General features: G+C 36.1%; 1 protein-coding gene and 1 pseudogene across 1 annotated transcript; both read left to right on the top strand.

The window, feature by feature from the left end:
- Window positions 1–5,051: 5,051 nt before the first annotated feature.
- LOC128235762 (uncharacterized) lies at window positions 5,052–25,837 on the top strand (annotated as a pseudogene).
- Window positions 25,838–28,938: 3,101 nt separating this feature from the next.
- Window positions 28,939–35,418, top strand: LOC128235763 (uncharacterized). Its single transcript, XM_052950561.1, has 4 exons — window positions 28,939–29,007; window positions 34,436–34,594; window positions 34,776–34,881; window positions 35,086–35,418. The coding sequence occupies exons 2-4, from the start codon at window positions 34,440–34,442 to the stop codon at window positions 35,416–35,418; spliced, it is 594 nt and encodes a 197-aa protein (XP_052806521.1). The 5' UTR covers window positions 28,939–29,007; window positions 34,436–34,439.
- The last annotated feature ends 36,671 nt before the right edge of the window (window positions 35,419–72,089 follow it).

Raw genomic sequence — 72,089 nt, forward strand, 5'->3', positions numbered from 1 at the left:
AATGGTATAATTCTTGTTATATTTTTTCTTTAAAACGCTGTGAGAATATCAAAGAAAACTTTATTGGAAATTATCAGAACAAACTTTGCTTCGAAAGAATTAAGGTTAACTCATGTTAAAATGGGAATACCTCAGAATAATGTCAAAAAGTCATTACTGATCCTGGTATCAAACTAACACACATTATCTGTACTGTTTTTTCCGTCATTGATTTGAGATTTTAAAAAGCAATATCGTTTCTAATCCTAGCACAATTATATGTAGCCACCAGATATAAACATTTAACATTACAACTAAAGCCAATGGCATGATGAAATTAAAATTAAAAGTTTTTTTTCTAGAATAAAAATCCATTCATTCATTCGAAGGTTTGGCAAATATTACAATTATTTTAGGTTCTACAGAAGTATTATATATGTTCTTGCCAACGTCAATCCAACAACAATGTAAACCCCTGTGAAGCTGTGTTTCACTAACCGTTTTACGGCGATAATCTCATTTATTTATTATCTTATTGGGTGTGTGGTATTTTTTTGAACGTTTGTGTCTCTCGCTCAGTGTCGTTGAGTCTGTTAACTGCGCCTGTAAGCAGAGTTTGCATTTGTATGTTTCATTACTGGGCTTGTACTTATAGTTTCCATTGAGCTTTTTTAGCGCTGTGGTGGTTGCTTTTGTTGTAAGAAAGGGACAGTGAGTCATTTTGTTTTCAAAATCATTTACATTGGCATAGAAATCATAAAAAAACACTTGTTGATGTTCCGGAAAGCATATTCATATTACAGATAATCATATTTTCAGAGCAGCTAAATGTTGTGCGCGCATTTTTAGCTCACGTTATCCGTAGGCCAACGGTGAGCTATTTGGATCGATGAATGTCCGTCGTCTGTCAACACTAAGTTTTTGTCACATGTTATGCCTCTATTGTCACGAAACTTGGTCAGGATGTTTGTACCAGTAATAATTCGGACGAGTTCGAATATGGGTCATCTGGGATGAACAACAAGGTCAAAAAGGTCAACACTTTAGAGGCCACTTTTTCAGTCCAAATATCCTGGAAATTTGTCAGAATGGTAGTTTCGTTGATTTCTAGCTTATGTCTGAATATGGGTTTTCTGGGGTCAACAACTAGTCCAAAAAGCCCAAATATGGAAAAACCTTGGTAACAATATAAGCCTAAATATCCTGGAATATTTCTGAAAGGTTGTTTCGATCCTTTCTATTTCAAATTCGAATACGGGTCGTCTGGGGTAAAAAAACTAGGTCACAGAGCCCAAATAATTAAACACCTTGTTAACACTCCAGAGGTAACATTTTTATTTCAAATATTCTGGAAATTTGTCAGAAAGGTTATTTCGTTGATTTCTAGCTCAAGATCGAATATGGGTCATCTGGGGTCAACGACTAGGTCACAGAGTCCAAATATGGGAAAGCCTTGTTAGCACTCTTGAGGTAATATTTTCAGTCCAAATATCCTGGAAATTTGTCAGAAAGGTTGTTTTGATAAATTCTAGGTCAAGTTCGGCTATTGATCAACTGGGGTCAAACACTAGGTCACTAACAGGTGGGTTCTAGGGCCATCATTGCCCTCTTGTTGTTTAAACAAAATGCCAGTTCGTTTTTACATATACGAGCCAACGATCAATATACGAAAATTATACTTAGGAATCAGATAATGTAGAATTGAAAGTTGTAACCCGTAACAAGTATTAATTAATACCACGTTCGATTTAGGTCGACATAAAATGATGTGTTAACGTTGACATAATTTATTAATTTGTTATTAAACATGTTAACAGGACAAAGATGGACTATGGGGAACATGGTTTGAATGAATCCTCTGACATTTCATCAATTGAATTAAAAGAAATGCCAGTCATTTCTTAATAAGAATGTGATGAATGTTTAAAAAAACCCCACAAAAACAGTATACCCGAGGATCATCAAATAATAGCTGTGGGCATGCAGAAAGAAAGGACTAACGAGTTCAAATTTTGGTAAAATGATGTGAATGTCAATCAATAATTATAACAGTTATATAATAACAAGGATGCTTTACTTCAATTTCAAAGGGAATATGTTCACTTTAAGAGGCTTGAGCAAAGAGAAAAACGCAAGAATATTACAAAATAATTTGAAAAAATAATCCAAGGATGTTGTGAAATAAATAGAACTGGCGTGATTAATAATAGATAAAAAAAATTCATATGAGCCAGCATGATGTGATAGAATTGTCGTTGGTTAAAAGTGGGCGTAAGGGAACAATAGAAATCAAGACGATATCATGCATCAAAATGAGAATACTCGTTTTGTTTACATTCCATTAATGAGATCACAAAATCAAAAATAGAATTTTCATGTTCAAGGAATGCTTAATATCCAAGAATTGAAATGGTGTGATTTTGTTGGTAGGCGAGTAAACCCTATACGAGTAAAGATTAAATTAGCCCAACATTTTTTTTATAATTTGGTTTACGGGACACTTTCCAAAAGAAATGAGTCGGGGTGATGGGAATAAAATAAAAGTCAAAATTTTCGCCAGTCGACCAAAAAAATATGAGTAAGGATAGAACATATTTTTATTTATTTATTACAACTGTTGTATATTGTCTTTTTGCACCTTGATTATACCTTCGAACTGAAATTACACTATTCTGAACTGAAAATAAGGTGATTTAAGTCGTTTTATGCTCTTTTTAATATTTAAATATGTAAAACAAATGCATCTACATATTTTATTTTTCATAAATGAAAATTATTTGTTGGATAAGTCTGTTGTTTTCATATCATGTGCTCTGTTTTACATGTCTCTTTGTAATACACTATACCGATAATGAATGTCACAGTTTGCGCGTGTTTTAAATGTTTATTAGTAAATATATCTATTCTTATTGTTTCCAATTAAAACATTCAAGTTTATACTCACCACTCGATAATAATTAATGTATTTCTTTACACTTGTGCTTGTGACACTTATTAAAATACATAATTTAGAGCCTCAAGCAAATTACTACTACAAGAACCAAACAAATTTATTACACATAGATGATCATCATATTGCAGCTTTCCATACACAAGTAAATAATGTCTCTATTAGAACAAGAAAATATTACAGTTTTCTAAACATGACATTAAAACTAGAAAACATTAAGGCATTTAAATCAGGACATAATAATGTTTCTATTAAAACTAGAACACATTAAGGCATTTAAAACATGACAATATAATTAGAAAACAACTTTCAAACATAAAAACAAAATGTCACTATTAGAAATAAAAATAAAATACATTCTATACCACAAACTTAACAATGTCACTGCTTTGAGTAAAATTAATTTTTGCACCTATACACACATCAGTTTTCATTGTCTGTATTCAGACTACAAAACATTTTTTGTGGTGATATGAATTTTAATTTTCTGCAGTCTTTTATTGTTTTCTTAGCACCTCTGGTCTTGATAGGTTTTGTTTCCCTGCATGTTGCGCTTATCGGACAAAGCATGTTAAAGTGTTCCTTTAAATCTCGCACTTCATCAGTGTCAAGAACATCAATGTCCCCACAGTAGAAGCAGATATCGTCAAAAATCATTGTTTGCCCTGAAAAAGCAGACATTTTCATTTGTAGCCTTCAGTAACTTGGTTCGTTATACAGGCTCGAACAAAGCACTTATAGAGTAAACTAAGTTTACAGTCATATTGAATGACCAGGCTGCCATAATAAGATGCTTTGGCAACAATCATTTTTTTATAATTCATAAGAATAAATTTGGCGCTGAGTGAGGCTTGTATTCAAGTAGATGATTTTCAGGCCAGAAAAGTTGAATGTCCAACCTGCATAATAAGATACCTCTATTAAGTACTGCATGACAAGGCTTGCTTGACAATGATTTGGTACTTGTAAGCATGGAAGAGCGGATCCCCGTATATGTAAAGAAGCTCTTTCTCAACTCTGGTGACCGACTGAGCCTCAAATGATGTCAATTTTGCTGGGCCATACACAAACCTACGTTTACCACACTCCCGGCACATAATGAACGCCCGACCTAGGTCATTTAAAGATGCACATAAAATATAAATGAAAAATAAAACTGGAATCTATATTGTCCTTTTGGCACAAAAAGTTTCTGTAGAATATTTTAAACAGAACTAAAGTTTTAGCAAATCAGTACAGTATTTAGACAGGTTTAAAAAATACTGTAAGTGCCGAATTATTGTCCATAATCATTTCAGTTAGGTATTTTTTCCGGCAATGAGTACCTTATTGAAATATATGTTTTAATTGCTCTAAATGCTTAATTGTTGTTGTTTTGTTCAGCTGAACTAAAAGCATTGTTAAGACCACTTTAAACATTACTGTGCCTCAAGCTTGAACTTATAAGGGTCACACTTTCAACAATGATGTGTTCGAACGTCTTGTCCCTCTCAGATGAAAAACATCTTTGAAAACTCCATCCACCAACCGTCTGTAAGCTTCTCGGCAAGGACTTTCTTTATTTTAACGTCCTCTTGCAGCTAAGCATTAAATTCTTCCATAACTTCACGAACTGATAACGTTAATATTTCTTTTCCTATCAATGTCTTTTTTGCGTTTCAATGATTTTGTGATTTCAAGTGTTTACGTCAATTAGAATCAATTAAAATATTTAATATCACATGTATTGTTGCGAACATCACATGTCGCAATCTTTTTATAAAGGTCTAGGACGACGTAATTACCATGATTCGGATTGGCTATAAAATTTGACAAATCGTCTTCGAATCTTCATCAGTCTTTTTTCGAACACACGAAAATATGACAGTTGGCGGCCAGAATAAAAATAAAAGATAACGAGAGATCTTTTACTTTTATTTGGCTTTAGCAAAAAATAGGATCGGCGCTCCTGTAAACCACAGAAAAAAATGCTGGCCTCAGGTTAATGCATATCTGATCGCTCATGTTTAATAATTAATGAGTCTTTGTATTTGTTTCGAAACAATATTGTGCTATAATTATGTTTTCTAATAAAAAGGATAATAAAATAAATACAGGATAAGACAAAGAAAGGTGAAGTTTAATGGCCGGAGGATCCAGCCTCTGGTACAGGCAAACCGCGTTGTCTGTCGTGAAGGGCGATGATGGTGCCGTGAATGCTGTATATAAAGTTCAATATGATGGAGATGATGATTTGTATGATGTGAATTTACTGCAGGCAGGTTACAAAGAAGGCACACGGACATTTTATGATAAAAAAGGTATTTCTAATTTTAAAGCAGTTGTATAATTTTTACGCATTAAATGCATACATGTTCTGATGAAGTGATTCTGTTCTTATTTATTTTCAATACATTTTTATGTATGACAACATTAACCCAAACAATAACATCCCTTGGCACTAAAACATAATTTATCTTACACTTTTTATTCATGCTTTCCTAAAGGATTAAATACTTACTTACTTTAAGAGTTGCGTTTACAAATTTCGAATTCAATAATTTTATAGAGATACTTTATCAATTTTGTTTTTATAATCAATGAATACTTTTATTACAAACAACTTCATTATATTAAATTAGTTTTAACAAGTTACAACTAAATTTAAAGAAAACCATTGCTTTTTATTTCAAACAACATAGCGGCAGCCATTGCAGAAAATCCATGAACCTGTTAGCATGGCCATAAACTAACACTTTTCACTTCATTTATCAAAATTAATATATATATACAAGCCACATCAGAGCACGCATCAACTTTTATACCATGAATGAAAGAGCAATAATACCATATTATCTTATAAATAAATTGTACTCAACGACTGGATACCCAAATCACCTGTTAACGAAGGAACTAAGCCAGAGCATTAGTGCTTAAATTTCTTACAGATACAATAGAGTCATTTAAAGACAACTATCAGATATAGCTCGCCTTTCAAGGTTAAAAATTAAACCCCCGGTAAATGTACATTTTACTGATCGTTCCAAGGCGGTTCCTAACAATCCTTGATAAACATACCTAGTTTATATATATATTATATTTATATATATATATATATATATATATATATATATATATATATATATATATATATATATTATGTATGCACTGTGCTGTTTGTGGAGTTTTGTGCTGTTCTTCCATGTTCCTTGTTTTTAGTTTTTGTTTTTATGTTCTATGTCTTTGGCGTTTACCCAGTGCCATTAAACCGGGTTTATGTTTAAACGTTTTGCTACTGAGCTTGTATCTGTAGTTTTTCGCATAAATAAACACTTGATCATGAAGTTGAGCCCTTAGATCAGGGATAGAGCCCCTCTGAGTCCAGTCATGCACAAGTTACCATTGTTCCCGACCAGAGAAGATTTGCTCCCATTAAGTATGAGAAACATTACCAGTGGTTGTACTACTCAACTATTAAGAATGGCTATATGTGTAAAAACTGCGAACTCTTTGGAACTTTATCTGTCCAAGACAAAGCATTTGTAAAAAAGGTGTACAGTTGACATCCGACCAGAAAACTGGTGTTCCACCAAAGCAGCAAGTACCACAAGTTTTCCGTACAAAGGTTTGCCTTAGCAAAAAGTCCAGCACAAATGTCTACTGGCAGCTTAACATGAAGATGCCAGTCAAAAAGCATGCAATAGATCAGCACTAAAAATATTTAAATGTTTGGTCTTTATAATTAAACAGAAATGGGCTGTCACTGAAAATGCTGAAATGTTCATTCGATTCGTAGCCAATTTGAGTGTGACAGACCTCGAAACGTATTTGTCAACATAAGTCATCGTAGCCAGATGAGCGTCATGATGTGATGTGGGTATACTGATGATCAGAATGTTGAAACATTCTTCATTGGGTTTGTGCAGCTGACAAAGGGGACTGCAGAGTGTAGACCATTGAAGTTTTCCTGCTGGGGAAGAAAATTGATATTACAAACATTAGATTCACTGGATTTGCTAGATGTAATACAATGTATGGCGTGAAAAAAGGTATTGATAATATATTATTGCAATCTGCTTATATTTTTTTCAATTAACATATTAACAGTTTTGATTAGGCATTATTAATTAACCTCAAAGGTTAATGACAAGCGTATTTTTACTGCCCGGTCAGTCTGAAATACTTATATATATTTTTCAGGTGTACAGCGAATGGTTAGGCATGCGAGTCCATTTTCGGTATACATAAATTGCCGAAACCATCGTCTTGCACTTTGTCAAGCCCATCTGATCAAGAGATTCCCGCTCATGCAGGATGTCGACGCAACACTTCCGTCGTTGTAGTCACTGTTTGAGTTCTCCCCACAGACGGACTGTGTATGGCAAAGACCCGCTCATCATTACCAGGGCTGCAGCAACACTATGGCTGTCACATCTACAGGCATCCGCTAGATTGATTTCAATGTATTAGGACTGAATCACTGTTTCAAAGTTGGCAGACTCTTTTTTGTTTCGGTCTTAAGTGGTATAGAAATATTTGATTAACAAGACTGTGGCAAAGTATTTGGTGAATTAGAATTTTAAATGCCCCATTCAGTGGATGGACTACTTTTTTAATCTTGTCTTGCCTCTCAGGTACGTCTGTATTCCTGACACACTTGATGCAGTATACGCTGAGAAAAGAGAACCCGAGATTCAAGGCATCAGACAAAATGTAACTGACAAGAATATTGTACCTACAGTTCTTCTTCTGTGCGACATTCTGAAGCCAGTCAACATGCTGTCATTGTACTTGAAAAAAGAGAATGTAAATTTCACCTCCTTGCCTGTGCATGTCAGAAACACTATTGATTCCCTCTCTTCCTTGGTTGCTGTGTACCGAGAGTGTGCTGGCAATTAAGTCAACAGTGAAACTGAGTTTGCAAGGTATGATGAGCTGTTCTCCGAGATTGATGAGCGCACTGACCTTAACAGGAGAATAAGGCAAAACAACCAAAGGCTCACTTCTGATGCATCTCTTGAAGAGACTGGTAAATACAATACATATGTGATTATATGACACTGATTTGTCAAAATAAAGCCACACATTTACAATATTTTAAGGTATTTTTTTATATTATATGTACTGACAACTGACAAAATGGTTTATTATTGTATCATATTTTAGCAGGTGTAATAGTCAGTTCTTCAATAACTTGGTGCGGTATTTTTTCTTCGCGTTTTACATAATGTACATGTGCTGGCTTTGCGGTTACTCAATGTTCTTCAAGTTATGCAGCCCGAAACAGGAAGAATTCATCAATGACTGTCTTATTGGAAATGGTAGTCCCCATTCCGTGCTGTTCGAAAACGGATGGCTTGATTTGGCTTCCAGTTCTCTGAACCACTCGTCACTAGGACCATGCTCAATACTGAAAAGACAAGGTTTCTCTGAAATAAGTATAAAATAATATATATATGTGTGTTTGTAATAACGACGCAGTTTCAGTAAAACATTATAAAAAAAATGACAGTAATATTAATTTAAGGGAGTATTCATTGAATAAAATTTTAACCGTGTTTAGAATTTAAAATTAACGAACTTATATCTTAGGCATTAAGGTCAACAGATCTCTTGGCAATGTCTAGAATAAAACAGTGGGCTCTTGTTCTAGATAAAGGTAGACGTTGGGCTGCGCGAAACAGAGAAAAGTTGACGAATGCCTGAGTATCTTCCTCAGACAGCTGCTTTGGAGGTCATTTTTAGTGCGGAGGTCAGGATTCTTTCCATGGTTATGTACTGTTGTCCTTGGTATACAGAATTACTTTGCTGCTTTTGACATACGTAAGTGCCCCCGACGGACGCTGGCAATTGCATGCTTCAAATCGTTATCAGAGTATTGTTTAGGCATGTTGTCTAAACACTGAAATTAATGATCAAAAATTAATGATAAAATTGGTATAAAGGGTACATTTTTGTGGAAACTCATAGTATACTCATAAGAATAATCATAACAATAATTGTAATAATAATAGAAATGATTAAAAAAATACTGTTTTTATTAAAATTACATATCTATCAAAACACCCGCAATGTCCCTATTATTTCTATTTACTAATTGACTATCAATTAACATAAATACCCCGTAGGCAGCCTCATGATTCTAAAATATTATTCCGTACAATACTAGAAAAATGAAGCGTCGCTAATGTAAACAATAACAGTCAGTTCGTTCTCGAAATCAGGAAGACACTGAATATCAATGATATTTTGATTCATTTCTGATATGTAGACACAATGAGCATCTTTTGTATAAGTCATTTTAGGAAAACCTTGTATCTATTCATAGATATGCAAATTAGGTTCACACGCATTCGCAATGTGCAGCGCGTGACGACACACTACGTGCGAATTTGTGTACAAAATGTAAAACATGAATACATTAAATAGTAAATAATAATAGTAAATCTATTATTGTTATCATTATTGTTATTTTATACAATAATAGTGCACCTCATAATAAATTACAATTTGAATAAGATAAAAAAATCTATTGTTTTTTTGCTATTTTTATTGCAAGATAAAATATTTTTAGTATTTACCTGTTCAAATCTTACAAAAAACGGAACGTATAAAATTCAAATATATTTTCTACAGAATTAGCTTTTTGGATGTATGGCAACCGTTTCTCCCTTATCTAAGTATGTTCGGCAGTGTAATCTACCAAAAAAACTGTCCACCTCTGTAATTTTTCTATAAAAAACTGTTTGTTTATATGCCCAATATGTAAACGTATTGTCAACATTCTTTTGTTAAAAAGAATTATGAAAAACATTTCTTAGCAATAAAAAGCTTTTTTTTATCTCATGTTTATAAAAATCATTTACAACGACTAGAAATGATAATAGAGTGGCAATAGGGGCAACAAATTATTATTTAAGGTGCATGAGACAACTAATGTTATGAAGCACACTAGTGTATGCAAAAGATGGCAGAAATTTTCAACGCGTGGCGCGGATCGAGAAAAATATTATACATAAAATGTAGATTTACTCCAAATATTATGTTTGAATATGGTTATTTTCTTTTATTAGAAATAGATGAATATTCATATGAATACTTCTTCTCTCATTACGTACTTTCAATTTCCATACTGCATTGATTACTTCAAGGTCAACGTAATGATCTATTCAAGGCCAGAATATGAAAAATACCCAAAACATTTGAGTTTCCTACACCCTTTTCATTTGATAGTAATATTTTGACAATGCTTCAAACCTTTTTGATAAGCTAACGATTCATAGCATTACACGATACCAAACGTTGTTGCAAAATTGTAATTATTATAAATGAGTCTTATGCATAATTGAGCTAGTATCAAAGGTCATTGCAATGTTAAAATAACAAACAAAAAGCAAACAACTCATATTTTCTGTATATGTTCTTCATCTTTTGGTTTATTAAGTTATGTTTGCTAACAAAAGGGTCTACAGAAATTGGCATTTTATAAAATTATCTATTTTTGTCCATGGATCAGTTACCTTTCAATGAATGGTTTTTAATATTTTATGCAAGCAACTAGGAAACTAGGGTTTTCGAAAGAATGCTATCGAAGGCAATCTCTCTTCATAGAAGAGCTGTATTCAAAAGGTAAAAGTGTTTCACTGTTTAAATGTAAAATATATATCTTATATTCACATATGAACAGATAGTAGATGTTTTATAATGTGATTCATTTTGAAAGACAAAAATAAACATTCCAAAATTGAAGGTCAAAATCATTTGAATGTCAAAATGAAAACAATCAATATTAAAAGCGTCGTGAATATCTTATTCCTTTTGCTTGAAAAAGTCAAAACATTAAATCATATTATCAATCAAAATCAATTATAGTTCATATCTTTTCCCGTAATGAAAGTCAAGTTAACCATATAATTTCCCTACTTTCGCCCATACAGTGCTTAAAAACTACATAAACAATAAACAAATACTTGGATGTTTTATAAAAACTATTCAAGCAGGAAGTTTCACTTTTAAACTAGAACTGTAAGCCATAGGCTAACGAATACCCCCACCCCTCCATGTCTAGGTTGTTTGCCCTGAAGTTAGGCCGGACAAAGCTAATTTTGCCTACAAGGGGAGATAACTCCAGTCAGGGTCATGTGACCTGTACCAAATTCACAGAGGCGAAAGTTTACAACATGGCCATTAATTTCTGAAAGTTTGATAAAGATTTGTTGAATAATAACAAAGATGAATCCCGGACAGGGCTTATTTTGCCTACTTTAACACATCAAGGGGAGATAACTCCAGTCAGGGTCATGCGACCTGTACCAAATTCACAGAGGCGAAAGTTTACAACATGGCCATTAATTTCTGAAAGTTTGATAAAGATTTGTTGAATAATAACAAAGATGAATCCCGGACAGGGCTTATTTTGCCTACTTTAACACATCAAGGGGAGATAACTCTGGTCAGGGTCATGTGACCCGTACCAATTTCACAGAGGCGCAAGTTTACATCATGGCCATTAATATCTGAAAGTTTGAAAAAGATTTGTTCAATAACGACAAAGATGAATCCCGGACAAAAAAAAAACGGACGGACAGACGGACAGACAGACGGACAACCCGATTCCAGTATACCCCCCCCCCAAACTTTGTTTTGGGGGGTATAATTATATCCAGTGCCTTTCCAACTTAATGTGGTAATATTCTAGTACCAAACAACCCCAAAACATTGTGGCCAGGTCTAAACAGTATTTAGAATACGTACATAATAGTATACAATACGGCGGCTCTATCAATTGCACAATATTCAAATTTGCTATTTTGAGGTCATTTTAGTGTAAAGAGATTCTATATTCAGCCTCCTTAGTTCCAAATTGACCACATAATAGCAACAGGCAGATTTCACGTTTTGGTGACCAAAAAGTTCCCGGTGAATATTGATTTTTAAAATTTATTGCAGATTTGTGATTTTAACATAATATTTTACAGCAATTACTCATCTATCATATTTTAGAACATTTGCAATGATTTATTCATGCATTTTTATAAAAAAAAAGAATTTTGTATCACCATACCATTTGTGCTAGTGTTACAATATTGCCGGTAAAAACTTATTTTTTATAAATATTTTGATCCAAAGAAGTATTTTGTCTTGCACTAAATGATTCATTTATCTATAAAACAGATTGTACAGACAAAAATTAAAGATTGTTTTGTTTTTCTCAAATAAATTTATTGAAACAAACCCAAATTGGACAACAAGACAGAAAATATTTTCTGCAAACATAGGTTTTCTTTTTATATTAGATCAGATAAGCTATAAACATAAATGTTTTGTTGTGGTGATATAAATGTCTCTAGTATGGTGCAATTATCATTGCCTTTGATATTAAACATATATATTATAAATTGCTAATTGCGAGTATGTGCTAGTGTTACCACAAGACAGAATGAGTAACATTAGCAGTATGTCACATTAGCTGTTGGACAGAATGTTTCACAACAAAATAAAATACAGACCTACCACAGACTCTTTGAGCTTGATACAGTATAAAACAAACTATATAAATGATTGATAAACACAGTCAATTGATAATCACATAAAAATCATAATAATCATACAAGATTGACGAAGATGCAGTGTGACAGACGTACACATTTTATGAGCTTCTACAGTTGAAAATAGTTTCTTTGACTCTTCATTTAGTTTAAATGTTGTTATAATGTTTTACTCATTTGAGATTTTAACAACCTGTTGTTACAATATAATTCTATTGCTTCTCATATAGTTCCTACTAGTTTTGTTCATGTTGATTTATAAATACACTGTTGACCTAAGTTTATATGGTGTCAGACTGTATGACGAATCCTGGAAACACTGTTCCCGCAGCAGTTTGATTAAACAATCTCGTAAAAAAATATACCAATCTGGATAGAATAACTTCCAATATGAAAAACCAACAATAGAACTAAATATCAGACTGTTGTGTGTCTTAAAGGCCTAGTTTAAGCCTTTTAAAATGACCCTCCCCCTTTTAAGGCCTAATTTAAGGAATATTTAACATGATAATCCCCTGCTGTGCATCTCCTTCTAATCACACTGGTTTGACAGTAGGGGCCAATTTCGTGTGTTTACCGGTAGGTTTATCGGCTCAGGGCCATTAAGGGTCTATTTCTATCTTAAAATATCCCATACTGCGCAGCAGGATACTCAGATCGGAGATCTGATAAGACAATTAGGCAATTATGCACCAATCAATTGTAACCACGGCCCCCCAGGTCCGGGGGTAAACTGGGGATAGCCGGGGGAAAGGGCCGTGTTTTTACTTTCCAGGTGGCCCCGCATGGCCGTGTGAGTGCGGTGGTTTTGTCTTAGTGTCAAATTTAGCGGAGATATTGACTTATATTAAGTCTCTGGGGTGCGGGGGGGGGCATTTGGCCGGGGTTTTACCAACAGTTCGTCCCCGCAGGGCGGGGATTTTACCCGGGGTTTGCTGGACTAAAAGTCAAAGTCCCCGCTATTCTCTGGACCTGGGAGGGGGGGGGGGGGGTCGTGGTTACAATTGACTGGTGCATTAGATTAAAATCAATTTACAGAGGTTGTGAACAAATACAGTGTCATAAGAAGAGATTGATCAGAAATCTTTGCCCCGAACTGTATATGCCTACACAGTGACATGGACACTGATCAAAAGATCTTATCATAAAAAAAGGCAAACAAACATCCAGAACTTTAAAACCTGTAACAATAACCATCCCACCTGCAGTAACCTTGCATATAATCCAACGCGACACAGCGGAAGACAATTCTTATAAAATAATGTTTAATGTAAGTAAATTGCAACTGTCAAACAATTTAGACGATTTACACATCATCTTCTTGTCTTCAAGGGTATGGTTCTGAAAAAGAAATTATTACATACTTTCTGTTGGGATATGAGAATGTTCTAAGTTATATATGTCTGCCTCTAACACAACAAGTCGTGGGTTTGGTTTGATCCCCACTAGGGGTACTTTCTCATTGCCTCACAAAACTAACACAATACGTAATGTTTTCTACCAAGGGAGCAGATTTGAGAGATTAAATTCACAGAGCTGTCTTCACAATCTTACAAACTAAAACAAAACACTCGAACGTAAATGCCATAAATTCATACATTTAATTTTTTAGGCAACAGATCATTTTAGATACTACTTTTACTAACACTTCTTATTGTTTCGCTACATTCAAAAAACCGTTTTGTTTGAAATACTACAAGAATACAACGTCAATTTATTATCTGTAAATCTATTCATCAGACTCCTTCCACATGGAACAACATTTAGTTCGTCAACTTGCGCCACAATACCACTGGTCATCATGCAACAGTCAATTGTAACCACACACCCTAGGTCCAGGGGTGGGGTTCAGGGAAAATAGAAAAGGTCTTATCAGATCTCCAGGGGTGGGGTTCAGGGAAAATAGTCTTATCAGATCTCCAATCTGATAAGACCTTCTATGCAGTTTTCAATGTTTTATTATGAAAATGGACATAAACTAGGCCTTTAACTATTTTTTTATTGTGTATATATATATATATATATATATATATATATATATATATATATATATATATATATTTATATATATATATATATATATATATATATATATATATAGTTTTAAAACCTCTAAAATATTGGGGCCCTGTTTATATTTACACCCGAATTATTGGGTCCACGGTGTATTTATTGGGGCATACCTCAATATTGGGTCAAAGACCCAACATATAAGGACCCAACATAATTGTTTGTTTTAAATGTATCTGCAGGGTCAAATACGTGATTGCAACCTGTATTCCTAAACACATTTATTGGGTCGCAATTTCACTGTTGGGTCGCCAAATATACACGCACCGTGTTTCGTGTATATTTGTATATTATATGACCCAACAATTCTAAGGGTTTTGCAAGTAATATATATAACATTGTTGGGTCAACTGTTTCCATCTGGTCAGCACTGCACTGCCTGCTGCCTCATTAGTCCAGGTCTAAGATTAAAATGTCCCACCAGTCCTGGTTTGAGAGTTAATTGTCTTACAAGCCTTGGTCTGACAGTTCACTGTCTCACTGGTCAAGGTCTCTATGGTAACATCTGTATGAAAACAATTTATGACCCAACTGTTATTCAGAGTTCTAATGAAATATATAAACTAGAAGCTTCACACACAGAGGCCAACGCTCATCTGTTATTTCCCAAGTCCATAAAGGGGCATAAATTCTGATAAAAAGCATCAGAGTTATGGCCCTTGGTCAGATTGTAGCCCTTGTGATGGTGAACAACTGTGTGAAGTTTCATTGCAGTAGCTTTACTAATGAAGAAGTTATGGCCAAGGTTCAAGTTTTTCACACCTACAATAATGACGAAGACGACGACGACAACGACGACACCAGAGTCATCACAATACCTGGACTTTTTTTCTTCGAAAAACAGACAAGCTAAAAATGTATGATACATTGTTGGGTCACTAATCTCAAATACTAGTGGCAATCTTAGCTCTGAAGGTAACCTTAAGGAGCACACTGGCAACATTGTTTGATAATGGTTTAATTTGTGCCAAGTTGTATCAAAATTTACCTACCTTTGGGGGCAGGAGGTTATTTAACCAAAATAAACATATCAACTAGAAAATGTGTCCATAGGACACAGATGCCCCCACTAGTGTTTTGTCAAAAATGCAGATTTTTCACTAAATCAAGGCCCATAACTCCGTAAAAATACATTTTAGCTGGCTAAAAATACTCAGGTGCACAAGTTGAAACCCTAAATAATACATCCATGCAGTTTTAAGTCACTACCACAAACGCTTTTAGAGTTATGGACGACACAAACTAAAAATGCCGCTTTTTCACTAAATCAAGGCCCATAACTCTGTAAATATAAATTTTGGCCGGATGAAAATACCCAGGTGCACAATTTCATACCCTGAATAATACATCCATGAAGTTTCAAGTCTGTACTACAAACGCTTTTAGAGTTACGGATGACACAAACTAAAAATGCCATTTTTTCACTAAATCAAGGCCCATAACTCCGTAAATATCAATTTTGGCCGGATGAAAATACCCAGGTGCGCAAGTTCCCATCCTGAGTAATACATCCATGAAGTTTCAAGTCTGAACTACTAACGGTTTTTGAGATACACGCGACACAAACTTTTCGGGACGTACAGACGGAATGACGGACGGACAAAGGCAAATCTATATGCCCCCCACTTTTTAAGTGAGGGGGCATAAAAACAACAAACAAACAAATCAAACAAGAACAGAAACGTTGGTCTTAGCTTAAAAGCCTTCACAAACTAGGCAAATTTTCAATGTGGAATCCTTACATTGCACGTAGCACAGAATGTTCAACATCCTTGCATCGCCGCGATTGAGTTGTCCGCGTCCATCAAGATTTTATGTTGCCGCGATAAGTGTTTTCCTCATCGGAAAGTGAAATGCCTTGAAGGCATCACCGATCTGTAGAAAATTTGATAACCTCCGCAACCTTTGGCGGCCTTAATGCTGCATAGGTCTGCGCAATTGTGCAGACTATTGTTATCAATGCATGTACAAGTAAATAATTCAACGTTACAGACCAAAAAAAAGATACTGTATAACCTTCATGCAAATCTTTTAGTAATTTAATAATCGCATGTTCAAAATTTTGTTACGTCCTGTACAAGCATTATTGGGCATGTGTATTAACTATTCTTCATTTGGCGTATATATAAAGCCTTATACCATGACCCACAGGCGATGTGCATCGAAATAAATCGTGTATAATAAGGCCTGAAAATGCATGGGCAAAATTTATCCCTGTGCCTTTACAGAATAAGGATTAAATGGAACAAACCGGGTTTAACCCTCTGATTAGTTAAACTTTTAAAGCATGAATTTGGCATTTTTACTGATGTATCTTTTTTCTGATCTTCATTTAAATGTATTTAATGCATGACAATATAGAAGTTAAGAATTATTTTAATGACACACAAGTATTTTCAAGTCTATGTAAGCATCATGTGTGAGAAGGCCAGTACCAGCAAATGGGTGACCATAAAGCCAACTTCAACAAAGCTCAGATGAGCAAACAGCTAACAAACAATAGAATTTCAGTTTCACCTGGAACCTGATAAAGACTCTCTTCTACAGCTCCTTTCTACAAATAAATGAAGAATACTAAAGATGGCATTTATTCCATAAATTACCTTAGAGCTGTCAACAAAAAAATCATACAATAACCCATTAACCAATGTACCCGTATATGTTTTAATTATGTAGCAGGAAAAAAAATCACTAACCTACTAGCAAAGTAGACCCAGTTGAGACAGATTCAACTTTTGCTTGGACATCAAAGGCATCAGTTAAGAAATAACCTTCACTCCAACTAGGACTATTTTTAAGGATATATACCGGTTTTTAGTTCTGATGCACAGTAAATTAACCATGAGGGACTTGGCTTGAGTGGTTTATTTTCTATGCATCATAAGTCCAAACTGTTGTATATTCTCACAAAAAATTAACATCCCTATGTGGAGCAGATAAGTTTATTACAAGAGGAAAGAACTTATACCTACTTTATTTTTACAGGAAATAGTGATTTTCATGCATTGGTGCATTGCCCATGTTATTTTTTTTTTCAATGTGACATCATTACAAAACATCTATGTCATGCCAATTAATGCTGGAAAAGCTTAACTTGGCATTCATTGAAAAGAACCCATATCAGTTTAACGTTCTGTGGTATCTTTGATGATAAATCAAATTAATTTAAATGAGAGGTGATCTTGATTCTGTCAGAAAAAATAATGTGTTGATAGCATCAAAAACAAGCATGTCAGACTTCAAAAGCGTGGCTGTGTTTGTCCCAGCATATCAAACAATGACTTTACTATGTTTTTAATGTGATCACATCATGTCATGTTAAAATTCTGGTCATTTCACCAGAATATATTTATAATCACTGCAGCAGGCGTCAAGTGCTTGTGTGGCAGCCGTGAAAAGTCTCCCTGTACTTCGTCCTTAGTGCAGTTATACTTACTTTCTGGTCTTTTGGGACCATTCAGTGTAATTTGGTGAATTTGAAATCAGAGTTCCGCTTAACTAGGCTAGGGGGCGTTGGCAGTGTTGCACCTAACATTACTGTCAATGAACAGTCTCAATAAAACAGAGACTGGTGTTTTCACTCTTCCTTTGCATTGTTTGTTTCCGGAAGATCATTTCATATATTAATGGATTAAATTACGGGTACACTATTTTTACCAAAGTGAATATCAACGTCAGCAGGACTTTCCCAGAGAGTTAAAGTATATAACAAAATAAGGTTATATTATAAAGAAATTTTGCAAATTTAAATTGCCACTAAATCTTCAAGCAGAAAACTTAAAACTGTTTAAACAGGACACTTGATGCCACCTGTCTGCTATTAAGGAGAGCCGCGTCAAGGGAAATCCTACCTTATGGTCAAATTTGGTTGCCTTTGGATTTTTACACAGACGAATTCCCAATTTCTTCAGCTTTCAAAAAATGTATACGTGTGTATGTGTTAGAATGCAAAGAATGCTATTGTAGTAAACACAAGATCTGTAAAATAGAAAATAATATCCAATCAAATTATAGTATTATGAGGTTGAAGGTTATATAGGCAGTAAAACATATTCATTTGACGTTGCATTTTTTAAGCAAAATCATTTTTTGTGAAAATTTAAAAAATAAATGTTCAATGGTTCTTTTCTAAATGGGTTTATATAGACAATTGGTGTTGTTTTCAAAAACACCGAATTACAATAACTGATCCCGAAAGACCAGAAAGTAAGTATAACTGCACTGAGGACGATGCATGCATTGTGAAACAACTTGGTACAAATGTTCACCTCAACAAGACAACATGTCATGAAAAAGACCTAGGTTCCTATCTCAAACTTAAATGTCAAAAACAGGCACCTTTTGCAGTGTCTACTTTGTACATCAATACGTGGATTCTGAAATAACTGGATACAAATCATCACCTCATCAAGACAATGTGTTGGGAAAAAGAGACACAGGTTCCTTTCTGAAAGTTCAAGGTCACAACTTGGGGTAAAAGGTCAAAAACGAGCACTTTCTGTCATGTCTGCTCTGTAACTCGGGCATCATTGCATGGATTCTAAGGTAACATCATACTTAAAGGCGTTTGCGGTAGTTACAAATCTCGGCTCTCGCGAGAGTTCGTACTAATGCGTTGTAAATGCAGGTGGCTGCTTAATACAGGCTGAAACTAATACAGAAAGCTCCTATAGGAGCTTTCTGTATTACTTTCAGTCTGCATTAAGCTGTAAATTGTCTTAAAAAACATTTTAATCATACTTCCGGTTTAGAGAGTGTCCGAGATTTCCCTGTAAATGGTACTAAACCATAGAAAAATGTGCATTTAAAGAGCCAATAAAATCTTAAAACTATCGGTGACCCCTATTTTTTATTTCATATTTCAACAAGTATTTGTATGGTCTTTCAAACTACAAAGTTTAAAAAAAAATCTATGTTTTAGAAAAAAAATCGACCTTACTGTAGCAAACGCCTTTAAGTGTGAAAAAGTGCCTTCATGCTAGACCCAGTCCTTTTGGGGCATGTGTCATGTGACTGTGACAGCTCTTGTTAATCATTTCTTTTTATATGCACAAAGAAACTTTGGTTGTATTTTGTTATGGCGCATCTTCTGATTGTCCATCCCTCTGTCTGTTTGTCTGTTAGCCATTCTTGTCCGCTCAATAACTTTAATACTATTCAGCTTAGGGCAACCATGGATTAAAAATTAATGACCCAACAATTCTTACGGTTTTGCAAGTTATATATATACTCAGTTCCAAAAGAAAGTGTGCACTTCGGTTTTTGTTAATTTTATGTATTACTTTTAACAGAAATATTATGATGTTTGGCATCAAAATTGAAAGCAATTTATGCTCAATTGTCTGTGCATTGACAGTGCATTCAATCGACTGCAAAATTGTGTACATTATAAAGGAAGTGTTCGAAATTCGAGACCGATACGTTTAATCAAAATGGAAAAATAAAAAAGTGCACACTTTCTTTTGGAACTGAGTATATATTACATTGTTGGGTCAATTTTTTTATGACCCAACAATTATTCAGAGTTCTCATGGAATATATTAAAAAAAATGTATAATACATTGTCTTTTTGTCTGTTAACCATTCTTGTCCGCTCAATAACTTTAATACTATTCAGCTTAGGGCTACCATGGATTAAAAATTTATGACCCAACAATTCTTAGGGTTTTGCAAGTTATATATGGGCCGTTCCACGCGAAAACCCGCATTATTGACATTTTTGCAAAAACAGAACTAATAAATGGAAAAAGAGTTTTGACTGTTCTCTATAATTTCTGAAAATTTGAATGCATTATTGTGAATAATAAACTAGATAGCCGCTTCAGAACACATATACCCATGCCGTTTTAATAATGACGTTACGAACGTCATAATGTATGTTTTGACGTCACTTATATCTTATTTCTTTTTTTGACGTCAGTTACAGAAAAATGTTATAATTTTCAACACTAAAATATTTTCAGCAGAATTACAATGGTTTAATGATTCTATTCAACTAAAAACACAGAACAACCCGTTTTTTACAGTAATTACAGTGGTACAAAGTTACCAACAGTCAATTTTATAGAATATGGGTGGGTTTAGAACATGGGTAACCATGGCAACAAATATAATATTTAGTGATTTTTTCAAACATGACCAGTTTCTAATTTGATTATTCTGTATAGGACAATTTGTTTCCTGGACATATTAGGACATGAAAAAATTATCATTTTTTAACACTTTTGTGAGGCTATTTACTCAATTTTATTTCGATGTCACTAATGCTGGTTTTTGCATGGAACAGCACATATATATTACATTGTTGGGTCAATTGTTTTATGAACCAACAGTTATTCAGAGTTCTCATGGAATATATAAAAAAATGTATAATACATTGTTGGGTCACCAATCTCAAATACTACCAGTAGCTATCTTATTTCTGAAGGTTACGTTATCGGGCACCAGGGCAACACTTAATTAGGAACCAAATTAATGTCAAGGTCACAGTTATCTGAAATATAGAATGCCTGTGCACTCAAACATTTCTACTCAATAACTTGAATAACTTGATCAATAGGTCAAGGCCACTGATTTTTAATCTAGTCAGTGCCATTAATTGAAACCCATTAAGCTTAGGACTACCTTATGCGGTGTTATAGATGATCATGGTCTGTAGGTGATGCTTATTTTTATACCCCCAGAAACCAAGTTCGAGAAGGGGTATATAGGAGTCGGCACTGTCGTTGTTGTTGTCATCGTCATTATCGTCATGGTTGATGTAGGCATGAAAAACTTTAACCTTTGTTCTTGAAGCTACTGCAATGAAACTTCACACAGTTGTTAACAATCACAAGGGCTACAATCTGACCAAGAGCCATAACTCTGTGATGCTTTGTTGTCAGAATTATGTTTATGGACTTAGGAAATAACAGACAAGAGTTGGCCTCTCGTTTTGAATTGTCTCTTCAAGACGATAATGGAGTAATAGCCCATGATAACAAAACCTTGTTGTGTCAGGAGCTGGGGCGGAGGTATTGATAGTTTTAGGGTTTTTTTTATCTGTAGGTTAAATGTCAAGGTCACTGTGTTAGGATTTTGATGAGAGGAAGTTTTCTGGCTAACTTGCGGAAGGTTGATTGTTCTACCCAGATGCTTGATTGATTCATACAATACTAATTAATAGAGTAAGGCAATTGCCATGCACCAGTGAGACCCATTCATAGTCAAATGTTTGACATTTTTAGCTCGTCTGTTTTTCGAAGAAAAAAAGTCGAGTTATTGTGATAGTCTTGGCGTCGTCTGCATCGTCGTTGTCGTCGTCCAAAAATTTTAACCTTACCTCATAACTCAAAAACCGTTCAACATTTTCAAATGAAACTTGGTACACATGTTCCTAGGAATAGTACGCACATCTATACAAGGTCACATAACTCTGGCCTTACTAATTACTCAGTTATTCCCATTTTCGGACATAAAAAACAGACGAGCGTTGGCACCCACTCTGCAGTGCTCTTGTTTATAATACAGTGTAATGCAATTTTCAGAGTTACCAGACATAAACCAGTTGTTAGATGAAAATGAGTTTGATGATGAAGCGTCGGAGGAAAGAGGTAAATAAAGTTTACTCTCCAGTGATTTTATTCATGTGAACTTTTGAGATTGTTCTTTGTCTGAACAATATCTCCACATGTTGGGTAAAGGTGATGAAAAAAGTAAAACGCACACAATTTTGATTTGGATTAGCCTAATCTAGTTACTCAACAAACAGTTATATTTAAAACATGCAAAAATGTTGAGTTTTTTTTATAAATTTGATATTTGAAAGGTGCTGATTACATGGAGACCAGATGGAGATTAGAGACTATTTATTTACAACCTTCAGAACTGTTGGAATATGTGTTAAGATTGGTACTGTAGACAGAGACCATCAACAGAACACTGTAGGGTCAATATGTTTTTTCATCCATTGTCATCTGCTGAAACCCAAAGGATGGGCTGAGCCGTACTCCAACAGATCCTGAGCGATTCAGCAGATGGTAATGGAAAACAACAAGTGTGTTGACCCTGATCGTGTATAAATAAATATAATCAAAATATTGCCAATTCATCATTTAACCTTATAATAGTAACCACTGTTTTCTGACATCATACATTTTGCAGGTTTGCAATGATATCTTTTATTAAAGCACCTTTTTATGCTCATTCAGGTGCAGATTTTTATGCATAACTGTGATTTTATTCAGGTCTTGTTCCCTTCGAGACTGAGACTAGCGAGGCAGTATATTCTCAGACGGAGACTAGCGAGGCAGTTGAAGGTCCTGATCCTATAGAAACTGAGACAAGCAAGTCGGTTGTTGATCCTGATCCCATAGAGACCGTGGCAGTTGACTCTCAGACCGAGACTAGTGTTGAAACTGATCCTGCAACATCTAGTGGTAAATTGTCTTTATCATTGTCACTATATATTGTCGATCTAATTCCAAAAGGATGTAACTCATTCACAGTTGTAAAGAAGTTATGTCCTTTTGTAATTAGATCGACAAAAAAGAAATATACACTTAGACCCCCCTCCCTGTTCATTTGTTGACCTATATACATTGTATATAGACCTGTGACCTTGACCTACATAAATGAACACTTAAAAATGTGTGACTGTAAGATGCACATACATGCCAAGTACCAGTATGAAGCAGCTATTTTATTCACTCACAACTTAGGTTCACTGTGTAAAACATAATAAGATCAAAACAGGTGACAAATACAGGCTTTCCAGCGTTCCTCTTTTTTCCTACTATTTCTTTTTTTCCCTACCTTTTTGAGATGGCTCCTATTTTTTCCTGCTTTTTCAAAAAAGCTCCTATCCAATTTTTTAGCTCACCTGAGCAAAGCTCACCTAGATCAGAGGTCAAGGTTACATTTTCCTTAAAGGTCAAGCTCATTTGAGATCTATCAAAAAATATTTTTTTACATATAACTTAATATTGATCATAATTATGCAACCACATGCAACAGTAACTTGAAAATTAGAATGTGAGAGGTGTATAAGAATTACAAATTTTGTGTTGTGCGAAACTCTGAAATGGCCTGGGGTACAGCATCAAACTTGACAGAAATATTACCACCATTAGCTGTTGTGCACCTACTATTTTTATACCCCCATCAAACAAAGTTTGAGGGGGGTATACTGGAATCACCCTGTCGGTCGGGCGGACGGTTTGTTTGTCGGGCGGTTTGTTTGTCGGTTGGTCGGTTGGTCTGTCCACAGCTAACATATACAGTTTGTGGAGCGAACTCCTCCTTCAGTTTTTGACGGATTGTAATGATACTTGGTATATATCATCAACATGAATGGTAGATGTGCAAGACGTATTTTTGGTGCATATACCTCAAGACGTTTCAGAGTTATCTGCCCTTGAACTTAGGCTGTTTTCTTGCAACATTGTGCACAATTGTTCAATACGGTAGGTAGTTTGTGGAGCGAACTCCTCCTTCAGTTTTTGACGGATTGCAATGATACTTGGTAAACATCATCAACATGAATGGTAGAAGTGCAAGACATATTTTTGGTGCATATACCCCAAGCCGTTTGATAGTTATCTGCCCTTGAACTTAGGCTGTTTTCTTGCAACATTGTGCACAATTGTTAAATACGGTAGCTAGTTTGTGGAGCGAACTTCTCCTTCAGTTTTTGATGGATTGCAATGATACTTGGTATACATCATCAACATGAATGGTAGAAGTGCAAGACGTAGTTTTAGTGCATATACCCCAAGACGTTTTAGAGTTGTCTGCCCTTGTACTGAGGCATTTTATATAGTGCTTACTTATATGTATCAGATGGCATCTTGGTTTGTGACAAGGAGGCGGATGGGGTATTTGTCACATTCAGTGACTGTTCTAGTTTGGATTGTCTCTTAAAGACGATTGCGGAGTTATTGCCAATTATAACTTAGAATTGTATAGGCTTTGTGTAGCCCATTACTCTGAAACAGATTGGGGTGCAGCCATCAAACTTGACGGGAATATTCCTCACCATGAGTTGTTGGTCTCTTAAAGACAATTACAGAGTTATTGACAATTATAACTTAGAATTGTGTATTAAGCTTTGTGTCTTGTGTTACTCCGAAATTGATTGGTGTACGTCAAACATTAAGTTCATTAAAATGTTTAAGACTAAAAAAAATATTGATTTATATTGTACCATGGATTTTCCTACAGTCTTCTGCTAATGATTATGGAGTTACTGCCCCTGATTATTAAATAAAGGAGAGGGGAACAGGGGAGACCTTTTTTAGTGACAGAAAACACCTCTAGTTAGAAACTGCACTGGCTTTGCAATTGCATCACTTGCTCTAATGCACTTCTACTATAAGGAGTAAAATATTAAATGTGTTTATGTGATATATTTATATCTTGCATTGATCAATGTGACAGATTAGTAATTTTTTTCAGGAAAACGGGGGGAAAAGAGACCTTGGACAAAAAGTGCTGAGGAATTTTTGAGAAGAGCTTTCAAAAGTTACCTCACCAGAAAAGCAGCTAGTGTCCACAATACAGACATAATCATGGCTCAAAACACATGTGCCGAATTATCTGAAAGATCAAAGGCTCAAATAAGGTCCAAGTTAAACAACATGAAGTTGGGGAAATCAAAATAATCTCCTGTGTTACAGAGGAACTGGAGAACATGACTGTTCCATCTTTAGATGATGTTTGTGCAACTTTAAAGTGTTGCTTTCTGACAATGAAGCGTAGCTTTAAACGATTTTTTATAGAAAATGATTTTCGTAAGGTGTTTATGTGGTCGTTAATTAATGCTGATGATTCGTGGTTCGATCTGTGAATCGTCATCTCTGACTCGTGGATCGAATCGGATCGCCACTTGACCGGCGATCCACAGCCCTACAAATTGGACAATCATTATGTAATAATTAAAATTGATAATAGAACTATCACTAAAATATTTTGATGCTCTTTTCTGACAATATTGTCAATATTGTCAAACATTCTATTTTATCTAGAAGTCGGAGGCAAAATTACCTATTTATATTTCAAAGTGATATAAACCTTCAAAGCAAATAAATAGGATCCTGATGAAACAACTACAGATGCTGTCTCGACGGGGTCCAAACTATTTACATATCAAATTGGTTACAGGGTTGATTGTTCATACTTCTTTATATCCAGAAGTTCTTTTTACAATATTCAGTTAAAAAAAACTAATGTCTTGCTGTCAGTTTTTGATTGCCTCCAACTGTCCCCACTTTCAGGAAACGACTTAAGCCTCTTGGTGGGCCAATTTGGAAATTGGTTCCTGATCCAATTTTGTTAACAGATCTGATCATCATGTCTACTAGAAGTAAGACATGTTATATCTAAATCCATACATTTTGCAATTTTAAATTCATTCAGCCCTAGTGTCAAAGATAAGCGTGGAATCATACCGATTCGACCCAATAGCTTAATGCATTTTATATATTATATATAACATATTGGGTCTAAAGCCCCAGTAAAATGATGGGTCTGACCCAAGAAGTTGGTGACACTAAAAAGGTACCTATGTCTCAAGATTTTCTGATGTATATTGATATACATAGCATTCCAACAGTCAATCTATACTGTATATAGGACAGTGACGCCTGTATCACTATTATATCTAGTAGGTCCCAATAAATATGGATAGGATTATAGTCCCAATAAGTTGGCGAGTTTAAGTATATATATATATATATATATATATATATATATATAGGCATTCAGTTAATTTAATCTGGGACAGTTTGAAATTGAATGAAAAACAGTCACTAGGTTGAACAGTTTTAGAAGCACAGAAACAATGTTCTTCAACTTTTATATACTCTAAGGGGGGGGGGGGGGGTCAAACAGGAATCCAAAAGTAACACCAAGGGAGATGTCCTATTGTCATGCAGTAGCACACATTGTTCTGTCCAAAATGTAACACTAGCATTCAGGTGACTAAAATAAGGTAAAGATACAATATATAACACAAGTTTGTGTCAAAAATAAGATTTGTCAAATAAGAAACACAAAGAATCACAAAATGAGCATACAAATATTGACTTTCATCTCAAGCATTCTCTCTTGTTGATGTCAAACTCTGCTTCTGTCCTATGTAACATTAAGGGAAGAGTCCTTTTGTCACATTAGCAAACATATTTCAGTCCCAATTATAACATAAACATTCAGTTTACTTAATCAAATTCAGATTAAGTATTAAACAGTTAAGCTTGTAGCAAAAGCATACAATGGATCACAAAAAACAAAACATAAATATGTGTTTTATAAAAAAAAGAAGGTTTCTGTTCAATGTCACATTTGCAGTTATGTCCATTTGTCACGTTATCATCTATATTTCTGTCCATTTTATAACGTTTGCATTCTTAATTCTGTCCAATAAATAACGACATCAAACACAAAAGTGGTATGAATTCAATATAAACTACGTACCTAATGAATGAATACTTATAAACGATAGTTTACAGACGACATTGTTATGTTCGAATAATTGACTCTGGGAAAGTCATCAAATTTGAACGATTTTTTAATGCTAGCGTGACATAATGTTAACGTTACATAGAAAGACAGAATGAGCCAAACATGGATTAAGTTTTTATCAACGGTATTCACCACTATTTTTATCATTTCAATGTCAACTGTGAACCAGTCCAATATAAAAGTAATCGCTACCCGGATGTTAACCCTCAGTCGGTGTAAATTATTCACGAATAGAAAATGTGCTATCGTCATGCTAAAATGGGACAGAATCGATTTTGCGTAACATTAACACATTTTTAGACCTAAAAAACATTATGATCGGGAATGACCAATTTCTTGTTACATGCAATACTGTTTTTATCCGACACGTAGTCTTTGTTTTCAGTGATTTAATAAAGGTGTGTTTAGGCTTAAAACAGTAAGCAGTGGATCATGTCTGCTAATGTTACACAACAATTGGAGGACAGATTACCGTAACGTTATCACCATGCGCAATTACCGAAAATTTAGGTATATTACGAATGAAATGCAATCATTTTAGATATATTATTGTTTTAATTAACATTTCTTGCTCACATTATTCAACAGACAAGAAAAAAATACTAACCAGATGTTACTGAAAAGCATCCTCAAAAAAGTGGTATATTGGTACCGGGAAGATTTTCTGTCTTTTTTGTCCTAAATATCGGCATATTTTTACATTTTTTTACCTTATTTAACACAATATTTTCATTATTTTAATACAAATCACTTCTATAAGGTGGTCTTATTGGGTTAGGAAAGGCAATTGCTGTATAAATGACGTTGACATGCAAAAATAATAAATGAAAGAAAATGGGCCACATAATTGCCTTTTTTGTGAAATCTGCCGACAATGAAGCCTTTTTTTGTGAAATCTGCCAACAATGAAGCCCATTCAAGCACACTTTTAGCAAAACAAACTCATCTGTATTTCCAGTGCCTAATAAATCACATTTCGGCAACCATTTGGAGCAGTAAAAGCCCATGGACAATTCTATTGAAGCATTATCCGTGTTAAATAAACTACCCTTGTCAGCCAAAATCCCATTTCTGGGCCAGCAAACCCATGTGCTGCTCTTATTAAGGTCTTATAAAGCCTACTTGATATCATGATAATCTGTTATACAGCCCAGACAGAGATCAACTCCACACATAAGCAGCTCCAATTAAGTTTACTTAGTGCCAGGTAGACCACTTTTGACTGCCATTAAAACCAAAACAAACTCATGTGCAGCACTAGCAAAGCCTTTTCTGTTTGGCAGCTGTGCCCATCTAGAGTCAAACCCATGTGCAGTTCTAATTAAGCCTACTTAGTGCCAACAAGACCATGGTTGGCAACTATGAAGCCAGTTTAGAGCAAAATATCTGATGTGTAGCTTTAATGAAACAGCAAAGCTAAACAGCGCTACTTCTTGATTTAAAATAAGTTTACAGGAAATATTATCGACATGTAATAAATATACTTTATCAATAGATATTTAATTATCTGACTAGTTTCAGCAGAGTTATGGCTCTTGACTTGGTATGGTCAGATTGAGTCAAAATTACACTAAATGTTATTAACTTAAATCCAAAAAATGAATAAATAGCATCTATAACATTGGTCAGTTTTCAACGTTTAAAAATGACCCGACTACAGTTTAGATAGTATTCAATATTTGTATTGGATCTTTTAGCAGGAGTGATTTAGACGGATGTCTAGTGGTGCATGCCGTCGGCAGGCTTTGGCTCTATCTGGGTGTGTCAAGGCCCTGAGCGAGGGGTAGACTTATTATTCGTGTGATTGTGCTGAAATCTAGTTTACTGATAATAACTGAGGCGGTAAGATAAAACCGAAAGAGGAAGGTGTGGAAACTGTAAGGAGTTTTTAATGGTGAATACATGCATATAGTCACAATATTTAACTTTGTCTTTAACATTTTTTTATTTATTTCATTTGGGACAAGACAGCACATAACTAAGGTAAACACATTAGATTTTAATCGATATTAACCATTCACTTGTTTTATTATTTGATGATATTAATTAACATTTTCTTTTATCAACTAAATCCAAATAGAAATAGTTTTGTTGAAACATCGTTTTCTTTTAAACGTCAAATTAAATCGATTTATAACTAAAATGTTCATAATGCATTTTGGTTATACTGAACCCGTTTGTGCATCACATATCGGAATCGTATGAACAGTATTAATGAGCCAGTCTCTGAGAAAACCTGTAATAATTGTACTGTATAATTGTAGTGTATATAATTATATTGAAATTTAGAATAGAATTCACCCAAAACATATTTTAATCAATCATAAATCAGTTTAATTTTTTTAAAGAGTTTAGTTATACATGGATATTCTATTTCGTGCACACCAGGCATTTTCGGTGAATTTAGCCATGATGGAAAATCCAATCTAGCAACACTCTTGCCAGATGAGACACGCTCTACTACGCGCTACTTATTATCATTATTCTTATTTGAAACGTTCATATTATCATTTCAATTCAGCGCAATTAAAATATATGTATGCAAGTCTTTAAAATAAAAATGAATAATCGTCAACACGTGAGTTTCACAGTGAAATGTAGAAAAATGCATTTTCTACGTCTGTTTTTTTCTCAAGAAACTGTAAAATTCAGGTATGCAAGAAACAATACAATCATGTGTTTCCTGTCTGGGCCGTAAAATCCATCCCTTGGGCAATCTTTGATCGAGGTTACCTGGGAAGCCTCGTAACCGGCTTACATTCGTACACTCTGGTCAGATTCTCTCTATTCAGACCGGATACCTACGTATGATTGACATTAATTATTAGTCCGTTGGCTATATTTCTTGTTGATATTGAAGCTGAATGGTTTGTGATTCATTTAACCTGCTGTACATTCATTAGCCCTGCTGTACCTGTGTTGTTTTCGTTTTTTATCGCATTGTTTGTACTTCTTCGCTGGAAAACGTTATTTTATCGATTACATTTTGGACACCGTTCAATTTTTTCCTACATACACTGTATATAAGAAATTTTTAGTGTTCTGTATCCTAGATAATGAAATTCCGTGGAATTGTCCAAGTTTTTCCGAAGACAAGCGAGTATAGTCCCGCAAAGATTTCTTGACGCTTGTAAACACTTTATACGTATACCTATATTTTAAAGTTTATGATGTTGTACTTGCGTGTTTCAACCATTGATGATGTCACGTTGTAAGGCAATGTTCCATGTTGGAACAAGGACATTCACGAACAATCAAAAGTGTATTGGGTTAAATAAACAACAGTTTCTTTTAAACGTTCAGGAATGGGCAATGAATACTCTTACATATAGTGTGCTTTTCGATGTAACTGTGTTTTAAGAAATTTTACTCAATATAACGGGTTTTCATATTGACTGACTCTTTTGTGAATACATAATTAAAGACACAGCAGATAGGAATCAGAATGTAATTTAAAATCATCATTAAAATTTCACATACATGCACAACTGAATATCTCACAATATATAAAACAAAAACATTTCCTCATGTGATAAATCGAAATTTTATAATCATATAAGATTAAATGAAGTATTTGCTAATACTCTTGAAATACACAGATATATGGTATAGGTTATCGGCTATCGAATATTTAAGGTTAAATCACGTATCAGGAAGTTTTCATTTTTGCGTTGTGCATAAACCTATCATGTACGTCGCTTAAATCATTAAATAATTATGTACAGCAAGGTTAACATAGGCGATTTATACAGGAAATTTAATATAGATGATGTTATATTGCCGGTAAACATTGTTTTGGTCTAAATGACTTTCTATTTGTAACTTCGATGTGTGTAACGTTACCATATAAAACAATCTGCGCCATATTTAAAACGCTTAATCATTTGAATGTCATAAAACTGCAGAATATGTGAACTATTTGAAAATAGTCAGCCGTGTAAAAACTATGCATCATCTGTTAACCTTTATGTGCAATGCACTAGATGTAAAATTATTCTGAACCATCTGTTAAATATGAACCAAAATATTCGGGATTTGATTTTGGATATTTTCAATTGTGAAGATGGAAAGCGCAATAGCAGAAGCAGTAGCAGCAAAATCATCCACATAAATCAGCATCAACACTACCTTCGTAACCATATTGATCATGTAGGGTGTTGGGGGGGGGGTAATTGTAGGTAATTCGTCCAATTCGTTCATAAATTTTGAACGTATTGCCTTGGTATAACTTTTTTTAAGCAATTCTGAGGTTTTTAAATCAGCAACAATTTGACCAAGAGTAACTAGAGCTGTCACAGGAGTGACGAATACCCCCAAATGCCGCCTGGACACAGGAATGGCAATCCATTTCTTTGAAAAGAGGCCATAACTCCAAGGTTACTGCACACTGCATCTTCTTTTATCATGCATGTATTGTTTTATTTAAATCTGTTGGGTAATTAAGAAGTTACACTGCTGACAAGAAAAACTAGCCTTTCATGAGTTATCGTCCGGAAACCGTTTTTTCTATTTTCAGTAACAGTGACCTTGGCCCCAATATCGAACTTGACCTGTATCTTCTGATGTTACACCTGTGTACCAAAAATTGTTCAAATTTGCCTAGCATTTCATGAGTTGTCGTCCGTAAACCGTTTTTCTATTTTTAGTAACAGTGACCTTGACCTTGGCCCCACCAGCCCCATATCGAACTTGCCCTGTATCTTCTGATGTTACACCTGTGTACCAAAAATTGTTCAAATCTGTCAAGCCTTTCATGATTTATCGTCTAGAAACCGTTTTTCTATTTTTAGTAACAGTGACCTTGACTTTGGCCCCACCAGCCCCAATATCGAACTTGACCTGTATCTTCTGATGTTACACCTGTGTACCAAAAATTGTTCAAATCTGTCTAGTCTTTCATGAGTTATCGTCCGGAAACCGTTTTTCTATTTTTAGTAACGGTGACCTTGACCTTGGCCCCACCAGCCCCAATATCGAACTTGACCTGTATCTTCTGATGTTACACCTGTGTACCAAAAATTGTTCAAATCTGTCAAGCCTATCATGATTTATCGTCCGGAAACCGTTTTTCTATTATAAGTAACGGTGACCTTGACCTTGGCCCCACCAGCCCCAATATCGAACTTGACCTGTATCTTCTGATGTTACACCTGTGTACCAATTTTTTTTTCAAATCTGTCAAGCTTTTCATGAGTTATCGTCCGGAAACCGTTTTTCTATTTTTAGTAACAGTGACCTTGACCTTTGCCCAACCAGCCCCAATATCGAACTTGACCTGTATCTTCTGATGTTACACCTGTGTACCAAAAAATTTTCAAATCTGTTTAGCCTTTCATGAGTTATCGTCCGGAAACCATGAAAACCGACAGACCGACCGACAAGCTCACTCCTATATACCCCCTCAAACTTCGTTTGTGGGGATATAATGAATTAGTGTGGTGGTAACAGACTCACATTGTCATTTATACATCTTCAAAGATTAATTATTTCCTTTCAATAGTTTTTGAACATGCCCTTGACACATATTGCCATTGAAAGGGGAGTCAACTTTAAACATTTTTGCCTCTATAGAGTTCAACTTCTGTCAAGGTGCAAAACTGTATATTGCCATAAATCTATTATCAAAGTTTTATTCAATTCGGACATATACTGGTTGAAAAATAAGAACAAGAAGTTTTGTATTCAAAGCGCCGCAATCGTACTCAAATGTTTCCGGGAGAATAAAATCAACAAAATGTGTCCAAAAGGAACAATTACTGCACGGCGCAAACCTTAACATACATATCTATTCAATTATCTAAACTAGATTCCAATTCATATTTTGCTTACATGAATTTGAGACATTTAAGGTAAAAGGGGTCATAACGTTCACTAAAGTGCCTAATAGTTAAAATGCATGCCATGTGTATAAATGAATGTAAACATATACCAATTTTCAAAGTGGCATTCAACAGTTTCCTGTAGTTTTTTAATTCATGTTTTGAAAAAAAAAACGTCTGAGAAGAAAAATTCAATTGCATTAGGGATAAGCAGTATAGCACTATTATCAAAAGATAAAATTTCTGCTTTCTAATCAACTATCAATTTCAAAGTTTTATTCCATATGCGTAATTCCACGTTAGACATTGTACAAACGTATTTTAAGAACATTCAACGTACAAGGGTAGTTTACTTTGTAACATTTAGGCGAAGAATTATAATTATTACACTTTGTCGGCTTATGATAATATTCAAGTTATGGCTTGCACGAAGCTGACATAGAACGTGTCATATAGTCCGCATTGTCATCTTTACCCTCTCTTTGAAGTTTCAATAAGTTTTCTCCAGAAGTCTACGACATCTGCTTCCGACAAAAAATGGACGAAGAATAAGTAAACTGACAAAAACAACACACCTTACTTTCCGAAAAGAAGGAATATAACCAAAAGCGAGAAGAAGAATAAAAAGACTGGATTATTAACTGATTTTGGAATATTAAAAAAAAATCATTATTAGAAAATTCACAACCGGATACGACTTTGGCATAGGATAAGAAACGTCATTCACTATTTTTTAGTTTCATCTAGATCCGAAGAGGAGTTTTTGTAGATAAAGTACGCATAAGAATCTAATATGTAATAAAAATCAATAACTTTTGAAAGGTACTTCGACCAACACTACCATCGACATGTATTATCAGTATTATTATGATCTATTCCTGTGCAGATTCATTCAAACCTGAAGCGCGCGTAATTTTATGAACATTAGATTATTCGAGAACGACCATGCATACATGGACAATAAGACGAAGTTTTCTTAATACCAAATACATCTGTTCCATGCTAATATGGCCGTGGATTTAGGAGATACAGTTTGCACAAGATTAGGTCTACAAACAGACGGATATATGTACGGACAAGCTGAGTCAAGTTTACGGCCCCTCCTCTTAACTTGTAATACACAACGTGTAAAAATACACCATATCACCAATTCCGATTTTTTGGTTTTTAAAGTGTATACATGGTGCAGAATCGTTTTACAAATGGTGCATGGCATAAAAAAATATTACATAAGGTGCAGACAATTTACATATGGTAAAGAGCTTATTTTTAAATTTTCTTTTTATCAAACATGGTGCAGCATTACATGATGCAGCATTACATGGTGCCTTTTTAACATGGTACTGTATCAATATGCTCAATGGTGCAATAATTGATTGAGAGAAACCATTTGATACTGTCGCTCAAAACGCTTTAAGGTTAAATTATCACAGCAATCAGCCTGGTTTCTTGTCTTAACTGATAAAAAAAGATAAGGCTATATATGGGCAGATGATGTTGCTCTTTGAAGAACAAATACGTTTAGCTACCAACAACTAACACGGTGAAGAGCCCTTTGAAGAATGCTGAATACATTTGTAATACTTATTCAGAAAGATGGCAGCATTACTGGGACGTACTGAAGTTGGTGTGAAGGAATTTGGGAGGACGGTGACGATCCCCGATGACCCTAAAGCGAGCCTCATGTACTATCTTGACTGTATCTGTGTCATTCTCGACATGAGCGCTACAGCAAACCTAACCAAGCTAAGGTAAGCCATCGTAAGGTACCCATGCGTATTGAGTCGGTGATTAAGTTGATGATATTGATCGAGTTAATGATGATAATAAGTGATTCGATGAGTTTGACAGTTACAAATTTAAGCTTGGTCTTTAAGCAATACTATCAATATTGAATAAGACCAATATGAAGATGATGACGTTTGTCTTTAGGAACTATAAACGATATTACATGTTGACGGAGGCGGAGACGGATGCCCTCGTGTCTCTTTGCTTTCTCCTTTCACCCGATGAGCTCAACGGCAAGGTGATAATACAGGTAAGTAAGTTGTGTGTGATTGGTAATGATAATGCGTGCCTATTTGAAGCATTGAAGTCCACCTCAAGTATCCTTTCTTCTTTAGATGTATGCATGTGTCAGTTTTAAAAGAATTTGTATGTTAATGACTTTGAAATCAAACAGGGAAAAAGTAATATTAAGGAAGTGCATTATTCGTGTTTAAAAATGTGTTGTGTACTTTAGGACGATGCCATGTGTGGGGACAGTTACAACGCATTTTTCGAGATCAGTGCGGTCCGCCACGATCTATTGGTGACAAACAGTATCCTTATAGGTGGACAACAGCGCGCAGTCTCGAAGATCATGGCATACAGGCATCTATGGATTTTAAACTACTGGACCACACCGATGAAAGCGTTCGCAGGTCGCCTAGCAAGGATCGCGGCCGGTAGTGCGGCACCTCAGCAATGGCCAGCCACTACGTACAACCAACCAGCCACTGGACAACAGCGTAGCACAGACACCGGCGACGACTGCTGCTGTACAATTCTTAAGATTGGTTTCATTAGAGCATAGCTGATTAAGTTTAACGTTATTGAATGTCAGTACACCAGTTACTGTTGAGTGGGCGTCTCCTCATATGGTTTTTGTTTGAGAGCAATATCCTGTTGGACTACATGCATTTCTTCTTTGTTTTCTTTGTACACCTAGAACAACACAGACTTACTGCTTCTGGGCTACTTCCACATGTACTATGTATGACTATTATCGAATATTTTATCCCGTTTATATGTTACATACACTAATTACATATTAGTTTAGTTTAATTTACCATGTTCATTCTTTTTCCTATACTGCACAATCGAGTTTACTCTTTTAGAATGTATCAGAGCTCTACCATTTAACTTCAAATATCATAATCCTGTTCACCTAGTCAATACCAGTATCCGTTAAAATGCGTTATTCTCATTCACAAATTAAAAACAAATCGTTCACCTGTTTGCATGCCGAGGACTTTCTCATTAAGAACACATGACTTATATAGAACGTACAAAGGGGATGAGATGACAGATAAGAGAAAACGAATGTTTGTATTGTACCTTTAAGGCGCTGATACTGATGCTCCGACTAGAATCTTTCGTTTGCAATTTATTACTGTATCATTATATTCTTGCAGTATTTGTTTCATTGGCGCCTGCATTGACAATTAGAGTTCCACAGAGAAAGGACCTTTAACCTGCTCCGGCCACCTTATTGTGCTGTATAGAATGTGCAAATTCACCATTACCTTAAATTTAAAATGTTTCCAGCAGGTAATTGGGTAGATAGACTTAATGAATTACTTGGATTATATTTAATCCTTGGGTATAAAGGCAAAATTTGAAGAGCACTTGCCTTCTATTTTTTGAAGATGAATACCTGAAACAAAATATAATTATAGCATCCTTTCATAACAAAACTTTCATTGCTTTGATTTTTTATGAAGATATTGCTAATTCATGGTATCTTTAAAACCTTTTTTTGCGAACACGTTTTGGCTGACTCGGAGTGATTTGGGATGTGACTTCATTTTCTTCAAATATTTCTTCAAATATTTTACATTTTAAAATCATTTGGATGGAAAGATTAGCAAATATGTCGCATTTGTTTTTAATAATATTTTCTATTTTAGTTTTAGTACAATGATGCTTTGTATTATGAAACTCTATGATCATACAGTTTTAAACCTTTCATTTTATAAGGTAGACTGTGTGGGATACTTATAGTTTCTTACATTGACTGCATCGTAAATAGTTTTTGCATTATGTGCTATGAATTGTTTCCCTCCGTCTGAAGATAGAGTTGGGATCTCTAATCATAGAAGGACTTGGGGTTTACCTTTACGTTTATTATTATTTGTTTTATTTATTATTTTCCTCAAGTTAATGCATACTTTGATAAGATTTACCTCTTGCGTTTTATCTTTATTAAGGATTGTTGGGATAAGAGTGAGGTTTGTGCACATAAACTGGTTTAAACCCCCAGTGAATTAACATTTTACTGACCGTTCCAAGGCGGTACCGGTATCAATTCTTGATAAACATACCTATTTTATATTCTAACAACATTTATTTACTAGCAACACTACGAAACAAATTCAAAATAACTCGTGTTAAAATTTTAATACCTAGAATTCAGAATAATGTCATGAGATCATTACTGATCCTGGTATCTGTTGAAAAACCATATAATTTAATTAGATGGAAATATTTAGAACACTATAAAAGCACTTACTAAATCTTAACAAGATGTAGCACACTCACTCCAATTCGCGTCGTATAACTAAGCCGTTCAATCGTTTACTTGTAAAAGTCACAACAACGATGTCCGCTGATACAAGTTTTATTGTAAGCTATATTTATTTGCAAATTTATTTTTTCTATTTAGCGGGAGCAAAGCTGTCTCTCAGATCTTAACCTGGCAGACTGCCAAAACCCGGTCCTAAGATTTCAACCCATTGCAATTTCAGATTTTAACTACTTTGCCTAATAAAACCCTCACTCCTAACTAGAGATAGACGCTGACTCTAAACTAACTTAATTTCTTTCTTCCACTTTGAAGCTGCGGAGTGTTTAATACTTCACAATTAACCCCAATTGCAGAAGTATTTACTAACTACCCTTTAAAAGTTAAACGATACCATGCGATACATTCACATCACAATCGAAGTGCTTTACTGGCTATCGCCACAAAAAGTAGCTTGTCAATCAATAGTTTCAATAACGTACAACTAACGAGACCAATCCCCTTAAATAGGATTTTAGTAAAGAAGATTATCAAACTTATTTCTGGACTGTAAGAAAAATAGCCATGAGCGGTAGACCTTAGCCGATCGATATCTTGATGGTACAAAGTAACGAATGAGTTTAGAAAAACGCATATCCTTTGATAATTAGGGCCATTCTTAGCATATTCTAAAGCGATTAACTGTTCCATCTATTCTCAGAATATCTAATCGACACCTGCCGGTACGGTAATGAAGCTCCAGTAAAAATATGACATTGTAATCACTTAGTTGCTAAAGAGGAGAATGGTGACCGTACCAAAGTTGAATTATTATTGACGGGGGTCATTGTGCTACAAACACTTTTAGATTTAATTTCCACAAAATGTCCAAATGTAAATCACACAGAAAGTTCGAATTATAGAAAGTTTTTTTCTAGCAATGATGACAAAACTGAAGCGAATAGACAGACAATCGTAGCTTTTAATACTGGTCCCCATTGTTCATGAACGACATCAGTGTTACCCTTTAAACTTGAAATATTTTCTTATGTGGTTTATGATTAAATAAACCAAGTTCCACTGAGACACAGTAGATCGTAAATGTACCCATTTAAATGCAAGAGGAGTTAGGTTTAAAAAAACAACAACAGTAATGACGTTTACACAACACTGTTAACTATAACACAGTTTCGAGCTTTGCCAAGTAGCTCGTTGATTTGTTGAGCTCTTTGTAAGGCAAATAAAAAGGCTTAGCCTGAACAGTATGTACACACAAAGCGGAGTAAAATACACAAACATATCCAACAATTAAATCATCTGACATTTTTTTTTCTGCATTGTTCCGAAGAACGTGGCCCTGTAAATTCACTGAAATATAAACTGAAATATAACAACATGATGTGTTTTACTTTCAATTATTTTAACTTGAGTTAATCTTACCAAGTTGAATGTCCACTGGTAATTGTTTCAATATATCTTATTAGCATTCTTTTAAACGTTTTAATAAATAACTTTTTAAGAATAATTTTCATTCATTTGCCCATTCAATAACAAGTTGATACATGTATATTTTAAATTAGTACAGTATGTTTTAGTGGAACAATTATGAGGCAGTTATACAGCTCCGCATGGCCATGTTACGTAACTGTTACTAATAATAAAATTGTTGAAAACTGTGTTGAATACCGCATGCAAAATATAAACCTTATGAACAGTTATCCTTCGTGTCATGCTGTCTCAACAAGAAATAACAATAAAAACACATGTACAAATAAGGTTTATAGTCTGATTCAACTATCAAACGTACAAATGTGGCAACTTCTTACCACTTTGCCCGGTGTTGAGTTGAATTTTTTTCAACCCAACACCCTCTCATCTCTCCGAAAAGAAGCTCTCAATTTTCACGTACGAGGCAGCCTCTGTCCATGAGGGTCTTTTTTTAAGAAACCCTAAAAGAATAACAACGTTATACTATATCGACTTTCTAGTTCATTGCTAAGGTATTTTCGTTAAAGAGTTCTCAATGATAAATTATTCAGTATATGATCAGCATGTAAATTATGTTTTACGAAATGCACGATATCAGTATCAATAATGTAATTGAAAACATGTAAACAATATAACTGTCGGGTCTATTTCCGTCTGTCAGTGATGTAACGGCACGTGCGAGCACCAGCTGACATAATCATGGAAAAATACCGCTTGCATCATCGACATAAAGTATTCTCAGCTGAGTCTGAGTCTAAAATCGTTAATGTAACAATCCTTAATAAAGATGAAACGCAAGAGGTAAACCACCAAACATAATTGTTAAAATTTTCCATGTAACCAAATGAAATCTAATCTTACAGTGATCCATTACTAAAACTTTTCAATCCTTATACTAAAAAGCGACAGAATAGTCGAGCACGCTGTTTCTGTAACAGCTCTTGTTTTTACTATTATATTTGAGGGTTCAGACAGATTGTATTTATCCTAAACTGTTAGTAACGGTTTTAGCCATTATTTTTCGAACAGAAATGTGAAAATCTGCAATATGATATTTTGTCAGCAATCTTTTATTACTAGTTTGCCGATATTTTACGCAACATTTTGCTCTTTCTGAGACGAGAAATAAAAAAGTTTTAAGAACTGTATACCGATAAGTGTGAGAGTGCAGCTTTATAATAGAGTTGACTTAACAAATTAACTTTTTCATATCGTTCAGTTCCGTGAAAGGTAATTTCATTAAAGTAAAGATTAAAAGAGATTTTTTTTGTGTCGTAGTTAAGAACAGATCTTTTCATACATACACTTCAAAATGCGCTTGTACCATCTGCTGTGTTAGCTCTTAAATTAACTCGCATTCGCAATGGTCTTATCTGATATTATACAAGAGGCAATGACACTTCCGAGCAAGATCAAAAGAACGGACATCAGCATAAAACGCAAGTATTACTCGTTGTTCTTCTAATATCACAATTATGAGGGCGAGTGTTGTACAATATTGCGCTGAACTCGTGTGAGAGTGTCAGATAGGTTCATTCTTACCCGAGTGTAGGGTGTTTTGCGGAAGAAAGGTGTTTTGCGGAAACGATGTTACGCAAAACACCCTGCGCGAGGGTCGGGATGAACCTATCTTACACGAGCGGCTATGGTAGATGCTTTTTCTCCCACCTCAGTTAAGTTAAACAAAATTAAGTAAAAATGTATTTTTTGCTGGAACTCTTTTGTGCTTAGTGAAAATAACTGCGTATGGATATGCGATATTTCGTGGAAGTCATGGATGTGCGCGCAATGATTCTGATTATGTTAATAGTCAAATCGGTCTTTAAATAGTTCTAAGGAGAGTGAAGCATTATTTCTTGAAAGGTGCGTGAAAACTGTTTTATGGTTGCATTTGAAGCGAGAAATACTTAATTAGCGTTCTAAATATTGCGCGAAGACAAGATTTCCATGAAGCTACAGACGACAGTCTTCAACAAGGGAGGTAATTACAATGTGATGACCATTAAAAAGTAGTTCCATACGAGCATTTTATCTTCGCCCGTGGGCAAGATAAGAATTTCTAGCATGGCTAAATTATTGAATCTACTGATCTGAGGTGGGGAAAATTATTTTCCTAATATGCCAGCCAAGGTCGTTTTCAAGATAACATGAATCTGCAAATTTTTCATAAAATCGAAACACTGAAAGCTTAGTAGAGTCAGCCAAAGAAGGTTTTAAAGATAACATTAATTTACAAACTTGACACATGTGACTCATAGCATGGTTAAAATAGAATATGCACTTGGGTGTAACTTTTCTATTAAAGTGTTTTATATTGAGGTAAAACAATAACTTCCTGTAGATGATATTTAGTTCACGGTCATAGAAGTATAAAAGATGCACTCTTTTTTAGCTTGCAATAAATATTTTAATTGGGTTAATTTTTGTGTTATTTTTTGAAAGTTCTTTCATCTAAAATAACCTAAAGGTACGGGTTTACAGGTTATGGAAATTCAATTGATTCATGTCCTTTGTTGGTTGCAAAATCATGTCATTTTTACGAATGATACATGTATATCTTGAAGCATGCTTTGTATGTATTTCATGCTGTGCTCCATGTTGACACTCTGCCGAATACATAATTACATATGCACAGGTAACTGAATAATATATTCACCTGTTTTTGTTAGACCCCGGGCAATTATTGTCTAGTTGTAGATACAGTGTTGCTGGGAGGCTGGTCAGCATGGACAAGAAATGTACCAACACAGATCGTGTAATTACTCCCATGTGCCCAAAGAAAAAGATCAAAGAATCCATAAGCACCAATACCATGGGCAATAGCACCCATTAGATTCATCTTAACAGTGTACAAGACCGACATTGATTTTGGAGTTGTTGAAAGGTGTGGTACAGAGGTCTTGTCCTGATCCATACCATCTAGGATGATGGATAATTACTTGTCGGGGTTTGCCTTTGCCTTACGGATGTGTTTATGGTACTCCTTTTGCTCGAAACTAAACATACTGTGTTCATACAGAAGTCTTTTCTCAGGTTGGGTTTTTGCCGTTTCTCTTGGCATCTTTGACACATGTGTCACAGACTGTGAATCTTGTTGTCGAAATAATGTAAATAGTAATTAATAGGCACATTAAATATCAAATAAACACCTGAATAATTTGTAGCCTTAAGACACTAGGAACAATTATAAAAGGCCAATGCCTTAAACCCTAACAGACTGACATAACAGATAACTGAAGTAAAAAGATTCTTAAATACCCTTCAGAAAACAACTTTACATAAATTGTTCAGCTTATTTGCATTTTACATAATATAAACAGTTGATAAACATATCACCTGAAGTGGTTACTGAGACTCATTATACAGATCAGATACATACTATTCCAAACAACACAATTCCTAGATATCTGATGTGGTTTGAAAACATACAAACCTTTGGTATCTTGATTTGTGGTAGTTACTCCCTCCATATTCGCATAAACTGTTTTACTGATATCAATCCTTCAGTGGTCTGCTTGCTGAAGCTATTGTATGTGGATGCCTTTGTCAAGCAACATGCTCGAAACATTCTGTCTTAGATGAAGAAAACATATTTCTTTAAACATGCCAATTCATTTTGTTTGTCTGTCATGTCGGCTGACAAACACAGAACATTTTCAATAAAACTATTTACAAATGAGAATAAAATGAATGTAATGGTATTTGAATTAACCAACCAGAGAACCTATAAAAAGTAGAATAATTTGAGCCGAATTCTCGCCGTTCATCATTATCTTTCCAGAAAACTGGCATGTAATATTAATAGCTATTTGCAACACTTAAGTATTAAGAAATAACATTTTATTGTAAAGATAAAATACAGAGCTTAGGGAAAGTGTATATATATTATTTCTTCAAAAGTCAAAATATAAATGTCTTCTTACATACAGAAAGTTTTGGCTGCGGAATGCGTATTTAAGGTAAAAAACACTTAAAATATTGATTTAAACAAATAAATCACTTTGATTAAGGTTCGCAATCAGACTTAGCAGGGTTCTCAAAATGTTCGACTTGAACAGCCCTTTTTGAATTTGTAACAGGCTTTCTAGGGGGGCATGCCCCCCCCCCGAATTTCTTTTTAAAACAAGCATGCAATTTCCTGAATTCTGAGCACTTTTGGGTACAGTTTTTTTTTAGGAGATTTGAAGTGAACAACAATGCAAATATTGCATAAAAATGCTGGGTTTGTACATAAGATCACATACAACATACAGAATGTCATACAAATCATACATAATCGTCATTCACAGAAATCCAAAACCAAAAAGTCACTGTCAGTATCTGTATCATCACTGTCTTCATCTGCCTCTATCAGTATATCTTTGAGAAATGCCTTCACCATTGACCTTGACACATGCTCTTCAAGATCAGTCTGGATTCCCACTTTATCTGAAAGAACAATGGGGGCTAGATTTAGAGTTTATACGTGGTAGATTAATTTCCATAAAAATACAGTTCATGAAGTTATTTGCGTAATTTAAATGGGGAAAAGTTGCACTACTGATATCTAAAATATGCCCTTGGTATTTATAGTTGTCAATGGTACAATCTAAAGATCATAGATCGGGACCAGCAGAACGATCGAAATGCGAACATAGCCTTGTAGGCATGGATTGCGGAAATGCATGCAAGCAAATCAAAATGCGATAAGATAAACTGAAACGAGAAACATCGAGCAAACTTACGCAACAGGTCTTTTATAAATTGATGCATATCCAATAACGATCATTCATACTTACGGGTGGCTGTTCGTGGCCGAAAAAGTCATCTTTTTTACCTTTTCTTTGACATTTGGTGATGTTTTGGTCTGACAGGAAACCGTTAGTGCGCATGCGCGAATTACGGAAAATTCGTACTATTACTAATTAGAACCCGACATAGGCGTACGAACGCTGTAGAAAGGTCAGGATACAATCGGTTTTAAATATTTAAGTACAGAATGTAACTTTTGGGTTCTTACCATAATTCTAACCAGTAAGCCAACTTCATTTTCATCAAGTTTTCATTGTATCTCAGTAGCCCAATTTACCGCTGGCATACGACCTAAAGCTAAAGTCCAGAGACGAGTGTATCTCTCATCCGTAATTTTTATTAAGTACCGTTATATACAGCGGACCGGTTTTTCCCGCAAAAAAAAAAAATTTGTTAAAAAAAAAGTACCAAGTATTAAACCCCGAAGGGTTCAATACTCGGTACTTTTTCTCTTCTTTTCTTTTTTTTGTATGAACAAGTATAATTTGAACATAACACACATTTATTCATCTCATATATACAATTCATTCTTCATTAGAATACACATTGAGCAAGATATTAATTTCTCGCAAACGATAAAACAATTCATCAATGTCAGCAAAACCATATATCGCAATAAGTCTATCAAACTCCGGACTTTCATAAATGTAATCGTCAATAAGAACTAGTAACAAAGAACGTCGCATAATAAGATCATCCACATCAGGCATTTGAATAACATTAGGTTCATTAATTTCTAACATATCAAGTGCTTCTTCTAAAACTAATTGTTGTTCATCAAATTCTTCCACATCCGGAATGCCCATATCCTGATACCCGGGGTCCCCCGGATCCAAGTACTGAATTGCCGCCATTTATAACACGAGTTTTTCTTTCAGCTCAAGCCACTGAAATCCCAAGTGCTTCACAAGGTCTGCGTCCATGGCACTCAGCTCTCGCCATTCATCGGTACGGGCTCTAATGATGGCGACCGCGGCGGGGTCTTCACAATTTTCCGCTTCCTGGATCTCAAGGTATGTTTTGACTGACTGATCGATCCAAGATCTGCAAGAGACTCGTACGTTGGCGAGTGCTTGGTTAAATATCTTAAGAGCCTCCTCAGGAGAAAGACTGGCAGTCTTAAGATGAGTCTGATGAGCGTCTCCACAAGCTCCGGCTTCCGCATCTGGAAAGTATATTTTTGATGTTATAGCAGCAGATGGGGATTTATTTATATAGTGTGTATTAATAAATTGAGTCAGTTGCATTTGAGGTTTTTTTACTGGGATCACAAACTCCGCTTCTTCATCTTCAATAAAGGTTTCATACAGATAATTAGATAGTTGCATCAAAGGTGAGTTGAAATGAGAGTACCAACCTCCAGTTTCATCTGGTTTGGACTTCTTCTGGATTGGTGACCAAGGTGGCGTCGGAGGAGCATGGGCTACTTGCAAGGCAGGGATGGCAGGCTCTGGCCAATCATTCAAGAGTTCATCTTCCATCCAGCTCAAACATGGAATTTCTGGGGTACTAGTTACCTTTGGAGCGAAGCGTTTCGAGTGTTTCTCGTGTGCCTCTTGTACTTTGCTAATCATGTGAATAATCTCTTTGATAGCTTGTTTGACGGGATAGCCGTCCTTCTGAATCAGACTTCATTTTTCTTTCTCAAATATTTTGAAGATCCGCACAAGACGTATTTTGTGGTACTTGAGTTTCGCCATTATATCGGCGGGGATGTCCTGTACTCTGTACCTTTCCTCACGGCAGTTTAGAAGGATACAAGTGTCGTTATCCCATTTGAAGCTGTAATCTCCAGCTTGCTGGTTCCACATGATCAAGTGCTCTGTCATCTCCCGGATGACACAAGACATTGGATAACCATTCTCCAACCGACTAGGTTCCAAGGTTAAGTACCTATCCACTCTTGTTGGGTTTGGTGGATTACGTGCATTGGCAAAGTACTCAGGTGCTGCTGCTTCAATCCATTCTTCAATCGATACATAATCACTCAGCTCCTTCTTGATGAAGACATCGAGAGCTTCTTCCACTCCGGACCTTTTATCTGAGTCTGTCTGACACTCATAACCGAAGTCTGTGCCTGTGTCCAATTCGTTCTTAACGTACTCGAAGCAGTGCGGCATGAACCTTAAGTTGGGATTGCCTGCATTTTTCAACACTTCTGATTCTACTAGGTCTTCATAGATCAGGCATCTATTCCTCATGGCTTCTTCCTCTTCAGAGTAATTGCACCATGGTTTGGTGTTACATGTCAGTAACACTGGCGTTCTGTTCAAGAACTGGGGTGCTTTATTCTTGACACCTATTTTCTTGTTTTGACCTTCTGAGATACACTTCCATTCCTCGACCTGCTCCGGTTTTGTAAGGTTGAGCTCTGGTATGAGTATTACTTCTTTGCCCGGGCAGTCCATGAAAGCAAAATCCGCTGATGGCACGGTCTGTCCCACGATGTTAGGTAGTGGAATCAAGCAATTAGTCCAGTACGTCTTACCGGCGTTGCTACGACCGTGCATCATGAAGGTATTGATCTTCTTGATCTTCTTACCCAAGATTAGGTAGAGGTCAAGCATAAACTGGGCGGGCGTGATGTTTTGTTCCCTGCACCAGTCTATAAATGTGCGGCATGTTTCCTGGGTGGACATTTGATCTTGGTCATGGCCAAAGTTGGCTTCGATTAACGTATCTATGTACGTACTGTTTGTTTGTCGTTTATCTATTGCCATTTCGGCTTGAGCCTGGTGAAGCATTCGTAGAGAGTTCATGCTGGTCATTATTGTCCTCCACCTCTGTATGTCTTCGAGGGGTACTGGTACGCGGGCTTTGAGGTGTTCGAGGACCTCTTCGTAGGTAGTCCCCGAACACTCTTTCATCATCTGAATTATGTGATCTATTTTCCGCGCGGTCGCTGATATGGGGACCTTCGGGGGTGCCCTACTCGTAGAAGCCCTCATAGTCTCTTGATAAGTCTGATATACTGGATCCGTTACTTGTAGTTGGGAACCCAGAGCTGCTGTCGGAGACGGGACTGTCCGGAGCGATCGTAATTGTTGCTCGAATGGGCTCTCTCCCGAATATGGCTCGCTCATAGGGGGTGCTTCGGTGTCCACCCAGGATCCTCCGAAGAGGGCCTCCTCCTGATCCTCTTGCCTCCACATCGTGGCCACTGTGCCGAGATCTGACTCTGGTATGTTCTGTTGGAGCTTCTCTAGCAGCATTTTGTTGTTGACTCCTACGAGCAGCCGGGGTGTTTGTACCATGTATCCTATCAAGCCAGTTAGATTCTCGCAACGCTGATACCGTACCTTCAATCCATTGTAAAATGTCTTGGTCTCCTTCACTATCTGAGTTAGCTTCATGAATTGCCAGTGGCCCGCTGGAAAGGACGGCACATAGGAGTGGAGGAGAACATGAAGGTGGAGTCCCCGGAAAGAGCACGTGGGATCTGAATGGCCGTCGTGCCAGGAGACAACGCTTGGCGAGGTTGTGCACAGCGACTTCATCGCATCTACAACTTTCTTCTCTGACTCTCCGATGGCGTTGTATATGTTGGCGGGGGTTGAGTACTGCACAGTGGGTATACAGAATTGGGCCTTCGCATAAATGTCTGCGGACGTGAAGTATGTCCGACATACTTCACCAGTCTTATTTCTTACGTAGTCACCGTTCTGTTTTGTTAGTGGTTTCTGAGGTTGAAATGCAGCAGTGAAAGATGTAAATTCGTCTGGTAACTCTAAGATGATTGAATAAAGTCCGCCGCCTGATGTGATGTCAGCTGGATAAACTGTTTTTTCCCAATCTTTTTTGTGGGTGTTTGTAGTTTTTTTAGGGTATTTTTGGTACCAATAGCCTGGAGCAGACCTGAAATTTATAAAAGTGTGCTATAAGGACGTTTACCAGTGGTATAGGATGCTTGTAATGGACATGGACATCCCTCCATCATTGGTGCATTTTGTTTATCTACAGCTAAAGTGTCTACTCTTTCAGATAGATTATTGTATAGGTCAGTCCACCGTTGCATTTCTCTGACAAATCCTTCTACACGTTCAATGATTCCATTAACCCTATTTAACAAATCATTTGGCTTCTGATGGTTAGGGTCTTTACCACCATCAGCCTTTGGTATAGGACCAGTGTACGGAGTGAATGGTCTTTTGACAATGGTGTTAGTATCATAATTAGTCATTTGATGAAGTATGCCATCCACCCTATCAGTCAGGATTTTAATACGTTTACGACTAATAACGTCATTAATCATATCTACAGGCTCGGGTATTGTTGCAATGTCAGTCTCGTGCTTATGTTCTAGTTTTCCAATTCTACTACTTAATTGCAGAATTTCAGTGGGTATGAGTTGCTTATCGACACGTTCTAGTTCTGTTTCTATACTAGTTAGTGCTCTTTGCATTTCAGTCTGTTTCGCTAGATAATCAATACGTCCTTTTTCCATGGTATCTAATTTTGAACCTACATCTGTTACTTTCGCTTCAATTTTAAGTACCTCTTTATGAGTTTTGGTAAGGTCATCTATTCTACCGATTAGTTTGCGGAATTGTCTTTTAGGAACAACTTCTTCTATCATGTATATCGCTACAGTATACTCATACCCGACTTTCGATCTGTTCTCGCCATCATCTCTCCATTGACAAACTAAGTTTCCTTCTAAGTCAAAGAAGACAAGATGACTAGCATCAAGACATCTGATTTTAAATCCTGAATCATATCTATCCATACTAATAGCCACCCTATAGTAATTGAAACGAGTCCAGTCTATTCCATCCCCCCATTTGTGTTCAGTAGGAGTCATAAGTTCACCATTAAACCCAGAACTTATTTCGCCGGCTATAGATGGATAGCATACTCTATCATTACTTTCTTTATCATTCATAACATTTCGTTATGGTATTACATTAAGATCTAAATCAGGAGTTTTTTCAACTTCAATATTCATTGCTTTTAATCCTTGTCTAATATATCTAGTTAATGTATTCCAGTCAAAACCGGAAGTTAAATGAACTTTTTTCCACATATCTTCTGCTGCCCATTGAAATGCATTAATGAATGTTTCCATTGCATAATATGTTAGTGGTTCAAATTTAATTATTTTATTGGGGGGTTCTGACCTGTCTGCCATTTAGTCGTCCTTGTTTTTCCTGGGCTTTTTGCGAGGGGGGTCTGAGAAGATATCAGCCTGGCTATCCTGTTCGTATGACATAGGAGTCTGCTTTCTGATGGTTTCTTCGTCCTCGGGTGTGATACTGAGTTTTAGTTCTGGAAATGATTCCCCTGTGGGCATCACCTGCTGGATGGAGGTTTGACCTGTGACCTGCAAAGGAGTTGTAAGCGTACTCTCTTGCAGCTGACTAGCAGGCATATCAAATAATGAAGTAACCCCCTTTCTACCCCCTTCATCAAATTCCATATCTCCAACAATGGCGGCTCTGTTGACCACTCTCATTTTTTTGAGAATGCCAGCCTCATTCAGACGACGGACAGCTTGGACATCACGTATGTCACATAGATTTTTATTAACAGTACCATATTGATCAAGTTTGGGCCACGGTACATAACTATAGTTGTAACCATGCCTTCGGCGAGTCCATACAGGATAGTCCTCTATCCCGATGGCTCGCCATGCCTCTGCAGGCCTGAGTGCTCGAAGGTTTGTAACTCGTACGTCACCATCAATGCCTGGGATGGCTTGGACGGGGAGGAGAGGACCGATTTCGTCATCTTTGTTGTCAGCTGATGTCTGGGTCAATACGCCCTCTTTCCATACGTAGTCTTTCGCCACACTTTGACTGTCTGCTTCGAGGTCAAGTACTTGGTCAAATAGAGTAATTTCGTCTTGACTGAACCCCATGCCCTCCAAAGCGGAAGCATAGAACTCAGGATTACGTAAGTCATGTCCAGTTTCACGTTCGTCTGTCTTCAGATTACCGTCACCGGCCTCTGACTGAATGTTTCTGACCACAGGGATCTCATTGATGACCGTATCAGTAAGGGCGTAACCTTTTTTGACTAACTCACTTTCAACAGTAGCTTGCATAGTTATGTCTTCGTCAAGGACAACGGGTTTAGGGACGAGAGCGTCATTTCCGGTTCTGAGGGCGGACTCTTGCAAAATGTAAGCAGTTAATGGCATGACAAAGTTTTCAGCATGGACACCAGGATTGTACCGTAGTACATCAGCGGCAGAATTATCCCAGGGATCAACATAACGTTCATTCATTCGTTTACCTTGGTCACCTAGCATTAACATTTCAACCCCCATGCGTGGAGAGAAGTAGAACTCAATGGTAGATGTATAAGTAACCTTAAATTGAGCTCTACGTTGGGCACGGCCCCTAGCTGTATAGAAAGGGGCAAACCGGAAGAAGACAGGCATGGGGGGGATGATGGGGGAGCGGTTCTGTTGGGTCGCCATGTTGGCCTGAATACCCCACACTGTGTCGAGCATTTTATTGGCCAGATTGAGCGTTGTCTTGTTACATGGCAACTGATGCATTTCAGCGAATGAGCCTACTGGGATGCGACCTGAGTCTAGTTCAGCACTAAATCTAAGCTCATTGCCAGTATTCCAAGTAAACATAGCAAATAGACCATTGTATACATCAAATGCCTTAAGTCTGAAGTCACGTTGGGGCTCATTACGGGTACTCTGATACATCTCACTGGGGAACTGGACCTTGACCCGGGGTAGTAACCCCTCCTCCCATGTCTCTGGTTCGACACGACGAAATCCTTTATTGATTTCGAAGATAGTTTTAGTGCCTATTGGCACTATGTTACTGGGTCGAAGTAATCTATTTTTATCTGAGAATACTTCTATAGAGTCTGACATAGGGGTGGTCACTATGCGACCATCCGCCTGGATTTCATCGCGGGACGTTATCAGATCATGTACATGTACACCATGGCCAGTGATACGATAGCTATTACACTTTGACATGTAAGGTAACAACTTGGATGGGGTACATGCTGCCTTAGTAGTATTATAAGGAAGTATACTAGCACCCCAATCATACGAGTAGCAGAGCTCTCCTTCTGCGTTGCTTTCGACCTTGGCTCCTCCTTTTTCAACGCCTGGGCCAAGGAAGTGTACAAATGTACGAGAGAATGTTACAGATTTTTTACCACCTGAAGCTACATCATGTGAATAAGTCTGGTGGATAGCATTTCCATTACTGACTCCTTCGCCAACTCCAAGGTCTGCTTGCTTCTCTGTGTTCTTCTTATTATCAGCTGCGACACCTGAAGACATAGTGCAATAAATACATGTAAATACAAAGAGTAATAAATTTTCATTGTATCTCAGTAGCCCAATTTACCGCTGGCCGATATCTGGTTTGAACCGGTCAAATAGGCCGGCGGCCGGTTCATTTTGAGAACCCTGCTTAGTCAAGATATATTTTTTGTTTTTCAAAAGCATGTTGTTTAATTTTTATAATGAAAGTAGATCCAGCAAGCAGACCGAAATGAGCATAATGTCTCCTTTTTTTTTTTTTTTTTTAAATTCATGTGCCTTAATGTTCCAATTATATGGTCCCATGACTAATCAGGCACAGACTTCTTTTTAATGGTACTTAAAACTTGATCATGTCTTTGGACTGAAAACAGTGTTCCCAGTGATGTATCTGAAAAACCTGTCATTCTAGCATTATTGATTTCAAAAAATAAATACAATTAGTGCATGAAACAAACACTTTCCTTTAGTGGGTGCAAACCAACGCTGGTAGAGAAAGATGAGAAGAAACTGACACCATAATCACTAGAAAACCAGGACTTACAATATTGATAGATACTTTGACCCTTTATCAAAACATTGACAATTGCATAATACATTGTTATCTGTAAATATATTACATATTAAACATACACATAATGAAATCATTATCATGTGAATTCATAGCATTAATATAATTTTAAAATACATAAAACAGTCTTATTTTCTGAATTTGGAATACGAAATATAGAACGTGCGGTTTCACTAAAAGTTTCTTGGTTCGGCCAATATATGAGTATAAGTCAAAATCTAAGATAAGAAGGTATGTTTCAGAATAAATATAAAGTCAAATTTAGTTAATACCCTTGGTTCATACATTTGTGGACCCTTTTTAAACGAGTGCCGGTACAAACCAACCTTTGTCAATGCATGCTTGCATGAACCAAGCCTCCTTTGTTGACAATTTGTTTCATTACTAATACATGGACAAATTCACGGACAAATCCACCTTAGTCCGTAATTAATGACATCACTCACACTATCAAATCCTTAAGTGGTAATATTTATACAGCAACGTTTCATATTTTCATTGACAGTTGAGTTAAACTAGTGATTTTTTATTATGTTGTAAACGATATTCACAGGAACAGTTTTAAGGAAAGTTTTTTTGCATGAACAATCGATGACCAATATCAATCGAAATTTCTTTTTCAGATGTAGATGTTTTGAAAAAGTTTATTATTTATTTTCAAACACTTAAGTATCTAACCAAGACTTTCATTACACAAGTGATGTCCATGTCGCATGCTTGTTTGCTGCGTAAACATGATAGGATGGCAAAGCATTTGAATTTCAGACTAAAAGCATGGTAAATGTGCAATACAAAATTTCACATAATACACGCATTATTATTACAAACAAATTGCTATTGGTAAATAGTCATCTGATATTGACAAAGTATTGAATTTGAACAGTTTCAAATTGGCAGTTTTGCCATATGGAAGGGCATAAGTCAACATTTATCAAATATGACATGATTCTTCTGTTTCTTGAGATATGTTATTATTTTTCTTTTCAAATTATCCAGTTCATTTTCATGTAGGTCCAAGTCTTGTCCATTTTTTTACACTGATTGTGACTGAAAAGGCTTCGTCACACATGCTTTATAAAACTCACACTGCTTACTGGATTGGTGAGATCTCCTGCAAGTTTAATCATTATTTGTAATATTTATGTAAAAAGCTACAGAAACAAGCTCAGTAGCAAAAAGTTTAAACATATACCCGGTTTAGTGGCACTGGGCAAACGCCAAAGACATAGAAGACAAAATCGCAAACAAGAAAAATAGAAAAACAGCACAAAACACAACAAACAGCACAGTACATTTGATGGGTACCGCCTTGGAACAGTCAGTAAAATGTAAATTCACTTGGGGGTTTAAATCAGTCTGTGTACAAAACTCACTCTTATCCCAACAATCCTTAATAAAGATAAAACGCAAGAGGTAAATCTTATCAAAGTATGCACTAACTTAAGAAAACTTATCAATACAACAAATTATAATAAACGTAAAGGTAAACCCCAAGTACTTCTATGATTAGAGATCCCAACTCTATCTGCAGACGGAGGGCAAAGCTGACTCTCAGTTCTTAACCTGGCAGACTGCCAAAACCCGGTCCATAGACCTCAATATTTGAACCCAATTACATTTTCTCAGATTTTAACTTCTTTGCTTAATATAACCCACACTCCTAGAGATGACCGCAGACTCTAAACTAACTAACTTCCATTCGTTTACTATCAAGCTCCGGATGAAGTCGGTGATGCGGATGGGCTCATATACGTGCCTTAATGGTGCCAACCCAGGCAAAGTCAACATCTTTTTTGGAATAAAGAGATTAGTGCGCACACTCCTTCAAATGAAACACTGGAATGACCTGTAACGGATTCCGAAGTTAACACCTTTGCTTTATGTATATGTATTGTTTGCGTATATATGCCTCTTACATGTTTCTAGAACTAGCCTACAAAGTAAAATGTCAGCAAATATTTTGTCTTTATAAATTTACCTGCAGTCTTTTCTTTGAGGATTTATAAGTCATCGTTTTTATCTACCGACTCTGGATTAGGCACTGGGTGGTCTAAGACATCATTTGTGACCGGTGTTGCACTGCCATCAGTATTAATTTCAACATTACATTAAAGGTAACTTGTGATGCATAACAATTGCAGCATATTTTTTTCTAGTTACTTCATTCAATCAGTCAATAGACAATTTAGTACTTACAAAATAAGTTCATTATCAAGACAGCTTTTAAATCATGTGCATGTAAGATATATGTGACAACAGTAGTTGAAATAAGCAGTAGTCAACAAGGTATCGCACTGTTTTTTTTTTACTTTTTCTCATGTTATGATTTCTTATTAGTATGATGACAAGCCTCATTTGCTGGGTACGGTCTACACAAAAATCTTATTTTATGACTGTACGAACATTATAAGTCTTATAATATTTTGTTAGTGTTTATTGTACAATGACTAACGGCATTATGTTCACCACCTGTTCCTTCCAAATTTGAAATGCAGATATTTCTAGGTAACAGTATACTCATATGAACATAATTTTATGTAACGGTAGACCATAAATATTTTAATACACAATCGTCTAAAACTTTCCAGCTTAAAATACATGATCACTGCCTGTTTTGCCGGATTCTGAAATGAAATGAAATCGTTCTATTTTAAATCTCAATTATCAATTTACAAGTTTTTCTGATCACTTTCATACGAGTACTGTTTGTTTGAAGGATAACGGTCTCAATTGTTCGTTTTAATGACAACGACAATATTTTTCTGATGGAACTTACCTGGTAACGTTGGCACATTAATTTGTATTGTGGACATGTGCCCTTTTTTCAATAGCTACAACGCTGAGCACTTCAAAGAAATGCCTTTGAGCCCTTAACAGTTTAATCCTCTCCTTCTGTTCCTTATCAGGAAATGCCAACTGCCTGGAAGGAAAAACATTTAATTTTTTAAAATTCAAATCGAAAAGACTTCACATTTTAAATACAGTCATCATTAACTAACTCGACACTATTATTACAGTTTCACCTCTTTGCCGCACCCTTGAAGTTATTGCTGTTACCACTGCTGATGTTGTTGATGGTACTCATGCTGCTATGGAAGCCAGACGATGATGGATTAGTCGTCGTTGAAACCACAGTCGGGCGCGGCACAGCCATGGCAACAGCAGTCAGTGGTTGTGTCGGCGTGTCAGGAAACAACTTTATGAAAAAAATAACATTACTGTTAAAATTAAATTAGATGTTTTGGTATACTTAACGTATTCCTATACATACCACTTTTACTGTTGTTTTTGTTATTGCTTTTGTTGTCGTCATCATCATCATCATTATTATGATCATTGGTTTTACCTCAGACTGTCAAATCCCGTTTCATCATCATCTTCAAACAAAAAAGAGCTGAAAATAAAGCCAATTCAAACTGGATTGGAATGTTTCAAAACAACAAAAATATCACAAAAGGTCGAACGGTTTTCATACTTGCATACGTGAGTGTTTCTTTGATATATGATCATTCATCGAATACTACTAGCTTTAAAGCAGACCCTTTTCATTGATAAATCTACAACTCTTAATGTTGTACTGATGATACAGTTGTTTTATTTTAGTTTAATGCAATCGAAATATCCCTTTAATGGGAACGTGTTGATTATTTAGGTACCTGCTGCTGTCAAGCCCTCCCTTGACTCCAACCACACTAGCACCTCTCCCGATTACATCAATGACCTTCTCTATGAGAAAGTCTAGATTAAGGGCTTGTGAACCACAACCTTTAAGAGTTTCATATCTGTAACCGATACACGGACATGATAATCGTTAAAAATGCACCAACTTAAAAATGAAGAGATAAAATATGAACTATAAACATAAGTCGCCTACTCATGAATTCATACCTGTCCTCGTCAACTGGTGACATTCGGCCACTTCTTTGGTATATCTTCTTTTGTTCTTGGGGCCGGCCGACGCATTATAAATATCGGTCACCTGCCCCCACATTGCAATCTTGGCCGCATTGGTGACTCCCTAGAATTAGCACAGTAAAATTGAATGTATATATTTTATGCAACACAAATGAACGCCTACTTGAAACTATTACTCTCACTATTTTAATGTCTGTGTTTTTCTTTTGCTTTAAAGTGGATTAAAACTGTGAACATCCGATTGTGTTTCTTAATTCATAGCTGTTAACTGTTTGACGATGAGAAAACAGCTGATGAGGACAACACGTAGTGTTGGTGGGGAGTAAAACGTGATGAACCATAAGCCTAAATAGCGAAAATGAATTTGATCTATCAAAAGGACACAAAATATGTCAGTTGTATTCAAAATCTAACCGACAACGCTGGATGTATGCAAATCAACAGAAGACACCAAAAGTAAAGATAATTTTCTACGGATCTATATATAGACCAATGGTTTAGATACAAACGTTAATTGAGTCACGATGAACAACATAATGAAAAATATTAAAATGGTATCGGTAATTTCTATGTAAAATACTAGATGAACAGTCAATGTCAAATAGTGTTAGTTTCGGTACACTTTACTTACCGCCTGCAAATTTGGGATTTAAATAGTGGAAGATATTTTGGTTTTCTACTTTAGAAGTCCCTCCCATAACTTCGCACACCAACAACACGTCCTCCTCCGGCCAGTTTTTCGCTCGGAACTATTTTTGTCGCTTTTTAGACAAATACAGACCAAGCATTTGACAGAAGATTGCCGATAATCTCCCAATGAAGAGCATCGTTTATGAAAACAAATATTTTGCGAGTTGTCGCGCGTGAAAATAGATCGTAAAGATTGGCGCAATGTTTCGTTGAAGAGTATTCTACACATAGCAACGGGGTATACGAAATTCCTAAGAATTACGACAATAAATATAAACATAGGTAAACGCGAGGCTCTACTGGGAATAATAGGTAACCCACACACAAATGTTTGTAACTTCCTAATTACATTAATATGGCGATAATTAAAGAAGTCCAACTTCAACACAAATTATTTATTTATGAAACAAAGTTTCGGCCATTCGGCCTTCATCAGGTTGTATGTATATAATGAACAGGAAATGACGTCAACATCAAATGACGTCAACGTTGATAACGTCAAAATATAGCATACATTTTTGCGCAAAATAATGTCTTATAGGATCTATAGAGATACAATTATACTGGTAAAATGCAATATAAATGCATAAACAAACATCAATAAACCAGTATAAACTATGCAACATTAAATAAGTTAAAAACAGTTATAAACCAGATTAATTTGGTGATTTTTTTAAATTCTGTAAGAAGAATTAAAATAATATTTTTGAATTCATACCATTAGGAATGACTGTGCCAAGAATGTGCATCCATTAACTCTCCTTTAATAATCGTTTCCAATTGTTCTCAATTTTATCAATTGGCATAAAAGAAAAATCATTGATACTGTGGTCACTGAGAGCATTAAAATGTTCAGACACATTTGTATATGAATCTGGAAAATGCTTTATATCAAACTTATGACTGTTCATTCTCTGACTACATTTTGCAATTGATAACATATATAACACCTGTAGAAGAACAGGACAATTCATGATTTATCTTAAATTCTTTGCAAAAATATGTACTTGAAAATTTGTCATTTTCAAAAATAGTACAACAATGTGAACATCTGGATCTATTACATTTAGTAACGAACCCGTTAGTGACAACATTTGTAAGTTTAGAATTCACAAGTATATCTTGAATAATTTTAGGCCGCTTATATGCAACAATTAGTTTGTAGTTAATGAGATCTTGGACAGTTTTACTTTTTGAATATTTCAGTTGTCTCCAATATTGGTTTATAATTTTACCAATGTTTGGTAATGATGGATTAAAAGTACACACAAAAGGAATAATGTCTTTTTCCGATGATTTAACATTTGGCTGCAAGGCGTCCTCTGCACTGATGGAAAATGTTTTCGAAACAGCTTCATCTATAACAGAAATTGGATAGTTTCGTTCTTCAAAATAGGTTTTTAGTTTATCACATTCCTCCTGGAAACGGTCATCACTTGATGTTATTCTTCTATAGCGTTTAGCCTGGCTGTAGGGGATGCCGACCTTGCACTTGTTTGGGTGACACGAAGAGTATTCTATGTATTGGTGGCAATTCGTTGATTTTTCAAAAACGCTTGTTTCCAAACCACCCTTTAAGTCTTTTTCGATATGGACATCCAAGAATGAAACACATTATTTGTAAATTTAATATTTTGGTGGACTTTGTTGATATCGTGAAGAAAAGCCGTTAATTCATCTTCAAAATGTTCCCATATGAAGAAAATGTCATCAAGAAAACGCAACCATAGTAACGTTTTTTTGGAACAGTTTTTATGAAAATCTTGTTCAAACTTTCCCATAAACAAAGATGCAAAGCACGGTGCCATTTTCGTGCCCATAGCTGTTCCTAAAATCTGTAGGATTGAAAATTGTTCTTTGTTAATACAAGTTTGATTAAGTTTGAGATGTCCTCAATATATTGGATATGAGTTGTCTTGTTCAAGGAAGGATCTGCATCCTGTTATACCATCATCATGTGGACTGTTAGTATAAAGAGAGCTGACGTCAAGTGTCACTAAAAATGCATCTTTTTTGAATCGGATAAAGATCGTAATTTCTTGATGAAGTCTGTAGTGTCCTTGACATATTTTCCATGTGAGATTTTAAGACGCTGTCAACATATGAAGATATATTTTCTGTTAATGATTGGCATCCCGATACTATAGGTCGGCCCGGTGACATAATTAAGGTATAAACCTACCTCGGTAATATCACGTGATAACACCGACTAGCCAATCAAGCATTAAGGAATGAATTCTACCCGGTAGACATACCCAGTAACCTTTTTTAATGGAAAAATACCAAATAACTGCTGAACTTTGATCAATTTTAAACTGTGTGGTACTTCAGTAAGTTAGTTTCTATGCATTGTACACATCGATGCCAAGTTTATGTCATTTTTCGACATTTTTAAAAAAAAAATCGCTATTTTATCAGCTGTGAGACAGTCCCTTTAAGTATGCTAGTAGTATTTTAGTAGGTACATTTATAGTTAATTAAGGTATTTTGAATAATGATGCAACGAGTATCGAGTACAATCGATAAATCGTCGCTGACAATGCTATATGGCGACAATCGATAGTGGTTGACCAAAATCGATGTCTCTTAAGTTACTTCCGGTAACTACGTATTTTATTGTTATGCGGTAAAAGTAGAGTTAATGTCATTTTTTCTTTCCGGTAAATTCCCGTTGAATTCATTTCAGCAAGAGAGGTCTCTCTCTTACACAATTGCGGTGAATGTTAACACTTATGTTTAAAAACTTACAAAATCTCCCAAAATTACAAATGGTTTTTAATTGTTTATATATTTCTTAAAACCTCAGTAAGTGGGTCAGGTCTTACCTGCAAATTTAAGTTATTAAAGACAGAAAAGGTTATGGATATTTACTCACTGTTGCAAAAAGCATGAATATAGCATCACACCAACTGATTCAAGGTTAAACCATTTAAAAATAATCATGATTAAATTATGTATCAAGATTGTATTCCTAAATGATATTATGAATTTTTGATTATTGTCCGATAGTAAATCGAATAACTTTGTCTGATTCGATTCGATTATCGATACAAAATGGAGTCCGATTTTCAAACACTAGTATTAAATGTAGTAAGAATTTGATATAATGTAGAAATTACCAGCAAAGCTCTTTTTCATGGCTGGTTTATTTACGTTTAGGTTACTCTGTTGACTCACTACAGACAAGAGACTACTGACAACTAACTCTATCGCAAAAATGCATCGCCTTATATAATAAATAACATAAATTATATAATAATATAAATAATAAATATTCACTTTAAAGGTGAATATAAGGTATTGAAGTAGAGAAATGAACATATACTTAGTAGTACTCTTTATCAATACAATGCAGCATTAATTTCTTAAAAGTTAAACAGTGATGTTCATAAGATAAGTGAGCCCAGCATTATACCAGCATTCCGCAAGAACAATTGCGATATAGTGCTCCCCAGCATTAGAGATCTGGGGTGATACCTTAAATAACAAAACAACATATTAATATGAATTTTACACAATACAATAAATCATACATAACTACAATGTAATATCACATTTAAATGTTAGAAATGACTAATGCACAGCGTTCGACTCAATGCTGGCACTCGACACTACGAGTTAATCTGGTAGAATTATGGATAAAGCATGTCCTAGACATTTTATATAATAACTAAGGATTAATTATTAATGTGATGCAGCAGAGGAAATTCCAACTACTTACTTTAAACAGGTATATTGTTTTACGAGTTACATAAATTTCGGACAAATGACAAACCATACTATTACACTTCCCCCTCCTTAGAAGATTAAACTTCTCCTGAAGTTGTAAAAAGGGGTGCATTCAATATGAATAAGTATCAATTAATTTTTAACAAATAACAATGAACAATCATACAATGCAGATTATCATAAAAGCACCTTTTTATCTGTTTCAGGTACACACCTTTTAAAGACTTTTAGTGCTTTGATTTTCAGACAAAGTCAAATAAGCACCAAACAAAAGAGGAGAATTACACATATAAGTGTTTGATAGCTCATTTTATATATATCATGCAAACTCTATATTATAATACAATTTAAAAAAAAACACAATGAGAACTGATTAGTATTCTAGTCCTTGAAAATAACTTACTCTTACACCTTAAAAAGGTGCCAATAGTCCTTTTAGTTTCCTGAGTACTTTGATAAATTTTTAAACACTGTTACTATTACTATTATTCAATTATTAAAAGTCTTATAGTTGAAGGTTTTCTTTCAGGTTCATTGGGAGCGGTGGCGACGTCGATCAAAGGGAAGAGGGATCCATCGGAATTCGGGAAGGCGAAGAGGGACATCGGATTCGGGGAGGCAAACAGATTCGGGGAGGCGTAGAGGGACATCGGTCCAAGCGGCAAACATCAGGAAACATCTACGTTGAAGATTTCCTGAGTCGGAGGGGTACAGCAGAGAAGGCAGACATGTCGACTGGTGATGGGGGTGAAAGTGATGTTAAGATTTTCCGCTGGAGTGCTGAAGGGTTGATTCCTAGATAAATGTTTCTGACTGTGTCATGGTTATAATAAAATTAAATACATCATTTTCGTGTAAGTTATATATAATCCCCGACAGGGAGGTTAGTTCCGGGGAGAACAAGATGACTGTATGTAAAAGCACTTGCCGGCTAATTGTGTGAAATCCGTCTTTCATTTCTATTGATGCTGCAGCATACTCAACGACCACTGCCTTTTCCTTAGGACTATAGTCTTTCCAGCCCTTTGGAGGCCAATGGATAGAGGGAGTTAGCATGACACTTTCTTCCGGGACGTGACTCCATTCGTGTCTGCCGGGAGGTAGTAATGGCATATTTCCAATTATGAGTAGGTTTTGGGCGATTTGCGGTATTCCACCACGTTGCCTGGTTAAGCTTGAAAATTATTGAATGGGGTGGACTGATGAGTTGCTGGAAGGGACTTTGACGATCGGCTCTGGGGTTATTGGCGGCATTGGAAGGGGTGTTGAGATGGGTCTGAATCCTTAGATAGTCGATGAGACATATGCTGTTGTTGTTGGTGATGATAAAGCAGTTGATGTTGGTACTACTTCTGGGTTAGACAATACGGATGGTGATGATGCAGTTGTTGGTGTTGTTAGAAGGTATAATGATGACAGATGGGTAATGTCATCATCATCTTGTCTGGAAGGAGACCCAATAGACAGTGGGGAAGGTGCCCTCTGCTCACTAAGTGAGAGAACTGGTGAATATGGCACACGCTTAGGGGATGGCGATCTAGACTTCTTTAAAAGAGGATGTCTTGCTAGATGTAGATGACGTAGTTGAAGAGATGGTGGATGGTGGGCATGGGTCGATGGATGCTGTTGCTTGAAGATCAATCCTTTGAGTGCGAAAGTCTGGTTCTGTAGGGGTCAGTGAGAGTAGCTTGAACTGGTATAGATGCATCCAAACGTCAGACAGATGGCAGGGGTTTCTTTTCTCTCATCTCCTCTGGGTCGGAGCAGGGATGGAATTGCGCGGGAGGAGGAGAGATGAACTTCTGAAGGAGGGTTGCAGAGAGGATGGCGAGCCGTGAAATCACCTTTGGGTCGGAGCGGGATTTCTGCAGTATTCGGACTTTGTAAAGGTCATCTGTGGACGAAAGGTTAATTCTAGCATCATCATTAGAAACTTCTACAGAATTAAGTGTGAAGTCAGGGGCAGGGCGTTTGAGGTTGCTTGGTGGTAGCTGTAGGTTTGCTTAACTTACAACCCTCCATCCAGTGGGCCACCCCAGGGGTGCGGCCTGTGCACCAAACTGCCATACAGTCCATTGCAAACTGGACCTCTGGGGAGTTGAAATCTGATACAGTTTCATGGATGTTGATGAAAGGCTGCGGACATCGTGAAAAGAAGAAACAAATGGATGTAGAAAGGGCTCTTGGAGGAAGTGTCATGTAGATGGTGGGATGTTGGTACCTGTCATGGCGATGAAGATCCTGTGTGTAATGGTAGGATTGCTCTTGTTTTGTAAACCTGGTGGACAAACAAGTTGGCAGAACTGGTGTTCCTTAATAATATGGTTGACCAAGTCCCGTCTATTAGTGTAAATGGCCGGGTATGACAGGCACTGATTGCAGGCTTTATTGCCTGCAAATAAATGTTGTATCTTATTACATGCACTGCTTTTCATGGTAACCAGCCATGCTGGCAGGGATGAACATTTGCATTGTGTTAGGCGGTCAATATGAATTGATTTTGCACGGCTAGTTGCTGATCCCTTCACCAGATAAACAAGATCATCTATCCTTTTAGTTACAATGAATGGCCCTTTCCAGTTTACAGAAAGCTTGGTGCAGACGCCTTGCCGACTAGAAGTGTCTCGCACCCAGACAAGATCACCACTTTTGAAAGATCTCTTTCTGGCTGTGATGTCATAGTGTCTCTTTTGATATTCGTTTTCTTCTTTAGGAACCCACGTGCTGTTTCATGGATGGCTTCCAGCTCATTGCGGAGATCATGCACATACTTATTGGGTGACAAGGCATCCTGTGTGACCACACCCAATGGTGGGAGTCCAACAAAAGCCTGGGGTAAGACAATTTCATGTCCAAATACCATTTTGTTTGGGCTTTGCCCTGTACTAGCGCGAATGCAGGATCTGTATGCCATCACTACTTGAGGAAGAAACTCGTCCCATTTTCTCTGATTTTCTGAGTAATACATGCTCAACATAGCACGTAAGGTTCTATTAAACCCCTCAACTGAAGCGTTTGATTGAGGGTGTAATGGTGTCAAACGGGTATGATGAATATGTAATAAATTGCACATGTCTTCAAATAGGTTAGTGACAAAATGTGTACCTCTGTCTGTGTGTATTTGTAATGGAACACCAAATCTAACCACAAAGTTATTCACAAATGCCTTTGCTACTGTTTCATAAGTTGGTCTGGCAGCGAAATACCCTCTGTCCTATGAGTGAACAGGTCTGAAATAGCTACGACAAATTGGTTTCCCTGGTCGGTTCTTGGCAACGGTCCAAAAATATCAAAGGCACCACGTTCCATTATGGTTGAAGTACAGAAACAGAACCAAGTGGAGACTTCTTCGGCTTTGAAGGTTTTTGGGGACCACACTGGTGGCACTGTGCACAAAACTTTTCAACATCACTGAACAATAACAGGCCAATAGAACGTCTGACGATTTTTTGTCCAAGCATTTTGTCTGTGCTTAAATGTGCTGATGAGGGAATATCATGCATGTACTTTAAAATATCTGCTAGTCTCTGCTGTGGTACAATAATTTGTTTGTGATTATTTTTTTCAGTGTCAAACCATGTTCGCATTAGACAGCCATCTTCTAAGACAAGGCGTTCCCACATTCGCCATGGACTTTTGACAGTATTCGATTTGGAAGATATGGCTTGCCAAGAGGTTCTCGTGCTTGACCGTTTAAGTGACAGAATTATAATCTGAAGTGAAGAATCAGACCGCAGTTTGGATTGGATATTGTCTAGTGACCAGCCTTGGATTGAAAATGTGGTATGCTTAAAGGCTGATAAAGGGTCAGTTTGTCTTCTAGTTACTACTTGATGTCACGTTATGCTACTGTTCACTTAACTTGTTGGAAGTCTTTAAGCTTTTAAACAACAACAGTTCGAATGTTAGTTCTTTATTGTTCCACGTTCTTTCTAAGTATAATAATCAAGTCTAAGTACAGCATGACATTTAAGGTAGTCCCGCATCCTAACTGCCGTCCATTAAGGACCCAGGGCCGCTTTCTTGCCTTCCCTAACCCTTCTGCTTTTACATCCAAAATTATCTCTCTTATATACTTTGTTGTATAAATATGACAGCTTTACAACCCAAGGAATACACGTTTTTGTAATTAACATGACCATTTAGTACATTTGTACCAGAGCGGCTGTCAAACACCTCCATATTGAAATGACAATCAAATATGCCCTACATTACTAAACATACAGTATGTAGACACATATACATTTAACTAAATCTTAATTATATCTTAAATATAACGTTAATTAACGTATTACGGTATTACGTCACATTGAGCAAGGTCTGCTACAGCACTCATGGTGTTAGTATCGTGTGCCAACACTTCATTGTGGTCAGCATGACACAGTTCTTCAGTCTCTTCTTGGTTACTTTGCTGCTTAGAACAATTTGTACAAGGTGACCGTGAAAGGGCATCAGCGTTACGATGCTGAAGTCCTTGCCGATGGACAACTGTGATGTCATAAGTGCCCAAAGTCTCCAACCACCTAGCGACTGGACCTGTTGGATTCTTTAATGACCGCATCCATGATACCGCTGCATTGTCTGTTTGTAATAAGATTGGCTGACCATACAAATAGTGATGAAAGGACTTAAGCGCATTTACTGCAGGAAGTTCTTTACAAGTGACACAGTAATTATGTTCATGTTTGTTAATGCTTTTGCTGAAATAAGCCATCACATTCTCTCTTCCACCATGGACTTCAGAAAGAACAGCATTAGTAGCAAAATTGCTAGCGTCTGTGTCAATTATGAATTCGCTATCAGGAATAGGATAACCGACAATTGGACAAGTGGAGACTGAAATAAGAGCTTGTTTTAACTTGGTGAACGCCCAGCAACAGTCATCAGACCAGATGAATTTGCTACTCTTTTCAGTCAACTTTTGAAGTGGTTTGGCTATCTTTGCAAAATTTCCAACAAAAAAGATACGTTCAAGACGTTCGATGCCCTCGGTCACTGTTTTGCTTAAGGAACAATGATGTCGTCCATGTAGTGTAAGCACTGGACGCACTGTAAACCACGGAAAACATTTTCGACCAGCCTTTCAAATGTACTAGGAGCATTTTAAAGTCCGAAACTCATAACCGTAAAATGGTACAATCCCACAGTTGTTGTGAAGCAGCCTGTTCCTTGTCTTCAGGCTTCATGCCAACCTGCCAAAATCCAGAGTTGAGGTCCATGGAGCTAAAAAACTTAGCACCTGACAAAGCGTCGATGCAGTCATTGATGTTGGGGAGGGGGTAAGCTTCTTTTACGGTGATATCGTTCAGTTTACGATAGTCAACGCAGAACCTTGGCGTCACATTCTTCTTTGTGACGAGGGCAACCGGCGAAGACCAGGCGATGGCAGACGGCTTGATAACACCCCGCTTCAACATTTTCTCCACTTCCTCGAGTTCAATTTGTCGCTTTGCGAGGGGCAACCGACTTGGAGGCTGGCGTATTGGCTCTGCATCTTCTGTATTTATTAAATGCTTCACGATATCAGTGTGACCGATATCTTCAGCGCTTTTGGAAAAGGTGGATTGGTATTTGAAAAGGAGTTTAGCTAAGTCATATTTTTGAGTGTCATTTAAGTGCTCTGAACTACGACAGTATAGATCATTGAGGTGTTACGGTAAAACAATTTCATCTGGAGTAGTAGGAGATTGAAAGTCTTTAACGGCTTCAATGTGGTTGATTTCTGTGGTGTTTGCACAGTAAGATTCACATGTACCCATATTTGTGTTTTGAAGAGGATTTTTTCAGTGCTACCATAGTTCATCAAATTCAAATGCAAGGACTCTGAAGTAGTTTATACCATCCAAAGGATAGACTTCCTTTTTAGCCACCACTTCAATGGAAGGCTCTACGAAACCACATTGTGAAAGATGTTCTAGTTGGGGAATTTTGACACAGAAACATTTTTTCTGGTGTTAGGTGTAAGGCGAACAGTTTCATGTAACTCTACTTGACATATTTGATTTGCTTTTCCTCCAGTCTATAAGGGAACATTTGAACCAATCAGGAGACATGCGCGCTTATAGTTTATGCTATCCACATGTTTGCGTAAAAAGTCTCGGCCCAAGTGCCATCACTATCCATAGCGCAAACAACAACTGGAACATCAAACTTCTCATAGCCCATTCCAAGAACTAAATCAACATTGCCACTAGTTGTGATATTTTCCCCGTTGACTGTTTTGATTTTTTTTGTAGTAGGTTGTAGGCGAAACTGAAATTTATGGTCAAGTTCATGAAGATATTTGTCTGAAAGAAATGAACGGTTGCACCACAGTCTATAAGGAAGTTAATAGACTAGGAGCAAACCTTGCAAGTGACATAAAAGCCGTTGTGAAGTTTATTGAAACTGTGACCTGACCGAGCTAATTGAACATAAGCAAATTGTGATTTGTAGGCTTCTCATAGCTTGCTGACTCTTGGCCATCAGAGCCAGCGTTTACTAGTTTTCCTGGGTCTGCCTTGACCTGGAATTTACAGCAGCATTTGGTTGAACTGTAGGTAGAAGTGGTGGAGGTTGTGGACTTCTACCTCGCCCAAAAGACCTTAATTGTATTCACAGTGTTGCATGAAAGAAGGCAAACCACTACGGGTAACATTCTGTAGAAACTCTGCCCAGAAATGTTCGGGAGATTTACAGCCAACACATAAGCGTAGCGCTTGGGCGTTGCCCTTTGAATGGCGAGGGATTATACTATATGATTTTTCAAGCTTGTCAAGGCGCGACATGATCTGCTAAACAGTATCATCCAATGTAGCAGAGTACTCAGGCGATGCAACATCAACAACCCTGATGTTTGCTGGAGACATGGAGCCAAGAACAGCCTCATACTGTTCGATAACATGAATAGCTTCAACAATAGTTCTACATTGCTTATCAATACACCTGCATATCTGCTGGAATGTGTTTATACAGCTGGTTGAGGGCAAGGTTTCTGTGCAAACCTATCATTATCCGAGTAAGCTAGTTGAGCCAAGTGGCGTAGGTCATATCCAAAAGTGGAAATACACTCACCACGTGTGCGATGTCGGCCCTCAAACATAGTTAGCCAAAGGTTTTGGTGTCTTCTTCCACCAAACCGGTCTGACAACCGAATGACGAGGAGCCTATTATCTCTTTTTTCATCTTCAGTCAAGGACATAAAAACTTCTGGCAGTACCCTTAAGGCTTGACGCAAGGACAAGGACTTTGGTTTGTTCATCCCATCGGGACAGTTCTGCACAGTCCTCGAAGTGCGACTTATGCTGGTCGAACATACCAGACCAATCATAGGCATCTGGTTTTATGGAAGAGGTTTGGACTGCTACCCTGTAATCAAGCGCAGGGGATGAGAAATGTCACCATTATTATGGTTATATGAACTGGAATGATTCGTTGATCTGGAGTTTTAAAATGGGCTGTTGTTTGTTCTGTTTTGTTGACTATGGGATCTAAATGGTACGGCAGAATGATGAACTACATTGATGTTTCGTGTGTCAACAGAATTGTTGTTGGACAGGTGGACCATCTACATGTACTTGGTCAATAGTGTGGAGTGATTCATTGTCATCGTCATCATGAATTGAATTAAGACACCTCTGGGTCATGTGAACTCATGGTTAAAAAAAAAATTAAGTGTTATTGCAAATGTTTTTCCTTCTTGATTGGTTGCATATTAAAATGTAATTGTTGTTGAGTTTTGTGCATAATAAACTTGTTCGTTACCTAGGTATATATATATGGCCTATAGCAAATAATGGAAATTTTTAGTGAATCCAAGATTGTACATTATACAGAAGAACCATCTTTGCACACATATAAACTTACTGCTGACTTTTATGGTAAGGCAGTCTGAAACCATTTGTGTTTAAAATTTCAGACAAATCGGTCAATTGGTAGAGAAGATATGAACTTGTGAAGTCGCAGGATTTCTAAAAAAAATAGATGTTTTTGTGTGACATGCATTTTTAGAAAAATGTATTCTATTAAAAAAATATTCTACAATTAACTGTTTTACACTTGTTCACTGTTTATACAATATGGTGACCAAATATAAACTCATGAAAACCATTGAAAAATTTATTTTTGGTTCCTCCCCAAAAATATGAACATTTTTTAAAAGTATCTAAATGAAGCCAAACAACCTTATTTTATACCTTGCTTTATATTTATGTACTAAAACAGAATAAGTCAATGTACAACAAATTAAAGGTTCTTGTTTATAGCAAATACAATGTACCTTAACACATATGTTTCAGTTTTTACTTATTATGTACATGTCTCCGCACAACATGTATCCGTAAAGCTTGTTTGTTTGTCGCAACCTTAACGGCTTAACAGTTAGCTTGTTCCTCTGCATGCAGCAATTTTTTGTAGTGAATTCTGCATGCCAAGCTAGTCTAAATATGTTCCTTAACACTTATTGTTTGCACTTATATTTTAGATTTGTCTTTGTTTCTTATTTTCTCATCATAATGACATCCTTAAATTTGTCCTAACCCTAACACGTTTTTGTCCCAACCCTAACAGCCTTTTTTTAACTCGTGTTCTCTAAGACAGATATTGAAAAAGTCTTGGAGAGACATTATTCACAATAATATACACATATTTATCCTTCAACATTTACTTCAATGTCTATTGTACATGTCAGTCTATTTTTGGCATCATAAGAGCTGAAAATTCAAAGAAGCTGATGACATCACAAATGACATCACTAAAGAAATGTAATTTTTTCCTGGATTTACTCTATATCCAGTTCAGTCTACTTGGAACTATTTCAAACAATGCATTTTAATCCATTTATTTCAGTGTTTAGCCATTAATAAGTCACTATATAAGCCTTATAGTCAGTAATGTTAGGGTTGGGACAATTTTTCTGCTGTGACAGTTGTTGAGGTGATATTGTGTTTTAAGAGCCAGAATGAGTAACCTTAAAGTAAAATTTGATTTTGAAAAACTGAGAAAGCCATCAGAAAGAACATTAAGGAATGAAAACAAAGAAAGTGAAGGCAATGTTACTAGCATGTGGCGATGGGTTGAATAAGGCGGTAAATGAAAGCATAGCCAGTTATCGTAATCAGCAGAATTATTCTGCTCATGCCCTCCATGCATTTGATACTAAGATGTATGAAAAAGGATGGCATGTACGGGGGGATACACCTGCAGACGGAAACTGTCTATTCTGGGCTGTGTCTGACCAATTGGACTAAACCGGTACTGGAAGCCTGACACATAAACAACTGCGTAGAAATGCTATTTCATACATAAAAGATATGACCCAGGTTAGTATTTAATTATTTTTCGCTATACATTTCAAATTATGTGGTTTCTACATTGTCAAACCTAATAAAATGTTTCACAGAATTATTTACAGACATATCTAACTTTTGAAAAATTCAAACAAAATTCAAAAGTTAAAATATAGTACTGCAATGAGTATTTATTATCACATTTTTGCTACAAATACGTATATCACTACAGTAAAGATGTAACAGTTGTTAATAAATTGTTTTATAATTAAAATATTTCTATCATTCCTGCAGAGAGAAAAGAAAGAGATGACACATTTCCTCACAAAATATCTCAACACCTATCTGCAAGAGATGGAGAAAAATGGCACATATGCTGATAATATCATTATCCAAGCTCTTGCAACATGTCTTGGTTGTGCCATCAAAATTGTGCAGGCATACAATGCTGACATTGACATAAATAGTGAATCAGCTGCCGGGTCAACACTGGTTGTGGGTTATCTGCCGGAGTTAAAGCATTATCTTAGTCTTGAAACCAGAAGGTAATTTTAAAAATAGAAGCATCTGAAGATGCATTGAATAATTCACATATGAAATATTAATTTCGTCTTTTGTAAATTATCCCAAACATTAATTCTACTTGAGAATGTAATGTGTACATTATTTTATTTTGTCTTGCAGCTTCAAACCTGATGACTTTATCACAGTCTTCTTGTCTTCATCCATGAAGAAAAAGCACTTCTATGTGGCAAAGGTAAATATTTACTCAATCACAATCAAAAATTAATATTGAAACAGCGATCCAATACATAAATGATCTGTTGTACGCACATTTATCATGTAAAGATATATTTTTTTCATTTCTTTCACAGGTCATGGAGATAGATGATGCTGAAATAAAACTGAGGTTCTTGACTGAGTCTACTAAGAACATCTATACCTGGCCCAACTCAGATGATATCTGCTGGGTACCAAAAAATGAAATTGGGAGGGTTTTATCACGACCAGAACTCATCGGAGGGCGTGGCATTAGGAAGCAATTTAATGTTGATGAAATTGAAATGTGCAGACATTATGTGTCTAAATAAGTACATATACGGTACTTTGTGGAACTGATATTATGTTAGAGATCAGTATTTTAAAGGAGACTTTATTACATTATACTAGTTATAAGATCTCATTTGTTGAATTTAAAAGCAAAAAGTATGTCCCAACCCTAACACTAAAGTACACAATTATCCTCATGGAAAAAAACATAAAAAGGTATACTGATTGCTGTATTACTAAATGTTGCCTTGTTACTGTTAAAAGTTGTGTTAAAATGTTTTCGTTAAAGACACTAAAATGTGCATCAAGTATTTTTAAGCCATTTATAATTACGGTAGTAAGCTTATAAGATTCAATATTTTCTTGATAAATCTCATTAATAAATCACACTCGGTCCAGACTGTACAATTTTGTGCTATAATTATGATTTTTAAGCTTCCCTGTATTGTGTGAAATACTTTTTAAAGTAATCTAATTACTAATAACACAAAAAAATCACAAAAATGTATATGCACTTTGAATGTCCCAACCCTAACGGTTAAAGTAAAAAATACTGACTCACTTTTAAAGCTATTATCTTTCAGATGGTTCATGTTAGAACCACGAAATTTAACAAATATGTAGATGTTTCATTGTTTCTTTTGTTCAGCTGTTAGTTTTTATGATAAATGTCCACATTACTTGAAATAAAATTTCTTTTTGTCATAATTGAGTTTCTTCTTTTTATTTTTTTCAAATATTAATTATTTTTTTCGGAAAAGTGATTTTGGCACATGTCAAACGCATAAATATTATCATTTATATCTTATGAACCTTAGAATGAATTTATTTGGTATCAAAAAGAACTCACTTTGTGTCAATTTCAATGTAAGTTTACCATGCGCTTTTAGGTTTTTTTGTGCTAGTTGGCTGTATCTATGGTGTTTTTTTTTTCAAAAACGGTTTCTTTGTTTTCCAAAAACAAACATTTTTTATCAACTTTGATGTTTTTTCTCTAATTTGAAACTAGAAAAAATAAATATAAAGACAATTTTTTTTTTGACAAAATGTCACACTTTATTTGCTATAGGCCATATGTCTACACTGAACAAAATTTCTAAATGTCCACTTTATGAAATTCATTAATATGAAAACTTCCCAATGTATCGACTTAAAAATTGAAACTACATCGTTATGCCTAGTACTCTATCGATGTTTATAAAGAAAATCACACCTTACGGTCGAGGTTAACCATGCGAGACGATAGGTGTGATTTCCGATTTTTTGGCACGAGAATCTCGAGGATTATGAAGTTATCTCTAATTCTCATGTTAACGCAATACATGTTGAATTTTCAACTCGAAAAACAGAAAAAATGGCTAGAATGACTATTGAAGAGCGGACAAGGGCCGTCGGCAGGATTGATGCAAGTATCCTGATTCGGCAAGTATGACCAATTTAGTAAATTAATAAATAAACTCCGATATAATGTGCGAACTAATATACAAAAAAATGTTCTGTTTAAACCAATGACGCATAATAATCAATGAATTTCAGGTTGCGCGGCTGTTTAATAGGCGACACTCGAGTATCCGTCAGCTGTGGGAGAAATTAAGAAGAACCGGAAGTGTTGCTGACATTCACCGGAGGCCCAAACGCAAAGTAACAACTCGCCACGAAGATAGATACATGGTTCTTTCTCACCTACTTAACCGTTAGACTCCGGCAACGTCAACGGCACGGCAGACCGTCGGCACGCACAACCGGCCAATTTGCCCACAGACCGTCCGCAACCGGCTCCGGGCCGTCAGTATTCGCGCCCGTCGACCACGGAAGGTTCCTGTCCTTACTGCGGGGCACAGAGCAGCACGTCTAATATGGGCGAGACGTAATCTACGGCAGACTTCCCGAAAGTTGAAAAAAAGTGGCAGACATTCGGTCTGACAAGACATAAAAATCTGTCAGACCGAAAGAAAATCTGTCAGACCGAAACAAAAGGAACAAAAAACGAAGTAATAACATTGCTTTATTCATCAATAGCAGCTTATTTCTTTATAAAGGCTTTATAGTATGTCTCTTATGAAAATCATCACTCTGTCAAAAGTTCATATTGATATTCAAAACACTCCTAATTATAATCAAGGTTTAAGTCCTGTTTTCACAGAGAGTGTTAAATCTCCATTTCAAGAGCCTGATGTAAGGACTTTTTCAGTGTTGGACTGGGTGACACCCTCCTGTGATGCCAATGGTTCTGGTGTAGTAT

Source organism: Mya arenaria, chromosome 5, assembly GCF_026914265.1.
Source record: "Mya arenaria isolate MELC-2E11 chromosome 5, ASM2691426v1".
NCBI lineage: Eukaryota > Metazoa > Mollusca > Bivalvia > Myida > Myidae > Mya > Mya arenaria.

What these genes read in the sequence shown, in the direction of transcription:
- LOC128235763 (XM_052950561.1), top strand. Translation starts at nt 34,440, where the DNA reads ATGGCAGCATTACTGGGACGTACTGAAGTTGGTGTGAAGGAATTTGGG. An exon ending in GCAAACCTAACCAAGCTAAG is followed by an intron (nt 34,595 to 34,775) that starts GTAAGCCATCGT and finishes GTTTGTCTTTAG; the next exon opens with GAACTATAAACGATATTACA. An exon ending in ACGGCAAGGTGATAATACAG is followed by an intron (nt 34,882 to 35,085) that starts GTAAGTAAGTTG and finishes TGTGTACTTTAG; the next exon opens with GACGATGCCATGTGTGGGGA.